The sequence below is a fragment of the Phalaenopsis equestris genome, unplaced genomic scaffold (genome assembly GCF_001263595.1).
Source record: "Phalaenopsis equestris unplaced genomic scaffold, ASM126359v1 Scaffold000545, whole genome shotgun sequence".
NCBI classification, from domain to species: domain Eukaryota; kingdom Viridiplantae; phylum Streptophyta; class Magnoliopsida; order Asparagales; family Orchidaceae; genus Phalaenopsis; species Phalaenopsis equestris.
The window spans coordinates 285,306-357,394 of NW_018164985.1; the positions used below are offsets into that span (position 1 = coordinate 285,306).

The following is a 72,089-nucleotide window of genomic DNA, read 5'->3' on the forward strand; positions in this document are numbered from 1 at the left end:
GGATGGTTGAAGTGGAGGAATGCATCGGGCCTATTGTGTGATAGAAAAGTACCGCTTAGACCTAAAAGGAAAATTTTATTAGATGATGGTGAGATTTGCAATGCTTTATGGCGTAAAATGTTGGCCTATAAAAGAGAAGCATAAAACTAAGTGTTGCTAAGCCTGATAATGCTTTAGGTGGATGGGTGACTTTACATTTAGAGACAAAATGTGCAATGAATGTATCCTTGAAAGTGGTTGTGTAGCTCCAATGGCAGATAAGATTAAAGAGAGTTGTCTTAGATGGTTTGGTCACATTAAAGTCGATCATCTGATAACTCGGTTAGGAGAGTAGATGTTTTAGATTTGAATTGTGTTAAGAAAGGTAGAGATAGACCTAAAAAAATTTGGGCATGTTGTATAAAATGATATTAATTTATTAAATTTAATTGAAAATATAACACTCAATAGGATATAACACTCAATAGGACATAATGGAGAAAAGATTCTTGTAGCCGACCCCACCTAGTGGGATAAAGGCTTGTTGCTGTTGTATAAAGTTGATATTAAGTTTGTAAACGAGTTGAGTTGAGTCGAGCTCGAGCCACCTCTTTCTCTAGCTTGAGCTTAGCTAATTAATTGAATTTTGTTTTGAGCTTAAGCTTGAGCTGGTACTCAATTATATTAGTTCAAATTGGCTCATTTTGAAGTTAATTCCGATTTGATTTGCTGTAATAAATTAATAAAAATAATGAGAAATTGGAGCAAAAATTAAATGAGCCAAGTGTATTAATTAGAATATATTTTAAGTATATTGTATATTAATATTTTTAAATGAGCCAAGTCATAAGCTAGCGAGTCAAGAACTATTCAATCTTGGCTCGGTAGGATAGATATTAAGCATGTTTTGTTTGTGAATTTTGATTTCTTCAACATTCAAAAGGCAGAGTTCAATATTTTTATTAGATTTGCCAATTGTTTTCTTTGAGGCCACATCTTGAGATTCACTATGAGTAGGAGAGAATTTAGTAACACGTTATGTTGTTTTGTTCCAATTCTCATTATTTGAGACATATTTGTAGGGAATCTTTATTATGTAGTTTTTAAAATAGAGATTTATTTTGTGAAATAAAGAGATCCTCTATCACATATTCATGTGCTTCTGAGTCTTTGATTAAGGATTACATTTTCTCAATTTTCTGAATTAAAATGCTTTCAAAATTTTTCTTCTTTTGAGTTGTTGATCTAGTGCTTGTTTTCGGTGTGGTCGGATTTATCTAGAGTTGGTTAAACATCTTTTGTAGTATATCAATTTACTCTTGGTTTTATGGATACCGTGTTAGTTTTTGAGAATCTTTGTTAGTTGTACCAAAATCTAATTTTAAAAGTTTTCAATCAACAGATCTCCCTTGTTTCTGATGTTTTTCTTTTGTATTTTTAGATCTTAACACATCGTGCCATGGCATTTTTTTTCTTTGTAAACTTGTCATTGAAGGTAAGCATATCCTTTAGAAGTGAGTGTCAACTTTTAGGGTAAGTCGGTACTTCTTTGTTTTCTGTTAGGATTTTTTGCAATTTCTTCTCTTCAAACTTCCTATAACAGTGTCTAATTATTCGGAAGGATATTTCTCCCAAATATCTCACCTCAAAATTCTTCAAGATTTTTATTTTGTTTGAGAAAGAATTCTGATATTTTCTCTCTAACCAATTTACCACGCTTAATTGCAAGCCAGCGTCATTTTTAATTATGCTCTTCAAAGACATCCAATTGCTTCCAATAACGACTAAGGGTGATGTATTATGTAGCAAACTAATTCCCATCTAGAAGGTCATGTAGGGTAATCTTTTCCTTTGTTCTCATACTCATGCAATACATTATAACTTCTCTAGTTGGTTTTAGTTTTGCAATTCTCACTGGATTCTTTCTCGCATAAATTTTCATTGTGCCATAGATGCCATAAATTTGGCATCTATGATTAACAAAATTCTCATTATCATACAGTTTATTGGGTCTATTTTGACTAGTCATGTCTTGATGAATTTTCCTCATAATTGTATTAAAAATCATCAGAATAAATTCATCATGATGATTCGAATCAATTTCCAATTCATGTGAGCTAAATTGATTAGTTTCTAGAGTGTTTTGCTCCTTAAGGTTATTGTATTCTTACCAAATCTGATTTGCTTCTTTATTGGCTAATATTAAGCCACATATTTAGTTGATACATTGAAATAATCTTAAACTTCGATACCGAATATAATGTATAGGATGCCAGGGTTTTTATTGTTTTATGACGACTAAAAATAATGAGTTGATTCAATCACAAAAACCCAAGGTTCACAGTTAACTGGTTGCAAATTAGAATAAATATTTTTCTTTTAATGCAAGCCAAAAAGAGGTAAAATCCTCATATACGATAATTTACAAAAAATAGGGCAATTTGATCAGAACTAACTTTGTTATTATAATAACTGGTAAGAATTCTGATTAAATTTAATGACAGGCAATATAAGCATTACAATTACAGTAGTAAATTAATTAGGAACAATTACTATTTTTTGCATCGATATAAGGAGATGCTTTCTCTCAAATTCTCTGGTGACCACTTGCACTATTACACTCAGAATAATTTATATTTAGGCAACACTTAAGCTCAGGTAGGAATGTAGACAGTTCTGAGAACCATAGAGCTTCTGAAGTAATATTAGCACATCTTTGAATGTCAGTTGCACTTCTGAGTGCATCATCTTGTATTTTGACAAGTATAAACTTAGATGTTTGCATCAACATGTATCATCTCATGTCATATAACCCAACTAAATTGTTTTCTTTTCAGAAGTCAACTTTAATGTTTGTATCAACATGTTTCATTGCATGGCAAGTTGACAGAAGTTGTTTATTTACTTTTGGGTCTTAGCTAATATTTTACTTGCAGCTAATTTTGAAAAATTTATTAATATCGAATTATTTTCTTTGGATGAATTTCAAGATAGAAGTTGTATTATATATCTGTTTTTCTTGTTTCACACTAATTGGGTGTCTAGGTTCAAATATTGCATGCTGCTGTAGGAAAATATTTTTATGCGAATAATGCTTAACTTTCTTTATTCCTGATTGAAGAATATTGTACAAGCTAAGCTGCATGAAGCGGCTATAAAATAAGCTATGTTGAATGGATTGAATATTTGGAAACTAAGAAATATTTTGCAATTAGTGTGAAAATTTTGAGAAAGCTAAAATAGATGGACCGTGAATGTTGGTAAAGTAGGATGCAAAGTGGTTATACTAAATAGCCATTGGAGTGGCACTTTATAAAAGGCTTGGTTATGTTTAATAGAATTTCGTAGCTTGGGGATCTACAATGGTTGTTGGAGATGTAATCAATAATGCATAGAGATTTGATTAATGTCAGAAGCATAGGAAATAATTTGTTACACCTAATAAATACCTTTTTTACTCTTTAAGTGTAAAGACATATGGGACACTAGCGAGCCAACCTTTACTTAAAATTAAGGATTTCAATTTCAACTTAAACTAGTTGAGTTCAAGCATAAATTGATTGATTGAATTGACTTTCAGGTTAGGTCAAGCTAACTCTGTTGGTTTTAAAAAAAAATATATATTTTTAATTAGGTTTATATAAATGACTATTTATGTGTTTAATTGAGCGCACGACAAGCTACTTGTGGCTTGGCTTGATTAAATCACTTTCATGACCGTTTGTTTAACTAATATTATTTTATAACTGTTTTTATTGATTCAAACTAGTAGGATATCTAGGTTCAAATGCTGCATCCTGCTGTAGGAAAATATTTTTATTTGAATAATGCTGACTTTCTTTATTTCTGATTGAAGAATATTGTGGAGTCTAAGGTGAATGAAACGGCTTTAAAATAAGCTATGTTGAATGGATTGGGTAATTGGAAACTAAGAAATATGTTGCAATTAGTGAAAATTTTGATAAAGCTGAAATAGATGGACTATGAAGGTCGGTAGTAGGATGCGAAGTGGTTATAGTAAATAGCCCTTGGAGTAGCACTTTGCTGAAGGCTTGGTTTATTAGAATTAGGTGGCTTGGGGATCTACAATGGTTGTTGGAGATGTAATCAATAATGCAAAGAGATTTGATTAATGTGAGAAGCATAGGAAAGAATTTGTTAGCCCTAATGTGTACAACGTTGTAGTCATTAAGTGTAAAAACATGTGGGAGACTAGCGAGCTAACCTTTACTTGGAATTGAGGATTTTAATTTCTACTTGAACTAGTTGAATTCAAGCATAAAATAATTGATTGAATTGACTTTTAGGTTAGGTTAAGGTAACTCTGTTAGTTTTAAAATTTTTATTTTTTTTAATAGGTTTATATAAATATCTATTCATGTGTGTTTAACCAAGCATTCAACAAGTTATTTGTGGCTTGGGCCGATTAAATCACATTCATGATCGCTTGATTAACTAATATAGTAAACTTGAACACTTTCTAACTACTTGATTGTTAAATAAATGAGCTTGAACAAAATGTTGCTCAATTCATGTAAGATCATGAACAATATCATTTAAAACTCGTGAACAAGCTCATTAAAAAAGTTTGATTAAGGCTTTTTTGTGAACAATATCATTTTAATGTTTTTCTTTTAAGGCTCAACAAGTTTAGTTTTATAGAAGGCTCATTTATTTTTTCAATTGCTCATATAAAGCTCGATCAAGGCTCATTTATTTTTTCAATTGCTCATATAAAACTCGATCAAGGCTCATTTATTTTGTTAAATGTGTTGCTTGTTAATAAACTCGATAATCCTAATGTGAATCAGGCTTGAATCAAGCTCCAGCCGAGCTCTAAGAGTGTTTACAAATGAGCTTGAGTTCGAAGATGCTAAAACTTGGCTCTGCTCGGTTCATTTAGAATCCCATATATATATATATATATATATATAGAGAGAGAGAGAGAGAGAGAGAGAGAGAGAGAAAGACACACACACGAATCAAACTAATTTTGAATGAGCAGTTCTCGAATTGAAGCAATCTGATTTTGTGTTGCTTGTCTGCTTGATATTCAAGCTTTTGGCGAGTAATTCTGAGAGGCTGTTTTGGAACATTTGAGAATTCTATCATAAATGCTTGTTCAAACTTGGTAAGATAAGGTACGAAGAGATGTTTTTGGAGCAATAGCCAATACCTATTCAATGCTAGGTTTTGGACAAAAGATTTTGTTTTTTGGGTATGTAGGATGGAGAGTAAAAGGTTCACAAATAAGATAATGATGGGGTAGTTTGGGTGCGCATGATGGAGGGTAAAAGATTTATAAAGACAGACTAGTATGAAACACATGGGAAAGAAATATATAGTTCAAGTTCTTACAGCTTTAGAGCTTTGAATTGTAAATGCACCTGTGAACCAAAATCATTTGTTTATTTACTAATAAACAATATGATTGTAAAGTTCTTTGGTTGTTAATGCATAATTTATCTTTGTAATGCATGTTTAGTTTTAAGTTAAATTTTTGTATCTTATTCTTTGTTTATACCTCATAGCTTTGCTTCTTTGGCACAAGTTATCTTGGATGTGTTTTCTCAGGGAGCCGAGAGGTTTTGGTTTTGTTAAGTATCGATATCCTGAAGATGCAGCTGAAGCAAAGCTCCAGATGAATCATCAAATTATCGGAGGGCGTGAAATTTCTATTGTATTTGCTGAAGAAAATCGAAAAACACCACAGGATATGCGAGTGAGTGCTCGTATAAGGTATGTTTCTTTTTTTGTTTCTTCTGAAAGGCACTCTTTTCTAGCAAATGAAATAGCAGCTTACCCCCATTTTTGGCCAGCAGTGGAAGATATAATGGTTACAGTAGAGGACGTTCTCCACCAAGATCGCCAAGGCGTCGTTACCGATGTAAGTTTTTAAACAAATACCACTATAGGATTTAAGATTTGTTTTTTTTTCCCCTCAAGTAATTCCTCATAAATATGGCTCCTTATGCTAATATTTCTGTTTTCTCCTCGGCAGCATATTCACGGTCCTTTTCTCCAAGGCACGATTCAAGGTTTGATGTTATTTCTTAATGTTTTCATGTTTATGTATATTACTATATAGTTTTATGCTTCAGGAAAATGATGGGGAGTTTTCTCTGTGTTAGTCTTTCCATAAGCATGTTTGTGTTTATATATGTTTACATCTCCAACCAGAATCAGATGCAATGTGATTTGGTACATTTCCCCATATGTTTTGTGGTTTTTTCAGATCCATGTGCCTTTACTCTGTTCTGATGATTTTTGCATTGGTTCTTCATTAACCCCTTTTTGCAATAAAATGTAAAATTAAATTTGATAAGCGGATGATGCCACATTAGTTCCGTGCTTTATCTAATAACTCGTGCTTTAGGTTTTTCTTCAACGTTACTTTTGGTATAACAGATAATAAAGGCCTCTCATAGAAGACTTGATGCGTTTAATTTCTAGCTGGAAGATGCGGATGATCTTTTACGGATAATGTGGTCATCAGTTTATTTGCTTTGCTATAAATATTTTGCAGCTGCTGATTATATTATATACTTATTTTTAGCTCTCCAGTGACCTTTTGTCATAAATTTACTTTCAATTTCTCAGTCAATTATTATGATTTTGATTCAAGTTCATCAATTCTATGAAAGAACACGTGCCATTTTAGTTTTGGTATGCCTGTTTTCATATGTTTGTTTTTATTTGAAAACTCATTATAAAGATTTTATTTAAACTAACGTGAATATCTTTACTTTTTTTATTTTTTTTTTTTCATTTTGGTTACCTTGATGCTATGGGGTTGGACCAATGAAACTCTTGGTATCATTCCTTGTTTATAAGGTATTTTGATTAATTTTTTAGTGGCATTTTCTATCCTCAATTAAATGTGCTAAGAAGAAAAGTTTTACAAAGGATTGCTGTACATGTGTTTGTCTCCTGCTTTAAGGTCACCGTTGAAATGGATTTGATTAACTTGGCGGTGTTACTCATGCAGATCATTATATTGAAAAAAGTTAAAGAATGATTGGATTGTAAAGACTTAAAAGTGATAGAGAGATCCAAAGTTTTTGCCCCTTAGTTTCCCATCTTGTGAAGCTATCCACACGAAGTTGATTAAATCTTCAGACATAATTCCCGTTGATCACATGGTTTGCTTGATGATCAACAAATCCCTAATGTAGAATTCTTTTCCATTTTAATATGTAAGTTTATTTATCTTGCTTTTGTATACTATCCAGTTACAAAGAAATTAAAGCCTATAGTTACAAAAGATAAAGGACTGGTGATCCGCAAAAAGACTGGGAGGTCAAAAGCCCTTTAATTCTCTCCATTGCTATCATACATTTGTTCAAAATAAAGGAATGGTTCTATGAAAGATGTGCGAAAGAGCTCGGAAGAAAGAAAGTATCATAATTTTGTTCAGTATCTATGCAGTATGGATATAATTCAGGTAACATTAATGTTCCCATTATGTAGATTCTGAATACGAAGAACCGTGAAGTATTTCCACCTCCAAATAATGGCCTATAATAATCTTTCTCAACTATACTGTTCTATGCTGAATGGTCACTGTTATGTACTCTTTTGCATTTACGTTCTATATTTGCATTCATTTACATTTTTGATGGAGAGTATGGTTTTAACATATGATTAATTTTGTGCTCCTTAAATGAATGTTTTTTCTTCTTACACTATTGATTTTCTGTATCATATCTCTGTAATCTATTAAAGCAGAGGGCACGAAAGGGCTACGCGAGATGAGTACTACTCTCCTCCAAGATCCCGGACTCCACCCGCAGGTGGTGATGGCCATTATAAATCACTGAAACGTTCTCCAAGTCCTGAGTCAAATGTTCGACGCTCATCGAGGTCTCGCTCGTACAGGTGAGCTTTAGATTTTCTAAACTATTTTGAGACCGCTCTTTTTAATTCTCATGTGTTTACATATCTAAACACCAAAACATTCTTATTTTCATGTATAACGCTCAAAATTTTAACATCACATCAAAATTATTCCCATCACTATCTTTTTAAAAGTGAAATACACTTTAATGTAAATATCAAATTTTGGGTGTTAGATATGTATGCACATGCATGAGAATTGTGTGGTATGTATGTAAATTTCTATACAGTAAATTTTGATCTGTATATTTTGTATTATCTTTGCAGTCCAACTTGATTCGCTTAACGTTCGTGATAAAGCAGGCCATCTACTTCGTAGCTTTGTTTAGTTAGTAATGGTAGTATTTCCAAAGTCTTTTGGTATTTCAAGTGGGCGGTTTATGAGCCTTACAAAGATCGCTTAAGCATGAATAGTATCTTTGTTTTGGAGTTTAATATTGAGATCATTTGCTATGAAAACTCTTTGTTACTGCTTAATCTTTACTTTTTGTTCAGATAATCTTTGTATTTATGTCTTATAACAGCATATTTTTGGACCAATGGAACCTTTTAATTATCCTGAACTGTTTGATACTTTGATTGAACGGTATTTACACGTCCGACAACTAAACTACAATTTTTACATGCATTCCACCTTAGCCATGCATGAAAAAGGTGCATTTCACCCCTTTTTTTGATGTGATATGAATGATTTAGGTGGTATAAATATAGAGAGTAAACCTTAGGTGCTAGATATGTAAATACATAAGAATTGGATGGTATGTATGTAAATGCCCCTTGATTGAGGGTGTGTTTGGGGGCAGCTTGTGCGTTTCAGGATAAACTGCTTATCCTGAAACGTGACCCGCGCGAGCCGCGGGGTTCGGCCTGTGGCCTGCGTTTAGTGTAAAAACCCAAACGCGGTTTCAGATAAGCTGACGAAACGCGCGAACCAACGAAACGCGCGAACCACAAACGGTATATCGGCGTTTTAAAAACGCTGCCCACACTTATAAGCTGCCCCAAACGGGCCCTGAATTGGTTAGGTCTATCGAATTTTTATTCGTTTTAGTTGGCAATATTTTGGTGGAAAAGTTGTTCTAGCTTTTGTCGAATGAGCCGCACTTAAGTAGTTTTTTCTTTATCATATTTATTTTTTATCTGTTTTGTTTTTTTGTTTTATTTTTATTTTAATTTGAGATAAAGTTTATTTGATATGTTAAATAAATCAACTCATTTTTTAATATAATATCTAACAAACATTTGTAAAATTTAAAATATGTACTTTCCCCGATTAGGCCCTTATGTTTGGTTGTCATTTATAGTTGTACCATTGGTATAAACATAAGTTATTTTTTATAAAAATGATTTTCGTCTCAATTTTACGTTTAATTGTATGTTGATGATTATAACTATTATTATTAATGAAATATGGTTTTTAACTGTACTACGTTATTTTGTTTTGTAAAGCTTGAAGTTGGCAGTTAATTAGCCACTTTTTTAATGGAAATTATGTCATACTTGTGTAAGATTGCTTCCAGCTATTCAAGATATGAATCTATATTGACAGTGAAATCATTTTAATTTGGCTAGACCCGTGGTTTTTCCTCCTCGTGTTTTCCACAGAAATTCGTGCTGCCTTTAATGTCAACTTTCTTTTAGTGTGTGCTAGATTTTTGTACAGCATTAAGCAATAATATATCACTCGCCCTGCGGATTGACGAGCACTCAAGGTGTTAAATGTGTAAATTCGTGGGAGTTGAGGGGTATGCATGTAAATGCCTCTTTTTTATATTCTTTTCCAGCTTCTTCACTGTTTTGAGAAATAAAATAAAATAAAATTGATTGATGTGAGTAGTGGAATTATTTCACGTTTTTAGTCACATGTTGTGAAAGAGAATCAAACTGCTCCAATGCAACAAAGTAGTAAAGCGTCTAGAAGAAAAGAGAATGAGAATAATTAATATAAGATATTTACTAACAAGATGAATGTGGTCCACTTTTAGATCGACCTCTTATAGCACTGAAAATAATGTGGAAAACAAATTTACATAACAAAAAAAAAATCAATCAAATATGGTGTGATTTACATGGTTTGGCACAGATCCACCGATGTCCGTGGGAGGGAGATTTTACAAATCAAAAGGAACGCTAATCCCTCCTTTAAATAAGAGAGGATTATGTCAAGTAATTAAAAAAAATACAATTGACCAATTTATCCCCTAATATAATTAAAACCTCTAATACAACAATCTTCACCCTACCTCTTACTCTCAAATAAGTGAGAGATGACAAAATAAACTCCAATACCAAAAAATGACTACACCAAGATGGTTGCATTCATACTTTCCTCCCAAAGGGATCAAATGGCCTCACATACCTCTGCAAAAAGCCCAATTGAGCAATCAATTCCGAACTCAGATGTTCACCCAAACTCTTGCAGTTGGTGAACTTTTGGAATGGTAATACCTTTATGAGCATGTTCAAAGAATTGTCCTTTGTATCTATCTTCTTTAACAAAATTTTGTCGTCATCAATCAAGTCTTGAACAAAATTGTGTCTCAAATCAATGTGCTTGGTATGAGCAAGAAGAACTAGGTTTGTGGTAAAAAATATTTACTCTAGTTATCATAGAATATCGTCAAAAGCTTTTAATCAACTCTCACGTCATTCAATAAACCTTGTATCCCCATTGCTTTCTTCATCGCCTTTGTGGCTGTCATGTACTCAGCCTCTGTAATAAACAAGACAATAATAGACTAAACAACCAATCTCGAACAGACTGAACCTCTTACTATTGTGAATAAATAGTCAATCGTAGAACTCCACGTATCTATATCACCAATAGTGTGACCTACACACAAATCAATAATAGATGTTTGCCTCTCAAATTCCAAGCTAAAATCAATAGTACCCTTCAGATGTCTTATAATACTTTTCACATCATGTTAATGACTCCATCATGGATCATGCATGAATCTGATCATGACACCACCTACTTGTGCAATATCTGGTATAGTACAAACCATAACATACAACAAATTAACTACTACACTAACATAAAGAACCGATCACAAATCTTTCGTCCCAATATATTTAAAACACTGTTCTAAAGTTAATTACAAATGAGAGACAATTGGTAGACTCTTCGTCTTCCTCGAGTTATCAACCTTAAAATTCTTCAGCATCTTCTCGCTTTTGTTCTTTTTCTCTCTTTTTTTTAGGAGTCACCAGCTTTTCTATCCTCATATAATTTAATTTTTGGAGTAAGTCTATCTTCTAGATCATATGAATGGTTTGGACAAGAGAGGAATCATAAAATAAGGACATATAAGAAATGTAGAAAAATAAGAGAACAAACATGGAGAAATTTCGTAAAGTAAACTTAGCATGATAGCCCAAGTATGTATGCCCAAAAATGAAATTGGGTCTAAAATGCCTTGAAGCATATCTATGAAGAAGACCCTATGAAAGAAACCAACAACCAGAGATTCAAGTGTGTGTGCTTTTTCTGGGGTCAAAAGCAAATTCCAAAGGGACGTATCCCTTTGGTTAATTACATTAGGAAGGAAGGTCAGTGTCCTTACATCCTAACTAAGAGGAAAACATGTGAGCTAGAGGAAAGCGGTGATTTCGTGTTAGGAAGGCCTTACATCCAATAGTGGAAAGAACTATGTGAAAGTCACACAAAGTTGGTTTGGTTAAGAATTGTTACAAATTCTTAAGGTTTGATGGGTATATGCCACCCATGGGAAATTACACCTTACCCATAGTTGTCTTTTAATTAGTGATGTCGTTTGGAGTTAATTTAAAGGTTTTAGGTTGTTTGCTAGGTTTAAGCCATCTAAAGGAAATTACACTTTGCCCATGGTTATCTTTTAGTTGGTGTGGTTGTCAAAAGTTGATTTTATGTCATTTTGCAGGATTTTGTCCATTTTTTGTCAATGTTAGATTTTGTTTTGTTCACATGTGTTTGCTCTGACCTTTTGTATCTGCACGAGAAGTTGTCAGTGGGAGAAAACCAATTGCATGGCAAAAGGATGCTTAACTTCATACTTTTCATAAAAGAGATGTTCAACATACATTAATGATAATGTCATAATATCAGAAGATGTCCAATATTACATCAAAGATAACATCCTTATAACAAGGACATCAAACAACATCTGGCATCAGACATGTTATGTCTCTATCCATGTGCGCTGCACTGATCGTTGAGCTTGCTGTCATGTAGTAATCCCTTTTACTATAGGACCTGCCACAGACACCTTGCACTCCAAGGTACTACTAGAGGCAAGCTCTTTTGAGTACAACTCAGGTGCTCACTGGGTCACGATAGCTCTAGAGGTTGCAATCCCTGAAGTTTTGACTTAGGCTGATAGTGGACTGGGTGCTTGTCAAGCTGCATTCTTCTGAGTGTGATCAAAATCCTTTGTCAGCCACCCCTAGAATGCAATGTCACCACATCAGCTCTGTTTCCTTGTAGAATCAACACTCATCCAAGCGGGAGGGATATCCAAAATGAACCCCTGAATTCTTCGGGTCCTCTAATCATCATCTCAGTCCCAAATAATATAGCACATTCGTTCAACAGAGAATTCCTGCAAAAGGGTCTCTCAAAATCATGATGGTTAATATGAGACAGAATATAATCCCCTTTTTCATAAATTTTGATGATGCAGCTATCGGGGATGCAGGCCAGATGCAATATACTTCATGCCACCAGTCTCTTAATTATTTTAGTTATTATTACAAGCATCAAATCTACTTGATCATATCTTAAGATGCCCAGAGGATTCTCGTCTCTATCCACGACAAAGTTATAACAACAACCATACTGTATGTTGATCCTGCCTTTCCCAATTTCCATCGGCTAGGCTTCTAATAAGTTTTCTTTTCCAGGTATCCAACTCATCCTTTGTCGCGAGCCCCCATCAAGTGTTCAACAATGATCTCTTGTTCTTCCTTGTTGAATATTCTGGTGAATAGCTGCACACCCTCCAATATGTTGATCTTTTCATCATTTACTTTTCGAAAATGCTAGAAGAGTTGTTGCCTAATGGTTTGGATGTGCCCCAAATCTTCCTCAAAGATGATCTATCTGATGATGGGTTCTTCTGGCACCACAGAGTCAATGACCTATGTGGCATATGGACTTGGTGCGAAGATGCGTCTCTCTATCGTGTCTTCCTCAGGAATAAAGTTTTCCATCCCCTAGATGGGGTATGCTTCCCCAAGAGAATATTTTGGAATTGAAAACTCAAATTCTGTCAAATCCTCCTCCATGGGTTGTGGCAAGAGCTCTTATTCCTTCTGTTCTTCGGCTCTCTTTAGCTGTTTTTTTCATATTTCATTGTTGGGTATTGGTTAATACCGTTTTGATTTTAGTCACCCTCACTATGAAGGCATCCATAATTCCCTGGGCGGCGGCGAGAACTATTGATTTTAATTTTCAGCTATCACCAGTCAGCTTCTTTCTTGTTTGTTCCTCCTTCCTTTTGGAGGTTTGTTGTGGTATAACACAAAATTCCAAGACATGTTCTCTTTCTTTAGCCTTCTCTTGACCAACGATGGAGAGCAATGGGCCATTATTTAGTAGTTCCATCTGTGTTATGTCGAAGTCAAAATGGATCCTTCTTATGTTATATAGTAGTTCCTCTTCTTATGGTATATAATGATACTATTTAAGACGGTTGGTCCACCAACTTTTTCGCGGGGAATTATCAAGGTTTTGTGAGTTCGAAAGAACATCGAACCAGAAGAAGAGGAGTTTGAAGATCGATTGAGATAATAAATATTGAAATTATTTAAATGCGATTTAAATTTATATAATATTTGCATAATAAAAAATTTAATTTTTTTTAATTTACCAAAAGTTTTATCAAATAAATTTATAAAAAAAAATAAGTTTAAAATACTTTGATAAATTTCTATAACTCAATTCTAAGATCCCAATCCAATTATCACAGAAAAACCTAGTCCTTATCCCAATTTACCATTTCTATAGCAATTCACATATCATATTTTGTCTCACATTACAAGAGTTAACATTAAAAAGTTAAAGAGAAAATTATAGTTGGAGTCTGTGGCATGCTTAATTGTTACGCAAATTGGTATTTAATTTACATGTTGGTTAGATGTTTCCATTATTTATAGTATTTTTAAAATATCATTAAAAAACTTATACATTAAAATATTATATTTTAAATTGGATATGGTTGGTGTCAACAACAATTAATTAGATCACTAATTAATAATGATTACAATTATAAAAATTGAACCTAGCGATTTTATAAAACATGTATTCATTTGACTGTCTATCTATCAAAACACTAGTTCTTACCTATTCCTATCATAACAAGGTCCACACAGGTTGACCATACCAACAATATAACCAGTTCACAATTGAAGCGTATGGTACAATGTAATTTTAATAACATTGGAACTTAGAATTTTAAAAGGGTGAATTACATATTTTATTAGAATCCAAAAAAAAAATTGATATAATAATCTCAATTATCATTAAAAAAATGCAAATTAGATAATATATCAAAAATCATGTCCATAACACTGAGATGATAGTGAATTCAAATTTCAGTGACTTGATTTATGGTTAAGCACGATTAAATGTTTTATTATTTTTTAAGTAATAAGTATTAATATCATTATTATTTTTAAAATCTATCATTAGTACATGGCTTTAAAAAAAAAGGCATTTGGCATGAGGCATGAGGCTTCACATGGTGTGAAATAGAACTAAGTGGCAATGTAAGAGAGCAAGAAAGTAATTTCATGAATAAACAAGCAAGGAAAAAGTGAGATGAGTGGGATTTCTTAGGAGAGATGGTGACAGAGAATAAGTGAAAGCCCTTTAATATGACTAATACCTTCTATGTGTTCATATTTATTTAATAGTTTTCTCAATTACTCTCCTAAGCCTATATGTGATTAGAGGACTGTAATGTCTCTACGTAGGCATTATTAATAATACAAGCTTCTACATATATATTATGATACCACAAATGGCTCAATTCTCATACAAATAGTTCAAGATACAACTTGAACTATAACTTAACCTTTCTCATGCATTGTTTGCAACTTGATCGAATCATGATCAAGTTTTAATCCAATTATATTTAATATAGATTAAATCTTGCTCCAATGGGGTTCCAATTTATTCAAATCTTTTTCAAAAATAATAAGAAGATTAGAACCAAGTTAAAATATTTTTTTTAAGTTAGATGTGATCATAGTTTAATCAAGTTCCTATCAACATTCAAAACGTATAATGCGACGCCTAATGTTATTTGGGGTTTAAAGTTGAGAGCACTACATGATTTGGTCGAAGTTGGAACAAATTTTGATGAATATTTGAAGTAGATAATGTGATATCTAATGTTATCTCAAACTTATTATTTTGATTGTTCACAATATTTTTAAGAAGAATTAATTCATCGAATAACATTACCTTAAACAAATGATCAAAGAATAAGATTCAGGCTCCAACCGTTTGGAAATTGCATTTGAGCAGCTTATCCGAAAACACATTTGGTTATTTACACTAAACGCGGAATGCGGGTCGAACTCCGTGGTCTGCGTTTACTAATAAGCGACTTATCTGGATAAACACAAACTGCCCCAAACACAGCCTTAGATTAAAACTTAGCCATGGAACTGTCAAACACGAATTTCACGAATTTCATGCAAACGACGAATGCTAAGATGGGAGTAAGATGCTAGGAAGTAATCAACCTTTAGCTTATATATTTGTTCAAACATCCATTCAAATTTTCTTATATATTTATTCTGCAATAAAATCTTGAGCATATTTATATTCGAAAAATAAACAATAAATATACTTACAAAATTTAGACTATTGCGGACAAAAAATAAAAATTATATGTGTGCGCATATATAGTGGTGCAAACGAGCCGAAGACGAGCGGGCCCAGGCTCAGCTCGTGTTCGGCTCGGCTAGAAAGTGTGTTCGTGTTCAGCTCGTTAGCAAACGAGCCGAACACGAGCCGTTCAAGAACAAAGAGTCGTTTTGCCCACCTTAATCACGCAACCCTAATCACATAGTCATAAGATGTTAAGGACTGAGGCAAAATTTAAAACATCATTTGAATCAGTTTAATAATTTTTATTCTGTTTTCTTCATCAATACTTTTAATTAATTATAAATATTTGTAGCCTCGTAGTCAATTAATTTTTTTTTAAATACTACTCATCAAATATATATATATATATAATTGATTAGTAGTATTTCGAACTAAAACGAGCCGAACACAAACGAACAAATATTTGGTCGTGTTTGACACGTTAACTTAGTGAACGAGCCGTTAACTTAGTGAACGAGCCGAACATGAGCTTCTTAACGAGCAGAACAGAGCTGTTCGCAAACAATGAGCCGTTTTGACCAGCCTAGGTATATACTTTAAAATATAGTAATTTTGAATGTCACCCGTTAAACTTGATAAGTTAATAGAGTAATGTAATACGAATGCTTATATTTATTGATACGACTATAAATATTGATCTCTGCTGAAATCAAACTCTCCCGAATTACTCAACTGTGGCGGGAGATTTTGGAATTTGGAGTCCCAGCTAGGTTTTCAGAGTTCCGACTTTTTGAGGTTTTGTGGAAATGCGAGTGCTTGGTGGAAGATCCAGCCATCAACTCTAGGCTGGATGCTTGCTGTTTGCTTTTTGGATTTAAGGTAGGTAGACTATGTGTAGGAGTTGGATTAGGGCTTCTGTTACTCTTTCAGCTAGATTGGATGCAGAGCTGCGGTTTATTTGCTACAATTGCCTTTGAAGATACCACTCTTATGCTTTCTTCTCGAGGTTTTGGATTCCCATATTTGGCGTTTTGCCTGGAAATTTTCCGCTTATTTGTTGGCTAACTCCTGCTTCTTTGGGTTATCATCTGTACTGTTGCTGGGATTTATAAGTCTTTTCGTATTATTATTATTATTATTATTTTAATTCTGCTTGTTTTATTTTCAGGGATTTCAGGACGTATCCCGTTAAGAAATCTTTGATTGCTTGGGTTATAATTTACTTTTCATTGGCTATCTTCTATTTTTAAGAAGACAAATACATGTTGATTATCTCTTGAAATTGTAGTTTCGTTATTCGTTGCTCCATTTCAAGATGATTTTATTGAAAGAGTTTTGACTCATAAGGAACATCAAGAGAGAGAGAGGGAGAGAGGAAGGAAAATCAAGAGAGAGAGGGAGGGAGGGAGGGAAAGATCATTATTTGTTGCTCCATTTGAAGATGATTCTGTTGAATGAGTTTTGACTCAGAAGGAACATCAAAAGAGAGGAAGGGAGGGAATGCACATTACTGAATTTTAGGTATTTTACATGTATAAACCTTTGGTTCGACTATCTTATGACTTGGTTTGAAATCAGTCAATCCTGGTTCAACAAGACCTATTCGTTCGACTGTACTGAATCGGGTTTGCCAATTGGCCATTGATAGTCTCCAGGTAGACAAGGCTTAACTCGATCAGCTATTCTAATCTGGTTGCCAACTATTGATCCCTGGAAAAAAAACTCCTGTCGGCAAGCAAGGCTAGAGTGTTGGGCAAAGGGTGAATCACCCTAATCTAGAGGTGTAAGTGAGTTAAGCCGACTTGAGCTTAACTCGATAATTGACTCGTGAACTGAGCTCGATGAGCTAACAAGCCAAGCTCAAGCTTGCCTCGACTAGACTTATTAGCTTGTGGGCCAACTCGTTTAAGTAATATTAATATAAAACATACTCAAAATATATTAAATTTAAAGTATTTATATTTATGTATAAAATATTTTAAAAATAATATTTTGCATTTTATATCAAGTGATTTTTATCATTTCTCTCATAATTGCTCATTTTATTTGTTATTTTATTATAAAATTACATTTAATCAATATTATTTCCTCTCTTTTATAGTATACAAGCCAACTCATGACTTGGTCGTAGAGTTAAGTTCGAGCTTGAACTCAAACTCGATAAAGTTAATCAAGCTGAACCTCAAGCCGAGGGTGGCTCAAGTTTGACTCGACGCGTTTACACCCCTACTATAATCTAATAGGTAGCTCACTCCTAGAAGAGAAAATCCTTCCTGATGTTGTGTTATTATGCTACGACCGGTTCTTGGCCCCAGATGAGAAATCTCAAGGGCGTCCATGAGATGGCTGGTGATACTGAATTCTTCCCTTGAGTTATGTTGTGTCGAGAGGTAGGTCGACGCCTTTGCTTGATTCGATTGGCCTTGGTCTTTGGTTCGGATGACCTGCATTAGGTCGGCCTCTAGCCCTGGTTTAGGTGGTATGATCTAGTCAAGTAGGTTCTTTTGTATTCCATTTGTGAACCTTTGTTCTTCAGCTAGTGGACCGTTGGGCTTTTGCCTATGGATTCTTGGTTTTCCATCTGTAGGCCCTTCTTAGCCACACTTTTTTGTCCTTTTATCTGTTGGATCTCATCGAGATTCATGCAGACACATTTGTGATTTACACATACATTTTAACAAATTTTTAGATTTGTTTTTTCACTAATTTGTTCAATAGTAGGTTTCTATTATGCTTACCCTATGTAACTATGCTCAAAATAATATTTGTTTCCACCTAGCTTTCATGCCTATTGTGATTGTCTAAAGCGACTGAGAAATTTGGAAATGATGCATTGAATTGACATCTTAAGCATGCTACAAAAAATAAATGCTTGATTATCTATAGTTTGTATAAGAAAAGATCTTATTAGGTTGGTCTAAACCAAGTAGCTTGATTGGGTAAGTTAGTCAAAACCAAAATTGACTTGTACATTTAGGTTTAATGTAGACTCTAAGCTTTTTTTTTTATGTTTTAATGTTTGAGAGACATGTTACAAAAATCTCTCATAATCAGTTTAGATTTATGCCAAATAGGTCTACTATGGAAGCTATACATTTATTGTGAGGTTTGATGGAGAAGTACAAAGTGAATAACGAGTATCTACATATGATTTTATGGATTTAGAGAAAGCTTACAATAAGGCTTCAAGAGAAAACATTTGGAGGGTTCTAGAGAATAAAGGTGTTGATATGACTTATATTCAAGTCATTAAAGATATGAATGCTAGAGTTGTTACTTGTGTTCGAACAGGAGGATTAACCAAGTATTTTCCTATTTCAGTTGCATTATCAGAGATCAGCTTTAAGCATATATCTTTTTGCTTTAGTTATGAATACTCTTACTGGACATTTATAGGAGCTTGTACCTTGGTGTATGTTTTTCGCTGATGATATTCTTCTTATGGATAAGACTAAAGTGTTCAGGAAAATCTTCAATTATGGAGGTCTACATGGGAGTCTAAAGGCCTTCGTGTGAGTAGAACTAAAACTGAATACATGGTAGTAGTAGTAGTTCTAGTGACAGGGTTGTAACTATGAGTGATCAAATCATTAAAAGGTATAAACGTTTTAGTTATCTTGGGTCTATTGTTCAAAGTGATGGTGATATAGATGAGGATGTTATTAGTAGAATTCAATATGGTTGGTTGAAATGGTTGGTTGAAGTGGAGTGGTTGAAGTGGAGAAATGCAAACGGGTCTATTGTGTGATAAATAAGTACCGCTTAGACCAAACAACAACAAAGCCTTAATCCCACTACGCGGGGTAAGAAAAAAAATTACTGCTTAAACTGAAAGGAAAATTTTATAAGATGGTGGTGAGATCTACGATGCTCTATGACGCAGATTGTTGGCCTTTAAAAGAGAAGCATAAATTAAACTTAAGTGCTGCTCAGATGAGAATGCTTAGGTGGACGAGTGGCTTAACACTTAGAGGCAAAATGCAAAATAAATATATTTGTGATAGGGTTGGTGTAGCTCCAGTGGCGGACTAGGTTAGATAGAGTCATCTTAGATGGTTTGGTCACATTAAACGTTGACCATCTGATGTCCGGTTCGAAGAGTAGATATTTTAGATTCGATTTATGTTAAGAAAGGCAGAGGTAGACCTAAAAAGACTGGGGCATATTGTATGGGGCATATTGTAGCATATTGTATAAAAAATGATCTTAATTTATTAGAATTAAATGAAAAGATGACACTCAATAAGATGCAATAAAGAAAAAGGATTCAGGTAGCTGACCACACTTAGTGGGATAAATACTTGCTGTTGTTAATGCTTGATAGAGAGAGAGAAAGAGATTTTGCAAGCGTAATGAAATTTATATATAAGAGACATTGATTTGAGGGTTATTTGCCATTCAATGAGAGATTATTTGGATGTTTGATTTAGGAACTTTGAACAATATGACTATAATGTGCTTATTATTATTTTTAAATTTTATATACCTTGGGCTTGAAATTATATTGTTATCATTATATGATTCGTTAAAGCGCTCAAATGAGAAATTTAAAGATCTTTGCTAATACTTCATTATTTATTTATTTATTATTTTGTAATCATTATTTGTTTCAGTATAGACATAGGCAATAAATTTAGCATTTATTAATTATAATTCTTTAATGATATTACTTTTTGCCTAACAAATAGCTTTAGAGTTAGATGAAATTATAATTAACTCACTGGGATTGCGGTTCTTTTGCTCAAGATCCCTAGAGGAAATCACTAGCATCTCCTTTAAAGCTTGTCAAGCGCACACTAATGCTAAAATCATTTTGTTGGAAATTAAAAGTAATTTATATTTATCTAAAAAGGCATGAAAATATTAATAAAAATTTAAAGAATGTTAAAATAATAATCTGAATAATAATTAGTTTAGGCTAATTTGTTGACAAACTTCAGCTCACCTTGAAATAAATTCTTAATCAGGCATTTTCTTACACAACACACATTTCTAGCCTTATTACATATTTCACACCTAAACTTTCATATTCATACACATAGCACTCAAAATATCACATAAAAATAACTCTATTACCACATTTTAAAAAGGAAATGGACATTTTCATGCATATATTTAAAACACAAAAGTGCTATGTATGTAAATATGAAAGTCTAGGTGAGATGTAAATACATAAGAATTGCGTGCTAGGTATGTAAATTTCTGTTTTTTAGTTTCTTTAAATATAGTTCATTTTAATATGAAAAGACTTTGCTCATATAATAAAACAAATTTGAATCGGTCCAAATGTTGAGTTTAAATCAAGCTTGGGCTGATTTAGTTTAATTTGTTTCTATTTTAGATATAAAAAATAGTTTTTTTAAGAAAGATAAATATATTTGATGTAGAACATCAATCTAATCTTGAGAACCCCATTATAAGATCAAGATAAACTGTTTAAGATGCGATCAAGGGCTAGGGAGTTATTATCAAGCAAGGTTTAGTTCAGTGTTTGTCTTAACTTTCATGTCTATTTTTTATCTGTCTTCTACAAATATTTTTTAAATATAATCATTTTTTAATTTCTGTTATAGTTTTGCCTTGTATATATTTTAACGCTTTTATTTCTTCCTTGCTTGACTTCAACGTTCTCATGCTAATATTGTGTTTTAGGTTTTGGATTGGCATTCATGGTTTTAATTTCAATTTAACCCTTATTAAACTTTTAAACCTTGAATCTTTTCTTATTTTGGTTAATGTTTGTCTTAACTTTCACAACCTTGATTGTACTTGTGTAAAAAATCTTGTTTATTTTTCATTGCTTTGTCTTCTACATCCATTCTTTTAATATAATCATTTCTTAATCTATCATTTATAGTTTTGCCGCTTATATATTTTAACACTTTTATTTTTTTCTTGCTTGACTTCTTCAACATTCTCATGTTAATATTGTGTTTTAGGTTTTGGATTGGCATTCATAGTTTTATATTTTGCAAAACATTAATTCAAAATTATATTCAAAATATTTAAGAGCGAACAATTTTAGATTAGCATACTGTATGCTGATAGGTGAAAACATCATTATACAATATTTATATCATATTAAAATATTTTTAATATTTACATCATCTGGTTTATCCCCAGTTGAATTATTAAACCTTGAATCTCTTTTTATCTTGCTTCATTGTCCGACTTAACTTTCACGACCATGGTTGTACTCGTGCAAAAATTCATGTCTATTTTTCATCGCTTTGTCTTCTAACATAATTTCTTTAATATAATCATTCATTAACCTATCATTTAAGTTTTGCAACTTAAATATTTTAATGCTTTTATTTCTTCTTTGCTTAACATTGTCATTGTCAGTCCCAAACCCTAATGTGGAAAGTGGAGAGTTGTGTTAAGTCGACAACCAGCGTAAAGCTTATCAAAATAAAATCATGACATGAATCATTTTGAACATTGTGTATGTGCTAGGGCGTCCCTTAGAAGCGACATACTGTTTAAACTGGATACAATGAAAAGTGTGCAAGGGCCGCTACACCGGCGCCCTGGTGTAGTGTCAAATAAGCAAGGTTCCCACATTACAGACGGAAGTGGGTAAAAAAGTTAGTCCATGAAACTAATGAAACAAATATTATGATAGGATCTTAGAATATAGATACTCTCAATGGTAAGTTAATGGAATTAGTTGATATTATGATGCATAGTAAGATTAATATCTTATGTATTCAAGAAACTAAATGGGTTGGAAAAAAGGTTAAGTAGATTGATAACTTAGGTTTTAAACTTTAGTATTCTGGGAAGAGTTGCACTAGAAATGGTGTATGTGTAATTATAGATAAGAGTTTGAAAGATAATGTTGTAAAAATTAATAAAGTTGGAGATAAAATTATAGCCCTAAAATTATTATTGATACTAAGATTTCTAATATTATAAGTGTTTATGCTTCTTAAGTAGGTTTAGATATAAGGTCTAAAGATAAATTCTGGATTGACTTAGAAGATTTAATGCAAATGATACCTCTTGAAGAAAGAATTTTTATTGGAGGAGATTTAAACGGACATGTCAGTAGAGTGGTAGAAGATTTAAAAAATATTCATGGTGGCTACGGTTTTGGAGTGATTAATGAAGAAGGTAGAGACATTTTAGATTTTGTTTTAGCTTATGATTTTGTTATTACTAATACTTTATTCATGAAAAGAGATGAGCATCTTATTACTTATAAGAATGGACCTAATAAAACACAAATTGATTACTTTCTTATGAGAAGAAGAGATCGTTAAGATTGTAAAGATTGTAAGGTCATTCCAAGTGAAGATTTAAATACCCAATATCGATTATTAGTTCTAGATTTTAAGATAAAGAGTTGTAAAATAAAGAATACTATGACTCATTATCGCAGAATTAGATGAGGGAACCTAAAAGACACAAATGAAATTATTTTTATGAATAAAATTCAATATTTCAAAATTTGGGATGTTCATGAAGAAAAGTAACAAACACTATTAAACAAGTAGCAAATGATGTATTTGGAGAATCAAAAGGAAAAATTTTATAAATAAAAATAGTTGGTGATGGAATAATAATGTGCAAGAAGGATAAAATATAAGAAGATATGTTATGAAAATTGGTTTAGATGTAAAAGCTTAGAGAACTGAGAAAAATATTAAACGGACCGCAAGGAGTGGTCCGCAAGGAGTCTTAAAGAACAATCTGTGACGCTAAAAATTCTTCTTTTAGTGATCTTTATAACAGATTAGATACTAAGGGGGGTGAACAATATATGTATAAACTAGCCAAACAAAGAGAAAAGAAAGGTAAAAATTTAACTCAAGTAAAATGTATTAAAGATAAAAATCAAAAAGTGTTTTTCTTAGAAAAAGTTATTCTACATAGGAGGACGAGTTATTCTGATAAACATTTTAATGAAGTTTCTGAAAATATGATCGACCTTAGTGATCTTATGATCGTTAATAATAGTAAAACGTTTTATTTTAAAATTTCATTAGTAAAAAAGAAGTTTAGGAGACTTTAAAGAAAACCAAGGGTGGAATGTCTGTAGGACTTGATGATGTCCCAATTGAAGTGTAAAATTTTTTAGGAGATTTAGGAGTTTCTTGACTTACTAAACTCTTTAATATTATTTTAAAAACTAAAAAAGATGTCTGAGGAGTGGAGGAAGGGTATTTTGGTCCCCATTTTTAATAATAAAGGGGATGCACAGGATTGTGCAAATTATAGAGGAATTAAGTTGATGTGTCATACTTAAAAATTATTGGAGAGGGTAATTGAACATAGGTTAAGAAGTATTACAAAAATTTCTCATAATCAATTTGGATTTATGCTGGGTAGGTCTACTGTGGAAGCTATACATTTATTGAGAAGTTTGATGGAGAAGTTCAGAGATAATAAGGAGGATCTATATTTGATTTTTATTGATTTAGAAAAATCTTACGATAAGATTCCAAGAGATATCCATTGGAGAGTTCTTGAGAAGAAAGGTGTTGATATGAATTATATTCAAGTCATTATAGATATGTATACTAGAGCTGTTACTTATGTTCGAACTGAAGGAGGATTGACCAATTATTTTTCTATTTCTGTTGGATTACATCAGGGATTGGCTTTAAGCCCATATCTTTGTGCTTGAATTATGGATGGTCTTACTGGACATTTACAGGAGGATGTACCTTGGTGTATGTTTTTTACTGATGATATACTTCTCGTGGATAATACGAGAGAAAAAACCCAGGAAAAACTTGAATTATGGAGGTCCACATTGGATTCTAAAGGCCTTCATTTGAGTAGAACTAAAAATGAATACATGGAATGCAATTTTAGTAGTAGTAGCTCTAGTGACAGAAGTGTAATTTTGGGTGATCAAATTATTAAAAGATATGAACGATTTAGATATCCCGGTCTATTGTTCAAATCGATGGTGATATAGATGGGGATGTTTATAGTAGAATTCAAATTGATTATTGATTGGTTGAAGTGGAGGAAGTGGAGGAATGCTTCGGGCCTTTTGTGTGATAGAAAAGTACCGCTTAGTCTGAAAGGAAAATTTTAAAGGATGGCGGTGAGACCTGCAATGCTCTATGACACTGAATGTTGGCCTTTAAAAGAGAAGCATAATACTAAGTTAAGTGTTGTCGAGATGAGAATGATTAGGTGGATGAGTCTCTTTACACTTCGAGACAATGCGAAATGAATATCTTTGTGATAGGGTTGTTGTAGAGTAACAAACAAACTTAGAGAGATTCATCTTAGATGGTTTAGTCACATTAAACGTCGATCATCTGATGATTCAATTAGGAGAGTAGATGTTTTAGATTCGACTTATGTTAAAAAAGGTAAAGGTGGATCTAGGAAGACTTGGACTTATTGTATAAAAAATGATCTTAATTTATTTGAACTAAATGAAAATATGACACTAAATAAGACGCAATGGAGAAAAAAGACTCATGTAGCCAACCCACGTAGTGGGATTAAGGCTTGTGTTGTTGTTGTATTTCTTCCTTGCTTGACCACTTCAACTTTCTCATGTTAATATTGTATTTTAGGCTTTTGATTGATATTCTTGTTTTAAAGTTTGCAAAATATTGATTCAAAATTATATTCAGATATTCAAAAATAAAATATCTTAGATTAGAATATTGTATATTGATTAGTGAAAATATCATTATTATATCATTTAATATTTGCATCATTAAGTTTAATCCTTGTTGAACCATTAAACCTTGAATCACTCCGTATTTTGGTTCAATGTCTGGCTTAGCTTTCACGAACTCGGTTGTACTTGTGCAAAAATTCATGTTTATTTTCCATTGCTGTCTTCTACAATAATTTCTTTAATATACCTATTTTCTTAATCCATCATTCATAGTTTTGTCTTGTATATATTTTTTCGCTTTTGAACTCTGAACCGAACCTCCATGACTAATTGAAAACTAAAACCAAGCATGTTATTAAATTACTAGATTGAAGCCTTCTTAATTCTCATCATTGAACCTATGGGAGAACATGGAAATAGGATTTATATGGCTTAGCATTCCTGAAATTTTTAGCTTTTCATGATTATGTTAGATTATGGTTGTAGAGCTATGTAGCTGTTAAATATTTTATCAAGTATTCAGATCGATTTTTGCTTTCATTGGCTTCCTCTTTGTCTGCTTTATACTCTTACACATACCGATATGCGTGGTCGTGCTTGAACCTTCCTAATTTTTGTCACATTAGATTATCATAAGCTCTTCTTAATACTTGATACAACTTTTGCAATTTCTCAGGAATTGGTTTTCAGACGGCTTGCATGGTAATAACGATTTATTGTAGTCATCTGAAGATACGCTTATCGATAAAGGATATAATTTTTTCATTGGTTGAACGTAAAAATGCACAAATGGCAAGTGTGATTTATCTTTGTCCGCCCATCTTGCATGAGAGAGTTCCTGTGATTATAACAAAATGGAATGCAACAAAGAAGATGCCATCAGAGCTAAGGACATTGCTGAAAAGAAAATGCAGATCAGAGATTTTGCTGGCGCTAAGAAGCTGCTGCTTATGGCTTTGCATCTCTGCCCAGATATTGAGAATGCCTCACACATGCTCACTGTTTGTGAAGTGCATTGCTCTGCTGAAAAGTTGGTCAATGCTCAGACAGATCATTACGGAGTTCTTCAGGTGGAGTCATCGGCTGATGAAGCATTGATCAGGAAGCAGTATCGTAGGCTTGCTCTTCTTCTTCATCCTGACAAGAACAGGTTTGCAGGTGCTGAAGCTGCATTTAAGCTGGTTGGAGAAGCATATAAGGTACTGTCTGATCAAGCAAGCCGCCAAGTTTATGATTCAAAAAGAAGTGTTCGGATGAGAACTGTGTCTTCATGGAAGCCTTCCCAGCATTTTAAACACGCCAGCAGCAATGCTGGGGCTCCAAACTATTCTTCAGTCAATCAACCTGGTGGAATAAAACAGCATAATAAGCAGTCGCCTTTAGATTTCCTTGCTTCCCATTATTTCTGGTCTGTTTGTATTTACTGCTACTATTTCCTCTGTATTCCTCGGGCTCTTCTGAATAGGGAGGTGGAATGTCACAAATGCCTTAAAAAATTTTGTGCATATGAGGTGAGACACCAAAATGTTCCACCTTTTGGTTCGGGTTCTGGATTCGTCTGGGAATACACTGGTTTTCATCAGACTGATGTTCCTACTCAGTACTTTCATACTCATGGCAGCCAAACCCATTTTGGAAATTCTTCAGGGGCAAGGGTACATGAAAATGTGGTCAGGCCTCCCACTGTATCAAAACCTTCGAAATCTGTAACTGCTACTAAGCATGGACGTTGTGCTACTGACAAGGAGGACAAGGCCGAGTCTGGTGGGATTGGTGATGAGTTAAAGCCTGAAAATGGCAAAACGGGTCAGAAATCAGCAATGAGTTCATTACATGGTGCATGCCAGAGAAGAAACAGGACTACTAATGATAATGATAATATTAAGGAGGTTCGCCCGACAGATGTTGAGGATGGTTCCACAAGTGGCAGATATCCACGGAGGTCAACAAGGTGCAAGAAAAATGTCATTTATAAAGAAGAGGAAATAGAAGATGATTTTGAATGTCCTAAAAGGTTGAGAAAGTTTGGATCATACAGCACTAAGAACAGGCGCATCTCTTCTCCTGAGGTAGTAACCAATGGTGTGAAGAAGAAAACCAATGAGATTCCTGCTTCTGAAGACGAGATTATGGATGAGCAAATAGGTGCAGATCACTGTGAAGATAATTTGCCTAGAGGGAGTGGTCTAGAGAAACGCATGATGCCTGAAAGCAAGGAAGCAGTTTGTAAGAAAAGAACAAGCTCCCAAGCTAATTCTGCTGCCGATTCAAGGTCTAGAACACAAGTTGATTTTTCGTTCTCTTATGCAGATCCAGAATTTTATGACTTTGATATGGATAGAGATCAGAGTAAATTTGCAGTGAATCAGATCTGGGCTGTGTATGATGATGATGATGGAATGCCCCGGTACTATGCTTTGATTCAGAAAGTTTTTGCTCCAGGTTTCAAGCTGCAGTACACCTGGCTAGAATACAATCCCATGAGTTCAGCTGAAAAAGCTTGGGTAAAAGCTGGTTTGCCAACAGCTTGTGGTAATTTTAAACATGGAAAGGTGTGCAGCACAAAATGTCAGCTAATGTTCTCTCATCTCATTTGTGTTGAGAAAGGTGGAGGAAGTACATATAATATCTATCCAAAGAAGGGAGAGGTTTGGGCCCTTTTCAATGACTGGGATATGCAATGGAGCTCCACAGAAGAGAACCCTAGGACATATTCATACGAATTTGTTGAAGTTGTTTCAGATTATGCATCAGGCCAAGACTTCATTGTAAGCCATTTGGTCAAGGTCAGAGGATATCTGTACCTGTTTGCCCGAGCTCAGGACAAAGGGGTCACTGTGATACCCACCGGGCAGTTACTTAAATTTTCCCACTGTATACCATACTGTAGAGTTTCTGTAGAACGAGAAGGAATTCCAAGAGATTCGTTTGAACTTGATCCGGCTGCTTTGTCTGACAGTGCTGTGAGTAACGCTGATGCTGGTGGTGTTCATGCTGCTGAAGTTTTGGATGTCAAGTCTGGCGATCCATGTCAAAGGCCTGTTGCTGATAAAGATAAACTCGTAGTTAATTTAATTAGAAGTTTGAGACCTAGCCAGCATGTTATAGAAACTGCTGGCAGAAAGACCAGAAACCATGATTTCAGTAATTTAGATAGAGATATTAAAGATTCTAGCTCTAATGGACAGGAATCTGATAATCTTGAATTCTTTAACTTCCAAAAAGATAGAGCAGAGGAGAAGTTTAAACAAGGCCAGATTTGGGGACTTTATAGTGACCTGGATGAGTACCCTAATTACTATGCTTGGGTAAGTTCAGCTTCATGGGAAACAACTGGCTTAACTGTGAAGTGGCTGGAGTTTTCTCCTCAGACTAAGGAGGAGAAATTGTGGTCAAAGAATGGCCTACCTGTCAGCTGCGGAAGGTTCAAACTTACATCAAAAGTTGCCCAATATGATTTAACCCATGCCTTCTCTCATTTGGTGCATGCACAGCCTCTCAGGAAAAATAATTTTTTTGAGATATATCCTAATAGTGGTGAGGTTTGGGCTGTGTTCAGTAACTGGAGTCTTAAATGGATATCCACCGAATTCAGACAAGTTGCAGATTACAGTGTAGTAGAGGTGATTGAGCGAGATAAATGTGTGATAAAAGTGATAACCTTGACTAAGGTCAAGGGTTATAAATACGTTTTTATGCCTAAAATGAGAAGTGTAGCTGACATGGAGATACCCATTGATGAATGCTTGAGATTCTCCCATCAAATACCTGCTTTTCGATTGACTGATCAAGAATCTGGAAAGTTGAAGGACTGTTGGGTACTTGATCCCGATTCAATCCCAAAGAACTTATTGACTATAAAGCCTCGACTACCATTGAACCTCATACATGCTAATTAAATGCAGCTATGAACAGGGATAGGGTATCAAGAAGAATGACCAAGTTCTTTAGGTTAACCAACATACACAGAGTCAAATCAGTCTTATTATCTCAGGCTTACTGCTCAAGCACTTGGTGAACAGGAGCAGCCACCTGCTTTACACGTTTGGGTAATTGTATTTTCTCAATAATCGTTTTTAGGTAGTTAGCATCATATATTTTTTTTAATCACTCAAATATCATTCTGAGGAGGCAGCCTTCTGGTTTCAATTATATATGCATTTAAGTGGAGGAATGCTTCAGGCCTTTTGTGTGATACAAAAGTACCGTTTAGACTGAAAGGAAAATTTTATAAGACGGTGGTGAGACCTGCAATGCTCTATGGCGCTGAATGTTGGCCTTTAAAAGAGAAACATAATAATAAGTTAAGTGTTGCCGAGTGAGAATGATTAGGTGGATGAGTGGCTTTACACTTAGAGACAAAATGCGAAATGAATATATCGGTGATAGGGTTGGTGTAGCTCTTGTGACCGAAAAAATTAGAGAAAGTCGTCTTAGATGGTTTGGTCACATTAAACGTCGACCATCTGATGATTTGATTAGGAGAGTAGATGTTTTAGATTCAACTTGTGTTAAGAAAGGCAGAGGTAGACCTAAGAAGACTACACGGGGACGACGTGGGATTAAGGCTTTGTTGTTGTTGTTGTTGTTATGTTGTAGGGCTAGTTTTGTGCTTTTGTGATTCTGGTGCTCCTTTGTAATCCTCTGTGGACAAGGCAGAGAAAAACTTGATGCTTCACTCTCTCCTCAAATCTGCTTGAATTAAGTTTTTTCAGTACTTAGTTGAATGTGTTTGAAAATCAGTGAAATCATTGCATCTTTAGCGGTCATTATTGAATACCAGACTTTTTAGATTAAGTTTTATTAACCATCTGCAGTTAGTATAGATTCACAAAATATATGATTTTATGGCCTTATAATTTAGAATCATATTAGATTTTATTTTAGCGTAGATTTTGTTATTGCTAATACTTTAATTAAGAAAAGAGATGGTCATATTATTACTTATAAGAGTGGATCTAATAAGGCACAAATTGATTATTTTTTTATGAGAAAAAAAGATCGTCGAGATCATAGAGATTCTAAGGTTATTCTAAGTGAAAGTTTAAGTACCGAACGTCGATTATTAGTTCTGGATTTTAAGATTAATTGTAAGTTAAAGAATACAAGAAAATATTATAATAGAATTAGTTGGGGGCACCCACAAGACACAAATAATATTTTTTAATGAATAAATTCAAGATTTCAAGATTTAAGATGCTCATGAAGAAATAAATTTTATTTGGGATAAAAAGGAAAACAAGTACTGTTAAACAAGTACTGTTAAACAAGTGACAAAGATGTACTTGAAGAATCAAAAGGAAAAAAAATTATAATTAAAAATAATTGGTTTTGAATAATAATGTGCAAGAAAAGATAAAACATAAGAAGTATTATAAAATTTGGTTTAAATGTAAAATCTTAGAGAATTGGGAAAATATAAAGTGGCTCGTAGGGAGTCTAAGAGAACAATTTTTTTACGCTAAAAATGTTGTTTTTAGTGATCATTATAATAGATTATATACTAAATATGGTGGAAAATATATGTATAATCTAGCCAAACAAAGAAAAAAAAAGTAAAGATTTAATTCAATTAAAGTGTATTAAAGATGTAAATAAGAAAAAGTGTTTTTCTTATATGAAGGTATACAACATAGGGGGTGAGCTATTTTGATAAAATTTTCAATATAGTTTCTAAAAATATGATTGACCATAGTGATTTTATTATTATTAAAAACAAAACTTTTATTTTAGTATTTTAAAAATATGATTGACCATAGTTTTGTAACTATGGGTGATCAAATCATTAAAAGGTGTGATTGCTTTAAATATCTCGGGTCTATAGTTCAAAGTGATGGTGATATAGATGGGGATGTTATTAGTAGAATTCATGATAACTTGGTTGGTTGAAGTGAAGGAATGCATCTGGTCTATTGTGTGATAGAAAAGTTTTGCTTAGATTGAAAGGAAAATTTTATAAGATGGTAGTGGACGTGCTATGCTCTATAGCACAAAATGTTGACATTTAAAATAGAAGCATAAAACAAAGTTTAGGGTTGTTGAGATGAGAATGCTTAGGTGGATAAGTGGCTCGACACTTGGAGACAAAATGTGAAATAAATGTATCTGTGATAGGGTTGGTGTAGCTCTAGTGATGGACAAGATTAGGGAGTCGTCTTAGATAGTTTGTTCACATTAAACATTAACCATCTGATTAACTTTTTTAGGAGAGTAGATATTTTAGATTCGACTTATGTTAAGAAAGGTAGAAGTAGACCTAAAAAGACTGGGGCATGTTGTATAAAAAATGATTTTAATTTATTAGAATTAAATGAAAATGCGATATTTAATAGGACGCAATGAAGAAAAATGATTCATGTAGCCGACTCCACTTAGTGCAATAAAGGCTCGTTGTTATTGTTGTATAGTTTAACGCTTGCCTCAATAATTTGGCAAATGTTCCCTTCTCCCTGTTTTTCATAGTAGTTTGAGTTGTTTATTTATTGTTCTTCTCCGTTGTTAAAGCTATTCACTTTTTGGTCATTTTTCTCTTCTTTTTTGCCCACTAGTTTTTTTATATGTTTCTCGTTGGTTCTTATTGCCAGTGCTAACAACATATTGCTCATAAGCTTTATAAAAATGTTTCTTCATGCCTAATATTTACACCATTTTTTTTTTCTTCACATTGCCTCCCTCTCTTCACCTCCAGTCGATCTCTCAATCTCACGAGTAATTTTTTATCTGTAGGTTCTTTCATCTGTTCTTCATTTGTCATTTGCTCTTTTTTTGGCTAAGAGATTGCTGTAAATTATAGTTCTTTAAAATATCATTATATTTGTTGCAGTCTATCATCTGACATGATTTAAGTTTGGTTGATCAAATAATCATCGTGTGTGCATAATATGTGTAGTAATATGAAACTCGAATGCATAAAGTCTGTTCTTTGCTTAGCACTTTAAAACATTTTGAAAATACTAAATACTGTCTCTACCCAACTCCTTATACTAATCACTGCTTTAGAACATAAATTGCTATTCTGTATCAAATTTTCCTTCAGAATAGTATGGTATTATGAACATTTTCTTAGGATTTGATTTTGTTGCAGCAAAGCACATATAATAACACGAACCACTGTGAATGGACACTGTATGTGCTATAAACAAACTTCAACCTAAATTGAGCTTGTATTAATCTGATTGTAGCTCTGGTTTGCTGCGCTCTACTTTTATATGCAGAAACTTTGGATGCTAGAACTAGGATTATATTTATTCACTCTGACATAACTAGGATTTTATTTTGTATCAATCTGTTATCTTGAAATGGACAGCTTAGTTACAAAACTAAGCTGCCCTACAAAGGACTCCCAATTCGGTTTAGATTGGGAGGACCTCTAACACCCTATATCGCATCAGACAACCATCTAATTATATAAAATGTATGCTGGACTAGTCAGATTGGAAAGCAAGAGTATTTTTTTTGGGTCATGCAACATATATGCAGTGATCTAAGATGTTCTATAGTATGCAAGGAGGATATATTCATGCATTTTATGATTATTTTAAAACTAGCTCAAAAGCAACGCAGAAAAGAATATAAAAAAATAAATAATAGATTTTAATATCATGAATATTTTAATTTTAAATTTTATCATGATAAATATTTTAAAATTGAGCTTGTTTGGGATCACTTTTTGTTTTTGTTTTTTTTGTTTTGTTTTTTTTTTAAATTTTATTTTCAAAACATCAAAAATATAAAAATTGTGTTTTTGCTGTTTAAAAAACATGTTATTCAAAGTATTTTCTGTGCGAGGCTCTGTCGTCGGTCGCGGGCTGCTTGCCACAGTTGGTTGCCACCTGCAGCTCGCCGCCGACACCGTTTGCCGCCAGCCGCGAGCCTTAGTTAGTTGTAGACGCGGCCCTTAGCCAGTTGCAGCCGCCACCTGGCTTCTGCCATGGGTTACCTACCGCCTACTGCCCACAGGTAATACTTTGTGCTGGGTGGAGCAAGGAAGGCGTATATGCCAGGGCGACAAAGCTTAATACTGGAGCGCACGTGAACCCAACTGTTTTATAAAATAGAGTTTTTCTTAGAAAAAATACCCAACCAAACATTTTTTTTTTGTTTTTAAAAATATTTGAATCATAATAGTACCAAATGCATCTTCTAAAAGCATAAAATATAAAATAAAACAAAAACAAAACAAACTAAAAATAAAAAACAAAAATAGAAAACATACAATGATCTCAAACAGGCTTTTAGCTTTTATAACAAAGATTTTATCATAAATAACATAATCGTGATTATATCCAGACAAATCACGTGATATGAGATAGAGTGAACATATGCAAAGTACAGTAAAAAATGGTCAATATAAAAGAATAAAAGCTCGGGTGCTGCTGGGTCGGCTACAATCCAAAAATAAAATGGCGGTCGGTTTATGTAATATATATTAGATCTTACAACCTATATAATTGAAATTAAGACATGAGGCACAAATAAATAGTTGTTGGTCCTAGTCACACGGTCATCGCTCTGAGATTTGTGCTGATCCTATTTTTAGTACAGACTCTTTTAAAGAACTCTAAAAATTACATAGAGAAAATCTAATAAAAGACTCGACTTGCAAAACAAATGTTAGCATATGTTATCCCATGCAACATACAAGAGGTCATATCCGATAGAATGAGAGATAAACTCCTATAGAAAATGTATTAATTCAAATCATTATCAAGCTCCTCCCCATTGGCCACAGCGCCATGTAGAGGAAATCCACCCACACATGCTAATGCTTAAGCTTCAAACTCAGTAAAACATGTAAAAAACAGTGTACAACAACTAGCACAAACTAATGAACAATAATTGTGCATGAAAACCTTTAACTACATCGTAACCTTGATTGTAAAAAGAAACTATAAGGTGTTGCTTATGCATAAATCTATGTGCAAGACGTGCAAGTGCATGGGCTAAGGGTCTTCTTATAGGATCTTGATGGGGTCACCAAGTTTGCTTCATTCCAAGCATCTGAGTGGGCTAATCCTCATCATGACGCGTGACGAACATTAACCTAGGCCTATGCTTGGAATGATCCTACGAGATTCGATAATAACATGATCACTTGCATTATTCGTCTGGACAGACTGAAGGGTAATGCTTCTTTCTCTGTTATCACCACATGTGCAACTAAGTGTTGTCTGGGTATAGCCACCAACATGCAGACTCATGAGACCTAGACCTACAACATGCAATGGGAAACATGATCATACTTATAAAAGTAAGACCCTACATGCATAAACAGACAAGAGTAATGCGTAAGCATGCCAAAAGGATACACCTTATAGGAGGATAAAATCAAGGAAAAATAAATGCAAAATGCATGATCATCAGCCTTTTGAGGAAGGTGAAAGCCTCAAAAGCTTGAAATCAAATTCCAAATGTCATGAAAAATGATTGAAAAAATTCATGCAAATAAGGATCAAATGCAGAACATACATGTGCAAAGAATCACATGCTAACGAATACAGAAGATGCAAGAATTTTCTCTCCTCTCGTAAAGAGGTTGCTATGATGCTGTGAAGATGACTTTATAGAGCGATCTTCGCAATCTGGAGATGCAGGGAGTATGCCAACACACAATGCAAACTAAACCTAGCCAGTGACATAACTCGGACATAATCCTACACGTCTCACACAAGTGGTATGCAAAAGGTGAAAAACGGAAGAAAACAAGTTACATTGAGCAATGTTGGCAAACGACAGAACCAACATAAGCTCTGTCGATCATTTGGGAAAAACAAAATCGTCATCCATGTTGAAGGATATACCAACGGTTCAGGAGGGTGAGTTCTAGGGTCAAGGATCCATAATGTTGGAAGACCCACTTGTTCCGAATAATCAAGTTTGATCTACAGACATGATTGAAGTGCCAAAAGAGGTCGTCATCCATATATAAGGGTGTACAAACAACAGAGAAAAATTATCGTACTTCCTGTCATGCAAAAGTCAAGAAAAGAATCTCAAACCGCTAAGATTGGTCCTGACTGGACGACAAGTGTCATATATTCACTGCACTTTCCAAAGTTTTGGATCAACTACACGACCTGTGAAACATAATAAGGTAGCAATTCGGTTAACTCTCGACATCGTAGCATGATCCCGAGAGTATAACTGTGTAAAAATTATATAGTTGATTCCGCTATGCAATGATGTCAAAAGCTTGATGCAATATTTTATTAATAAAAAATTTAAACAATTAATATTGGGATTCTACGCAAGTATACATATCGTTATCAAGAAATAAATGAATTTCTATTTAAGCCTCAAATATCGATTCCACGGGGAATGTTTAAATTTGAAATGATAAATTTACTAGGAAATTCACAGAAAGTCAAAACGAAATTACAATCACTAATTTTGAATGTTGAGATATTATCAGAATTAAATTATTTAACTAATAACAAAACTGAAATACAAAGTTTAAACGGTAACTACTAAACTATTAAACTATGTTTATATGATGAAGATTTCTTATGTGAAAAAACATCTTTCCCACTACAATGAGGTTTTGGTAAAATGAGATGAGATAAATGATTCTAATATGTATTGTACCAAATAGGAGCAGTTTTAATTCTCTACCCTGATATAGTGTTATAGAAAATCATTGGCTAATCACAGGTTTAGTCCCTAAATTCGTGGCTAGGCTAGGAGGATGCTGGCTCTTACTCCAGAGCTCTCCTTCCCTTCACCTAAAGGCTAACTCTCACTTTAGTTTTTAAACACTAAGATCGAATTGAGGATTTTAGTCTGTCACCCTAAAGATTCTCTAATTCTACACCCAACAAATTATATTTCTCTATTTATTTGCACTTAATTCCATGAACGAAATTCTCCTTCATGGAATCAAATGTGATCATCACTCTGTTGTAGAACTCATACTCTATTTTCCGGATCATATGTTTCACAACAAATTTTAACAATTCAATTGGCCAGATCGAAAAGTAAATTAAGTTCGGAGTTGAAAAATCATCACATTCATTTCACCATATCTCAGAGTAGGGAAAAAGATAAAGTAAACTACTCAGACTTCATGAGAAAGATACAACATAACACAAATTTCATATATAAACGAAAGTTCATACAACACTAATAAACAAACAATACTTATTTGAAGCTCTTTCTCAAAGCAAATCCTTGTAGCCTCTTCTAGGAACTGTAGGAAGAAGAAGTCTCTCACTTTTCTCCTTCTCCTACACTCTTAGAGAAGAATTCACACTTAATCTCACCACAAAACTCTAAATTATAAGAACAATGGACTCTAAATGGTTGTGGAATGAAAAATGAAAAAAAAATGTGTGATGCATAGAAGGTTGAATTGAGACAATGAAATGTAAGGAAGAGTCACTTTTCTGATCAATTTTGGCCCCAAATAAAGCCTAGAGTCGGTTCTCCAATAGGTGCCTCTAAAAACATTTCAAAAAGCGTTCAAATTCGTTGAATATTCTAGAAATAAGGGCTGAACTGACATTGACACCGTTGGCGCCCATTCTGGCGCTGTCGGCGTCAGTGTTTCGTAATTTAATTCGCTGCTCTCTGTCAAGCGGTGCCATTGACACTGAGTAAAATTCACCATCTGTTCTGTTGGTCTGCGCCGTCGGCGCTACTCTTGGCGCCGTCGGCCCTGAGCATTTCTTCAAAAACGCAATTTTGACTCTAAATGCCATCTTTTTTGCTTTATTTTTTGCTTCAAGTCCTAAAAATCAACAATCTGCAAGAAAACATAAAAATACCTTTCATTAAAATGCAATATCATCAAAAATGAGTATAAAATATGGGTCTAAATGAGTATAAATTGGTGTATCATAGCACCAAAAGCCATCACTACTACCATCGGAAATGGATGTTATGCTATATTTCTATCAATAAGAGATACAACACTGAACCACATAGTAGCGACTAGTGTTGGGTCACCAAAAGCGATGTTGCGACTCTAGCGGAAGTGGAAATAAAATCCGCTTAAGGTCACAATGCTGATGCTGAGAGCAATGTTACGACTTGGTATTGCGGGCTTGACACTATTGTACTGAAAAGCAACACCTGAAACTGGTGGAAACAGAACTAGGAGGCCTTGTGACATTACAGAACATTGACACACAACTACCAATAGGGTTATACAATGATTGGGCACCGAGAAATGTGAACTCTCATTTTATATAGAAAGGGAACTAGGCCATAATGACCAAAGAACGACATTACAACACTAGAGAAAATGAAGGCCCTATGTTCAACTGAGCACTAAGAAAATTGTGGCTAAGACAGGGAAACACAAGGATCTAATCTAGGCATCCTCTAACAACAACCTAGCCTAATTCGTCTAACACACAACATATGGCTTTTCTAGAAAGGAAAATCATACAAGCAGAAAGATTTTCACCTATACAAAGGTTGAGCGACACCCAAAGCTTTAAAGATTGCTTGATTACTTCACTGGCTCTCACGAACACCACGAATGACAACACTAGCGTTAGGAGGTTCTGCACACAAATTAGGAAAGGAGGGAAGCAGGAGGAAACCCCACTCTCTTGTGGTTGGAAGGAAGGGAAAGCTACTAGAAGCTCTAACCAACCCCTGCGTCTTCAAGAAGCTCCAAGAAGGCTGAACTAGATCCAAAATATTGCTAAATACTCAACAAATCTAACCAAAGGGCCAAACAAACAAAATTGTCAGCCCTTGGAAAAGCCTAAGGATACCCCATTTATAGGGCAAAAGTCGGTGTAGCGCTGTGACATCGACATGTCAAATGCCATGTCAGCCGAAATGAAAAAAATACAGTTCAAAGCTTGCCTTGTCTCAATTTAACCACCACGACTCCAGGAGCAGTGTTGGAGTGCCTCAGACGTGGCTGATGCCACATCAACAAACATCATTGTGGCTGTCGAATTAGAAGTCGCCATCGAGACCCTAATTGTCAGGGGGGTCGCGATACTGGGAGCAGCACTGCGACAATGCAGACAAATCAAATGCCATGTCAGCGCCCAAAATGATGCATGTCAAATGGAGACAATCGGAGTTGTGACCATGGTAAGGGGCAACAACACCAAGCCAAGGGGCACTCAGAGGTTTTGGACGAAGAGTTAGTAAACACCCTGAGCAAAAAATAAAATAAAACACGCAAACAACGTATCAGAATGTCATGATATTATTAAGGATGCAAAATAGATTGTATATTCCCAACAATTTACATATGGGAAAAATAACACATCAGTACGACTAAAAAGAGAGGGAAATACAAAAAAAACAACAACAAAAAAAGAATGGGGGCGTCACAGAACCCCTAAGCATCAGGTAACCATCTGCCTTCTGTGGTGTGGTTGTTCGTTGTCTTGCTTGTTCCTCTTGCTAGACTACAATCATGAGGAGAATGTTAGAGTGTTTTCTTGCACCTTTCACAATCTTCCTCTTGCCATTGGGCCAACATATCTTGCTATTGCTTGATATGCTTGAGCCAACCCATGATGGAGTCCATCTGCTCTAGGAGAATGTCTACCTTCTAGTTGGGCATAGTGACATCTTCCCGTAACGTGCAGACATGCTCGGACAAAGGAATGCTATGAAATGTTGCACTGTGATGAAGCCATGCATTCTTACACAAGCTTCTCTAGGGCATGGGAGCTATTGATGCAGAGTGAGCATCATAATTGGAAGTTTCATTGCATAGGTTGATTTCAGAAACTTGGCTTGGGGCATGACCGGTCCTTGGCCTCGTTGTGCATGCACACAATTATAGTGGCATTTTTTGAACAACAAAGTGATAAAAAGGGGAAGACATGTGGCAAAGGTTTGCTACAAAAAATTTTGCGCATTAAAGCCTTCAACCTTATTTAATATTTATAAATAATATGTCTATGGTGCCTTGCCGCCAGGCGTTGTGATGTCATTCCTAAATATTAACTTTTTTGAGTGGATACCATAAATATTTTTATGGTAAGGCAATGTTGTGCTGCCATCGGGGTCAGGGTGCTTCTCAGTCAAAATGTTGGGCTTCAGCACTCACATTGAATATGTTCAACGAGCACCAAGGTGCCTAATCCAGAAGGCATGACGACATAAATGGTGGTGGTTGGTTTCGAGTGCAAGTCTTATCACGCACAAGGCTGCGATGTTATCATCAGGGCTGCAACGCTTGACGACTTTTTACCTTATATCTGATTTCCATACTTGAGATATTGATTGTGCTTGTGCAGGCTCAAGAAAGGCCCGAAAAAGCGAAACAAAATGAGAAAAACAAAAAAAAAATGATGCCAACAAAAACCCCAACAAGCGTGTTGTGTCCATATCGATGCAATACGCTTGTTGGCAATTTTTGGTTGCAACCAATGGGAATGCTTTTGTGCTTTATTATTCTAGGCCCCAATTTCTGACTAAAACTGGTGTGACATAAGGGAATCAGGAAGAAGGGAATCTTGCTAACATGCTCCACAAATGCCAAGTTTTCTTTCTAGTAAGAGTGAATCGGGGAGAAGGCAATCAAGCCTTAACTCTCGATCTCTATTGAGAAGGTCGATAAAAAATTCCTATGTTGGGCTTGAACTCCCAATCATGATAAAAAAAAAAATTGAATGGTGTGATGGATTAATTATTGATCTCAATTAGAGAAACCAACCAGAAAAATGTGATAGGCTTGAACTCTCAATCTTGATTAGAGGAACTAATTGGAAAAAGGTGTTCGGCTTGAACTCTTGAGCTCTATAAGAGGAATTAATTGGAAAAAAAGTGATGGGCTTCAATTCCCGATCTCGATTAGAGGAACTAATCAGAAAAAATGTGGTGGGCTTTAACTCCCGATCTCAATTAGAGAAACTAATCAGAAAAATGTGATGAGCTGGAACTCCCGATCTCAATTACAGGAATTAATTAAAAAGAGGTGATGAGCTTGAAATCTTGATATCGATTAGAGGAACTAATTAGAAAGAGGTGGTGGGCTTGAGCTGTCGACCTTGATTAGAGGAACCAATCAGAAAAAGGTGGACTTAAACTCTAAATCTGGATTAGAGTAACTAATCGAAAAGAGGTGATGGATTTAAACTCTCGGTCTCAATTAGAGAAACAAATTGAAAAAATGTGTCATGTTTAAGCTTTTGACCTCGAATCTGATTACAAGATCAAATTGAAAAAGGGTGGTGTTGATGGATCATAGTATGATGAGCCTTTTGATCATGCTGATCGACCAACTAATGTGATGTTTTTCTTGAAAAAGATGGATCTCGCCATAGCTACGTAGGTATTGAAACCAATCATATGTTATGAAGGAGGGGTAGCATTCTGAAAAGGGAAATGCAGACCAAATGAGTATCAAACCAAACATTGCCTGGAATGAAATACCTGAAAATAAGTCCTACTACCGAAGTGATCGAAGCCTGACGAGGCAACTTGGTCACTAAACCTCAAACATTAACGTCCCATGACGATTAAAACATGACATCTTGATCTAGGTTGCCATATAAATAAAATTAAAAAACAATCCTATTAAAAATAAAATAACTATTAAATAAACTAAAAGTCACAAAGCTCATAAAATTCAAAAGTTACTAAAACTTAAAGTAAACCCATATGAACAAACAAAATTAAACACAATTTGAACAATAATTCACCCCAGATTTAGAAAGATCTCTAGGACAATGTAAAATATGGTTGCTGAAAGGAATCTTTGGTTGAATTAAGCTATCTATCTTTTTTGACTAAGTAGATAGGAGACTGTGATGACTCAGGACGATCTAGCCTTGGGCATCTTGACCATGTATCATCATCATTTTCCTCTTGCTTTACACTCTCTACCTTTAGACATCATAAGACACTACGCTTAGTTTTATAATTATGTTAGCTTGTGCTTTGATGATTTCTCTGTTTGTTAGCTATAATTTTATTTTTACAAGTAAATCATCTTCATTTTCTTGCATATATTTTCTTTACAGGTTTCTAGGCTATCATAGTAAGCTTAGGATATGCTAACATTATTTTATGGGGCTATTGTACTTAAATCTAAGAAGACATAGCAACATAAGTTTTCTTTCCTACCGAGTCTTTTTCTTTTTAGCGTTAGGGTGTCTGTCATGGTTGGTCAATCGTTGGCATCCAAATTATCTAAAAGACGATGGAATTGAAGTGAAGGATGAACACAAATAAACAAACAATGATGTTCAAAAGACACATTTGACCAACGAGTCTAATGTAGGTTTAAAGACGATACCCTCTTGTCGTCATTTTGTTGTCCTATGTTTTTGCTCAATATGTCTGACCAAATTTTAGGTTAGTGCTTGGTTTGTTCTTTTTGTCTGGATTATCGGCAGGCTCCATACTGGCATATTTTCTACCCAAACTAAATAACTTCAACCATTTTTTTTAATTAAATGAAACAAACAACCAAAATAAATTTGTACGACCTTAGAACATCATGCATTTAACATAAATCAAATTGACATCAATAAAAATTGAGTAGAAATCTCTTTTATGATTTAGGAATAGCTACAGAGAGATTACTTTAGGCATAAGCATTCTATATTGTGTTTACTTCTTATTTTCAAGCCTTCACACATTGCACACAAAGGGATGATTCGTCCTATGAGGACTACCACCTTAGAAAGTGAGCCTGCCTTTACTTATCAATTAGTCTTATGAATAAATCCTCTAAACATTGATCATCAATGACTTACATAACTTATACACAACTTGTTATGATCACTCGGAACTAAAAGTTAACACAAAATAATAAAACACATAAGTGTAGTGATATGTAAAATGATTAAATAATAAATTACAAAAATATATTTACATACGTCTTAGAACAATGTGCTTACCAGTCATAGTTCGACAACTTGATTTATAATCAAGTTGTAAGACTTACTATTCCACATAAATAAGAAAAAATCTTATCTTGTACTCATTATGACTGATCATGCATGATTTTATCACGATTATGTGGTTTAGATGACGATCACTTCTAGGTAGGGTTATAAGTCTATTATATGTGTTTTGTTTGTGTTCTTTCTCCTCCTTTAGACTAGGTTTCCAAGGTTTCACTTCTTTAAGTGAACTCCGTCTTAGTTTAAGGATTCTGAGATTATTTGTCTAGTTTCAACATAAATTCTTACCTCCTAAACTTACTTATGATCATATATCGTGTGATCTAAGTCCTAAATAAAACATCAGATAAATTACTTTCAAAGTCATTAAAGCCAAATAATAGGAGAGTGGAGATATCACAGAGTTCCTCAGTATCTTCAACATCTACTTTACTTCCTTTGGCTTCCATAAATAAAATGTTCAAATTTTGAGCCTCTCCTACTTGATATTCATAATTATCAATTATGGAAACTAAGCTTAGAATCTCTTGAAGACAAAACTCCAGCTTTAATCTTGGGCATTCTTAAGTAATTTTTGTTGCTTAAGATGTAATTAACTATAACAGTTTGCTCTCATCGGAAGTTTGTAACTCATATTTAATCTAAATCCTATATAGTCTTTGGATTAGATATTAGAAAGATTTATCTATTTTAATTGCAGACCTTGCAAATATTCAATATCTCTTAATTTAAGTAATTGAACTCATCGTAAACGATATTTCTATCTTTCGAGATAGTACATTACCTTTGATTCCGTGTTTTATTATTTAAATAATGAAATCCTCAAATCTATATATTTCTATAAAGACCAATGTCGAAAAAATAAAACTCACATAATGCTTTTTAATCCTTGTAATTTGATTAACTTTAGTGTTTATTTGTAGTTGCAACAAAAGGACAAATCAGTTTATGTTTATATAACCACATCTTTTACAATTAGAGAGAACTTCGTAACTTAAAATATATAATAGATAGTTCTAGTTGATTCAGACCCAACAATTAAAATTGTTAACTTCTAATATATTTATTCATGTACATTCAATATATTTTAATTGAGCTAAAACTTTTTTTTTTTTTAGTTCTTCAGAATTATCCAGCACAGTTCTTCAGAATTATCCAGCACACAACATAATAAATCTTGACTAATCTACATATTAAAAGAATATAAAAGGCTTAACCCCCATCTTACAAGATTTGTTTTATAGAAATAATTGAAAGGATGCTATTGGTAATGGTTCTATTAAGGAAATGTTCCATCCAATTATGCTCATAGAGTCATTCAATCAAAGTAAAAAGCAGAACTTCTGTTAATTGAAGCATAGCCTTTCATTTCGCTCTCATTGAGAACAACATATTGTGCAAAATAATGTGAAAAATAAAATCACAATACAAATAAACAATCAGATACAGTGTGATTTATGTGGTTCAGTACAAAATTAGCTGCGTCATTTGGGGGAGGTTATTCCACTATAAATAAGAGAGGATAGAGCATACTGATAAATAATAAAAAAATGATCTATTTATCCCCTTTTAAACAATTAAATATAGTATGATTTATGTGGTTCGGTGCAAAATTACATGCGTCAATGGGGAGAGATTATTCCACTATAAATAAAAGAGGATTATAACATGTTAATAAAAAAATGATCTATTTATCCCCTTCTACGTATAAGACAAATACAAATATTTTCACCTCATCATTTTCAGATGATGGGAGATGGCCCTAATACCAAAACTATTGCATAAAGATGGTTGCTTACATAACAACCTCTCAAAGAGATCAAGTCTCGCATAATTCTTCAAAATGCACGGGTGAGCAATCAATCATGAACCCAGATGTTCATCAAACTCCTACAATATGTGAACTTCTTGACTGGTAGTACCTTTGTGAGCATATCCGTTGGATCCTTGATATCTATTTTATTCAACAGAACGTTCTCGTCATCAATCAAGTCCGAACAAAGTGGTACCTCATATCAATGCGCTTGGTATGGGCATAATAAACTCGATTTGTGGTCAAGAATATAATGCTCTAACTATCACAGAATACCGTCAAAGACTCTTGATAAACTCCCAAGTCATCTGGTAGGCTTTACATTCATATATGCTCCTTCATTATCTTCAAGATTGCCATATATTCAACACCCATGATAGTCAAAGAAACTGTATACCGAGGAATTGAATTGCAACTGACTAGATCTCTTGAAATAATAAGTAGTAATTTTTAGACCTACGACTATCCATATCACTTTGTGTATCTTACACCCAAATTAGCAATAAATGACGGTTTCTCAAACATCAATCTGAGATCAACTATACTCATTAGATACCTCAACTCTTCATAGTCTGTCAATGACTCCATCATGGGCGTGAACTTGCTCACAAAACCAACCTCTTATACAATGTTTGATCAAGTACAAAGCATACATCAAATTGCTCAATACATTAGCATAAAGAATCGATCACATATCTTTCTCTCCTGATCTTCTTTAGGACACTAATTTAAACTAAAATGAAAGTGAGATGCATTGCTCGAGAAATCATCCCTCGACTTTTTTTATTTCCTTCTGAACATAAGTTCCTCATGAGAACTAAATATTTTTAGTTGTTTTGTCCTTGAGAATCTCCATGTATGAATTATGTGAGCTTTCTCAACTCCATCTCAAAATATCTGGAAAATTGCTTCTTCATCCTATCAATCTCAGTCTTATGGATGTCAAAAATTGACCCCACACCAACTTGACTAAGAAAATCTAGGTTGGGATTGACCCAAATAACTTTTGGGTTAGGTTGAAGTAAGATTTTTAAACCCTTAATTTTTGGGACCCACCAATCCAAAATTTACCATCCAACCTTAAATATGCTTGAATTTGATCCGTATATTAAAAAATGACCCAAGTGTGACTCAAAATTAACCCAATTTTGACTCAATTTTGATCCAAATAGTTGTTGCACTTATATTAAATGGGTTAGAAGTTCAGCTTTGAGTTACCCGTGTTTGGGTCAAGTCGAGTTCAAGTTAAGATTTTCAACTCATAATATTATGATCAGGTTTGGGTTAAATCTATTTGAGTTATGTCAATTTTGGGTTGGACCTGAACCCGACCCGCAAACCTAAATTAACACCCCTACTTAGCTGACTCATAAATGCAACCAATATGTCATCAACAAATAGAAACAAATAGATGAACTCACTATTGACCAACTTCTTAAAATATGAACAGTGATCGTATGGGCTCTTCCTGTACTTTTGTCCCATCATGAACTAATCAAACTATTTATATCATTGTCGTGGTGATTGCTTCATCTAATATAAAGATTTTTCTAGTCTGCAACCCAAGTTTTTTTATGCTCCATATCAAGGTGGCTACAACATATAGATCTTCTCTTACAATTCCTCTTGTAGGAATGTTGTCTTCCCATCAAGCTGCTCCAAAATCAGACTCAGCCATGCAACAAGTTTTAAGAGAGCACGAATTGAGGGATGTTTGATCACTAGAGAAAACACATCATTATAGTCAATCCGTTTTGTTGTGTAAAGCATTTTGCTACCAATTTTGCCTTGTACCACACAATTTCTCTGAGATCCTTCTCTTTTTACATATGCTCATTTGCACCCTATGGCTTTTCTTCCGGGAGGAAGCTTCACCAATCTCTAGGTAGCATTCTTTTGATGAGGGTCCATCTCTTCATCCATTTTTTCTCTCCAAAAATAACTAACTGAGTTCTCTATAGCTTCCTTGTAGTGACAAAAACTTTTAGCCTTTATGACTGAAAGTACAAATGCAACATGATCCCTCAACCAAGTTGGTTTTGGGATATTTTGGCGCTTTGTCCAACTCCTAACAAAAGATTCCTTCACAGGGGCCTCATCCTCAATATCTTCTTCTACAATATCCAGAGCATTGTCAATACGTACCTTCCGAGCTACAACTTAATCAAGTACCTGAGTAACAGGGGGCGATTCTATAGAAAAAACGAATTTTCATCAAACTCCAAATTTTGTTGCACATCTGTGGTCCCAATAAAATATCCACTTGCTTTGAGTCTATAGGCTTCAACAAGCTTTCCTCATCAAATGTAACGTCCCTACTAATAATAATCTTCCTCTCCCCCTGATCATAAATTTTAAAGCTCTTGACTCCAAATCTAAAGCCAATGAATATCACATTCTTTGCTTATGATTCTAGTTTATCATTATGCTTGTGATAGCAAATTAGACACCCAAACATACTATGTGCTAATAATCTCTAGGGGGATACCCAGACCATATCTTTTTTGGGGCCTTCTTCCCAATAGTTGTAGAAGATAAACGATTCATTAAGCACAAGCATAGTCTATGGCCTCAGACCAATAAATTTTATTAAACCCAGCATTAGACAACATTCATCAAACTTTCTCCACCAAAGTCTAATTCATCCGTTCTGCAGCTCCATTCTGTTGCGGTGTCTCTCGAATAGTGAAGTGGTGCTCTATATTAGTTCTTTAGAACTCCTGCGAGAATGCATCTGATGTGTATTCACTCTCATTGCCTGATCTAATATATCAAAAAAATTTTACTAGTATGAGTCTTAATTCACTTCTTACAAGTCATGAAAATCTTCAACAGCTATATTCTCATCTGAATCTGCCTTGTCGCACCTCTCCACATCAAGACTGGCCTTCTCCCAAGTGAAAACTCCCTTTTCCTACTTCGTCAATATTAGAAAATCTTTTTTCTAATGGAAAATCTCTAAACATAAAATAAATTGATTTTTCCCAAGAGTGTGCTCGTGAAACTTGTTCCGCTTTTGAGAAGTATCGCTGCTACCATCATTCTTTGCCCAATTCTTATTATTTTCAAATCTGTCAAGTTAGAGTGTCTCAGCTGACTCCATCTTTACGGACTCTTTACACCTTCGACGAAACTCATGGTTTGATAATGATGTAGTCACCTCGCCATAATTTAAGATCTCATTCCTATGAATGAGTGTAATCGTGAAGTTTTCATGCTCATATAGAAAAGAATTCAACAAAAAAAAAATGTATTGTCTTTATCTCCAACCTCTTCATTTAGAATATCAAAAGATTTGTAAAATTATTCAAGTGTTTATCAATAGTAATTTTGCGTCTCATAAAAACAGATTCAATGTTTTATACTAAAACAATTCTCCATACTCTTTGTGAGAAGTTTGCTCTCCAGCATCCACATTTTATGCAGAAGTCTTCATCATCACCTCATATTTAATCTCTTGAGATTAACAAATTCAAGTCAAGTCACAAACACTCGGGTTTCATCTTCAACCAATTTCTTTCTGACATCTCCTCTGAATGTTCATCGAGATCAAGAACTTCTCTATATTCAAAGAGCACAAGTTCATCAAGATCAAGAACTTCTCTAAATTCAAAGAAAACAACGCATCTATAATCTCACATCTCCACATGCTAAAATTCTCTTTGCCACCAAATCTCGTCACTTGGATTTTGATGAGATGTACAACCAACCAATGAATTGATGCCTTTGCCACCACTGTGGTAGATGTTGAAATATCCGATGACATGCTATTATTCATGACTCCACCAAATCTCTAAACCTAACTTGCTCTGATCTGTTTGTTTTATGTTTGCGACTTCGATGGAATCGTCCACGAATCACACCAATCTGGTTCTGATACCAATTGTTGTTCAAATCAATGCGGAATACAAAATCACATAACAAATAAACAATAAAACACGATGTGATTTTCGTGATTCGACACAAATCCGCCTATATCCACGGAGAGAGGTTATTCCACTGCAACATGGGAGAAAGAAAAGATTGTTGAAATCGGGTTACAACTCCACATTAAAAAATCAGTCTTAATCTCTTTTATAAGTAAGAGAGGATTACGACATACTAAAAAAAAAGAAAATGATACATTTACCCCCTTCTACAATTAAGTCTCTAATACAACACAACACAACAAATTTGGAATACTCATTAAAACTAATGAACAACACACATGGAAAACAAATAGGAGAGGTTGATAGGAGAAACCCTTCCACAATGACTAAATATTAATCTTTCTCTCCAACTAAGTGCCTCAAAATCACAGCACTTCCCCCCTTTTCTCATGTTAAGAAAATGAAAAAAAAAAAAAAAAAGCACAAAAGCACAAATATCATGCGTTCGTTCAACAAGTATCTGCTCTAATCATTTAAGCCTTATAATTTTTTTTTATCTTCTCCTTTCAGTCAAATTTCTACAATCAAAACACAACTTTGGGATCACCATCATAGAATCTGCATATTTCCATAACTTCAATCATCAAACTTTGAGAAAATTTATCAACAAATCCGAACCAACAGATCTTTACAGTTCATACAGATGAAACAATACAGAGACATTAATGAAGTTCCTACAACCAGAAAGCTCTACAGTTTTAATCATTCAATCTCTTCTTAATATCAAGGGAAAAAAAAAAAGAAAGAAAGAAAGAATGTGATTCTATTAATCGTGTTGGTTAGGCAAAATCGGTGGTGGAGCAGTCCTAAACGCATGCTTTCTGCAGCGTTGGAAGATACCATCATAAAGGAGATCAAACTGAACTCCTGCTCTCTCTCTGTTAATTATGAAGAAGATGTGATCGGCTTCAATTATTTTGTAGTACCTGAATGGAACCAACATTGTCAAAATTAATCTCATGTTAATGAGTTGGTAGCCATCAATATCATGCTAATAAAACTTTAGTATTTTAATAAAAACTATCACCATACTAATAAAAATCTATTAACATTTTAACAATATTATTATATTGTTAATAGACACAAGACATGTTTAACTACACATCAAGAAACTTTTTGGGCTTTTACATTTAAATGAAATGCAAGCCTTTATACCTTCATGTGCTCTATATCATTTTATTTTTTTTTTTTTGCAGGAAAGGATTTACCAAAACTAGATAAATTAACCTGATCTTCAGACATAGAAAATAAAGGCTTGTTTGAGATCAATTTTCCTTTTTGCTTTTGTTTTTATTTTATTTTTTATTTTGTTTTTAAAAATATGTTTGTTTAAGATGTTCTTTACATGTTTTTATATTTTGTTTTTAAAAAATAAATTAACATGATTTTAAAAATATTCAAAATAACTTCTTATTTTGAGTGTTCTTAAAATAATTATAACTTAATCAAATTGTCAAATATGTTTTTTATTCCAAATGAAATCATAAACAACATAAAATAAAAATAAAAAAATAGAAAATTAAAATTAAAATTGATCCCGAATTGCCCTTAAAGCTTTTTTTTTTTTTTTTTTTTTTTGGGTGGGTGGAATTAGTCAATTTTTGTTTTTATTTTTTTGTTTTGTTTATTTTTTATTTTTACTTAAAATGAAACATATTTGGTATATTATAATATGATTAGTTATATTTAAAAATAATCAAAATAATTTTTAAATATTTTGATTGTTTTTAAAAACAAGTTAATTTGATTTTAAAAAAAAAACAAGTAAAAAATAGACTAATCAAACATGTTTTTAAAATAAAATCAAAAGTGATAACAAAGCCCTTAACATAGAAGATAAAGTTATTTTTAAAAAATGTTGAACTAATAAGAATCCCTTGAATGAAGGAAGGGATTTTATGATTGAAGCAGTGCAACTTCCTCTCTTTCAATTTCATAGATTCACCATAAAAAATTGTCAAACTTTAATTTTTAAATGACCTATTCTATTACTAGTAGATGAAAATGATTAAACTTCAGATTTACTGCAATGTTTGGTACTAAAAATTAGTAACACTTATGATAACAAAAAAGAACTGAGAATTTTATGATATTTCAATAAAGGCAGAACAAAACACACCATATTCCAGGCTGAAGAGGGTAACACTCTGAATCGTCCACAACAAGATGAGATGGCTGCTCCACTGGAAATCGAGGGTGCGTCATAGATATTGTGTTCAGAGCTCCATCATTATCCCACCAATCCTCATCTCTGCAATCAATTTTTTTTACAAAACAAATTTCTGAGCAAGCCGACTATAAGATTTTAATTCTCAATCTATATCTGATAGGAGTGTAAATGAGTAAAGTCAAGCTCAAGCCACCTTCGACTTAAGCTTGAGATTGATTAATCAATCAAATTTAAGCATAATGTCAAGCCTAATTCTACAAGTTTGAGCCAGCTCGGCTAATGAACTGGCTTGTTTAATATGAAAGCGAGAAAATAATATTAATTCAAGTCAATGCTATCATAAAATGACAAATAGAGTGTGCATTTAAGAGATAAGCAATAAGAAATCACTAGATATAAAATATAAAATATAAATTTTTAAACATTATTAATAATTTAAAGATATTCTTGAATTTCAATATATTTTGAATATGATTTGTAAACTGGTCGGCTCACAAGCTAATGAGTCGAGTCAAGGTGGCTTGAGCTTGACTTGTTTTGCACATCAAGCTCAGTTCAAGAGCCACTTATCAAACCGAGCTCGTGCCAGCTGATGAGTCAAATTGATTCAAATACACCCCTAATATCTGCTAATCAACTCACCTATATCCCTTGTATGGCAAAGGCAAATCCGCCGGGTGCCGCCACATTGTCATCTGAAGAACTCTTAAAAAAAGCATTGGGTGAATTCCAAAAATGCTGGATGGAACAGTGAGCCCCATAAACTTCTTAGTCCTTCTAGTTGCATAACTGAAGTAATAAGTGTTTGGGAATGTTCTGAGTGTGCTGTTCTGCTTGATTGTGCCTTCTATAGTGAGATCTGGCAGGATCCAATCACCAGTAGCAAAAGGCCCACTGTTTCCAAGGAGAAGATCTATAAGTCCTGTAATTCCTGTTCTTCTCCATTCCACATTAAAATGATCAAATCCAAAATTATAGTAGTTCTTAAGCCATGAAATGTTAAGCCAGTCGTAAATGCTGACTCCAACCCGAGCAATTTGAAGCAGGCATATTGGTTTCATGAGTTTCCAATTATCAGGCCTGTAATTTAAGGGTTTCTAACTGAGAATCCGAGCACAAATTTTGATGAAAATGGATTATAGATGGTTAAAACTTACTGCATTCCATCAAAGTAGGTTCTTGTTGTTCCATTGAGAGCTCCAGATAAGGAGGTTACACTCAGAATCCAATCTTCAGAAGTGTTCTCATAACCTTGGAATTCCTTGAGTCATAACATCAAATAATTTGAGTGCTTATGCTTGGAATCCTGAACAAAGCTTTCACTTGTTCTCCTCTAAGTCAAATTTTATTTCATATATAGGTATTAAAGTTGATTATAAAGAGAATTTATTTGGCAGTTACTACCTTGTCAGCTAGCATTTGCTGCAAAACACGAATAACCTGCGCCCCTGCGGAATGGCCAACAAAGTGAATTGGATGATGCTCGTCCCATATAGCATAATTCCCTGTTTTTGTTTTTTCAGAAGAATAAAAAATTAAAAATCAACAATATTGGACAAGATGACTGAAATATAAAAATCCTACCTTGTTCATAGATTTTTCCAAACTGTGAGTGGCCATAGATTCTGCTGTGCTCTTCTCCATAGTCCACTCCCCCTCCCTTCAAATAATAGAACAATTCCCTTGCCCTGAATCCAAAAAACTCAATCTTTATAAACTCATCATCAGAGAAAAAAACAAAAAAAAACACAGAAAATACTAAAAATAATTCATTTAACATACCTATCATGAATACTTGTTAGAGAGCCAAGGTCAGGCACAAGCACATGGTCGTCTTTCTTCTCTGCTCCTGCAAAGTAGGACAGACCTCCTAGCCTCTGCAACACAATCCGACTCAACATAATTAACTAGTCGCTCTTCAGACATGGATTTATATTAGAAAAACGGAATAAAAAGCTCACCCCTTTACCAAATCCAAATATTCCATGAACCAAAACGATTGGTGGAACTGAGTCATCAACAGCCGCCTCTATCGATGGCCGTCTTCCATTGATTTCTTCCACTGGGGCGTCGAAGCTTGTCGGTCGAAGGGAGCTGGTCAGAGCCTGTGAGAGGTCCCAAGCAACGGCTGAGCTGAATATGTAGAGCCCAAAGAGGAGATGAACCATGGAGCTCAGGAAGAGCTCGGTGAGACTGAGAAATCCCAAGAACTTTGACATTGAGACTCTCCTACTGTTGCGCTAAATTGGCTCAGAAAGCTGAGGAAGAATAGGGCGATGGAATGTGGATGGAGTAAGCGAAGGAGGGGAAATTGAAGCGATTACTTTCCCTATTGAGAGGGGAAGAAGAAGAAGGAAGGGGAGGCGTGCGAACGCAAGAAAGCAGAGGAAGTACTATTTGAAGTAATATAGAAATCTGGACGTGTCTGGTCGCCGGCACTTCTCCACTTCCCACCACATTTTTCTCGCGTGCGGCTCACCAAGGGCCGTTTGGGGCTGCTTATTTGGTGCGGTGCTATTTGAAGATGTGGGAAGAAGTGTTTGATTACTGGGCGCTGCAGATTATTCAATAATATGATAGAAATTCTTATTAAACGTGGTACCCCCACTGTCCTTCTCTTGCGTCTCCATCTGTCCTAGATCATCTGTCCTAGATGTCTGCCTCTCTTAGTTGTGAGCATGGTGCCTCTCTCTTGCGCTTCTTTCCCTCTCTCCTGTCTCTCTCGCGCTTCATGTTATCTTTCTTTTCCTCCCTGAAATTTCTGATTGTTGTGCGTTGTAAGTAATTCATGTAGTAATTTTCGATGAAATAGTTTTCTTTATGTGATTTTTGGCTTTCTCATTTACATTTTGTTGTGAGACGTTTGTGATATTTGCGATTTGTAACTTTCTGATTTGTCATTTTCGATTTGAGATTTGGGATTTTAGTCTTGCAAAAAAAAATTTTGAAAAATGTGGAATAGTGTTTGGAGAATGGATGAAAGACTTGATATGCAGATAGCAATATTTTCGTTGCCCTGTATGTAACCAGTCGAATATGGGATGGCCTTCTATCATCGCCTTCACTGATTATTGAGTGGGATTTTGAAAAATGGATGAAATAGGTTGCTTGATTTGTGCATAGCATTGCTTTGGGCGGCCTCAAAATTATCTATAGTGTTTATTATTTTTTTTTTTTTTTTTTTGCTTAAATTATAAAAATTAATTAATGAATGCGGGTGCTTAATTTGTAGATCGCAACATTTCGGATGCCTTGTATGAAATTGTCTCAAATGAAAGATATGGGATGAGATTGTATCACTTCCTTTGATGTTTGAGTGAGAAATTGAAAAATGGATGAATTAGGGTATTTGATTTGTACATATCATTGTTTCGGCCGCCCTATATGTAATTGTCTCAAATGAAAATATGGGATGAGGTTTTATCACTTTCTTTTATGTTTGAGTGTGAATTGGAAAAATGGATGAAATAGTGTGCTTATTTTGTAAATAGCAACATTTGGGTGTCATGTATGTATTTGCCTCAAATGAAAAATATGGGATGGGGCTTTATCACTTCCTTTGAGGTTTGAGTGAGAATTTGAAAACTGGACGAAATTGGGTGTTTGATTTGTACATAACATTGTTTCGGCTGCCCTCTATGTAATTGCCTCAAATGAAAAATATGGGATGGAGTCTTATCACTTCCTTTGACATTTGAGTGAAAATTTGAAAAAATGGATGAAATAGAGTACTTGATTTGTACATAACATTATTTCGGGTGTCTTGAATGTAATTTCCTCAATTCAAAATTATGAATTTTATGTTTGAGAGATAATTTGAAAAATGGATGAAAGAGGGTGCTCAATTTGTAGATAGCAACGTTTCGGGTGCCCTGTATGTAATTGCCTCAAATGGCAAATACGTGATGCGGTTTTATCACTATCTTTCATGTTCGAGTGAGAATTTTAAAAATGGATGAAATAGGATGCTTGAATTGTTGTTGGCAATGATTTCTTCAAATTACATATAGAGCACTCAAAACTAATGACTGTGTTGTGGGTTGTGATGCCCATGTTGTGGGTTGGGTTATTTTGGTGTCGTGTCACTGTGGTGTGGTGCATCTGGGATATGTGTGGAGGTCTGTTTGGATGGTTGTGGTTTGGTGGTTGTGGATTGGGTGGTTGCGGTGTTGTGTCTTGTGGTGTGGTGGCTGTGGGATGGGTGTGGAGGTGTGGTTGAGTGGTTGTGGTGTGGTGGCTTTGGGTTGGGTGGTTGTGTTATTGGCTATGGTGGTCGTGTTGTGGCTTCTGGTGGTTGTGTTGAGGGTTAGGTGGTTATGGGGGTTGTGTCATGTGGTGTGGTGGCTATGAGATGTGTGTGGTGGTTTGATTAGGTGATAGTGGTCTGGGTGATTGTGGATCTTGTTGTGTTGTGTGTTGTGGTTGTTGTTAAACTTTAATGTTTTGTTTTTTATGTGCTAGTAATGCAATGGTTAAGATTAAAGAGGTCCATGTGGGCTGAGAAGCTAAACACATATTTTGAGACCTCTATCTTAACGAGGTTGAGCTGGGAAATAGACCCACCACTTATTTTAGCAAGGAAGGGTGGCAAAATATTATGAAAAAGTTCAAGGAAGTGACAAGAAAAGAGTATGACGATCTGCAGCTTAAGAAAAAGTTGGATGAGTTAAAAAAGGACTAGGAATTATGAAAGGAATTAAAACGGGGATCTACGGGCTTAGGTTGGGATCCAATCAAATGGACTATTGATGTTTCATAGGAATGGTGAGCTGAGAAATTGGAGGTAACAGCTTATCAATGAAAAACTTTATTTTCATTGTTTTCTCTTCCTTAATTGTATGAAATAATCAACTTGCCAACACGAAATTCAAACCCAATGGAATTGACCCTGATCTAGAAGAAAAGTTGGAATGTATGTTTGGTGAGGTTGTGCCAACGAGAACTCATGTCTGGACTCCTAGTGAGCAAGGATTTGCAGACATGCCAGAAGACTTAGAAGTCGAGCATGTAACTGGCTCTAATGAATGCCTAAAGCCCAAACCAAAACAAATTAGAGTCCACATGTAGGTCAAAGCATCCTAGGGTGGAGAAAAAGAAAAAAAGAGCTACTTTCATCATAAGTCAAATAAAAAAATTGGTGGCTTCATGCACGAGTGATCCTGAGACTTCACATGAGACCTCCATAGATGAGGCTATTTGACTTTTGAAGGAAACTCCCAAAGTTTTTTAAGACATGTCATTATATTTGAATCCCTTGAAGTTGTTAGAGGACCCGACCCGTAGACATATCTTCATGAAGATGGCCTTGACTCTAGAGTCAATTATTTATGTGCTTTTTTGCAGCAATGATAATTGATTTTGTGTTTTTCCATTGAATTATTTGTATTTATTTTCCTATAGTTTGATCAAATATCTTACTTGGATGTTTTTTTTCTTTCTCGTAAGATCAATATATATGTTATTCTATATTTTCGTCGTCTTATTGTACACTTTTTAATTTGATTTTTGATGTTTTTTAACATTGTTTGATTGACATGTGATACATGAACAGAGCACTTCTTTAGTATGAATTCACAAAGAGAGGTGCAAAAAGATAATTGTGACAACAATTTGTATGTTGTACGAATACTATAACTCATACGTTGATCGAATTCTCTACATGACATCTACTTACGTTGGTGATAAATGGGTTGGGGAGCTACTATAAGGACACCTTACAAGATTCAACAATATGTTTTGTATGACACAGTATATATTTATGGATCTGCTTGATTAATTCCATTGGAACCATGAACTTCATGGCTCCTTAAGAATTTCAACCAGAGATGTGTTAGCAATAACCCTCTACATCTTATCATAGAATGAATAAATAAGAGGAGCGATGTAGTGATTTCAGCATTCATTGAAGATAATTAACATATATTTCTCAGTGGGGTTGAAGTATTTTGTTAGTTTATCGGCACTGATTGTTAAGCCAAAGGATCTAACAATTGAGTGAACTCCAACAAAGATTCAAAATGACCTGCGGTATATGTCATTCCTTAATATAAATCTTTATTACTAATTATATTTAGAATTCAAAATGAGTAGCGTAATTTACACAATTTTATTTTATTTGTCAGAATTGTATTGGAGCGATGAATGGAACCTACGTGGATGCACGTGTATCCAATAATGAAAATGTCGCATTCATTGGGTGGTGTAGATCTCCTACACAAAATGTGATGGTCGTATGTGATTTCAAATTATGTTTTACTTTTATTATAGCTGATTGGGAAGATAGTGCACATGACAATTATATATTCGCTATTGAGACAAGAAATTGGAAGCACAACTTCACTCACCCACCTCCAGATTTGTTCAACTATTAATCATATTCAAACATTTTTTAAGTTCATTACTAGTTAATGTATTTAGAATAGATAAATATTATTTGTTCAACGTTGTATATCCCTTACAAAGAGGGCATCTGAAGTAATTTTCATATCTGAAATATCACACCGTAATTTTGAAAGATCCAGTGGTATTGCTTGGTGCCGAAAAAAAATATTTAACAAGAGACACTCCTCCTTACATGGTATAATTGAAAGGAAATTTACAGTGTGGAAGAAAAAATAGACCATACTGTGTGATATGATGACGTATCCATTCCCAAAGCATGTACAGATTGTAGTGGCTACAATAGCTCTCCACAACTAAATTCAAGGGCATCATTCTCGAACTAATGTAGAGTTCAGCATGGCTGCGATGACCATGTACATGTCCCACCTGCAGCATTTGAATACCATATAAGACAATCTATAACACAGCCAAAAGTAGAATCACAAGAAGGTTACACTCAGGATAGTAAAGGTGTCGGAGAAATGATTGAATAGAGAGAGCAGATTACATACGTCATTGTTAGATGTTGATTGGACGATTCTTATTTATTTTATACTATTCATATTTATTTTCAGTTCCTTATATGTTTGATATTGTTTGTTTGGGTTTTTTACGTATTTTTTTTTCTTTCTCCATTTCATTTCTTTTTCTTTTGGTGGGTTTGAGAGGTCAATGATGAGACGTTTGACCTTAAGAGTTCTTCTAGATGGTTTGTTAGTTGTTGTTGGTTGGTGTCACATGTGAAATCCTAATGAAGGCAAATGAGTTCTTCTCTTCTTTTTGATGTTGCAGTTTTTGAATTTCTTCTGGATGGTCTCTTTTTGTGATATGCATATGTGAAACACACGAGCTTAGTATTATTTGGGTTAAAGGAAACTAAAAACCCATTTTTTACAAGGCTCGTTGTCTTCTTGTAGTGACAAATTTGTTGGTTGGCATTTTGAGTTTTCTAAGACTTCACGTCTACTAAAAAAATGTAATTAATCACTCTGTTTATCAATTTCTGCTTATTATTTTATATGTATATATTTATTTCCGTTCCCTGTACATTTGATTATGATTGTTCGGGTTTTTTGCATTTGTAATTGTTTTTCTTTTCTGTCTTTCCTTTATTTTATTTTTCTTTTGATGGGTTTGAGAGATCCATGATGAAATGTTTGACCTTATGGGTACTTTTGAATAGCCTGATTGTTGGTATCGGTTTTTTTAACATGTGAAATCTTATTGAAGACAACCAAGTTCCTTTCTTTTCTTTTCGACGATACGACTTTTGTGGTTCTTCTGGATGACCTTTTTTTGGAATATGAATATGTGACAGACATGAGCTTGGCATTATGTTGGTTAAATGCAACCAAGAAACCTTTTTTTTATAAGGTACGTTCTCTTTTTGTAGTGACAGATTTGTTAATTGGTATACTGAGTCCTCTGAGTCATCTTATCTGCACAAAACTATATTTGATTACTTTTTTTTTTATCAATTTATGCTTGTGTTATGACTATTCATGGTGGATGGTCTGGCTTCTCTTCATGGTGGAGGGTCTAGCTTGTGATATACGTTGTCTCTATTTTAAAAATAATATTATCATATTATTAAAAGTTATTTTAATAGTATTTTTCTTTATTCTGATAATGATGATGCTCACAGCTAAGTGGGGTGTATATCTTATTTTGTTTGCACTGTTCTGAAGTGAATTTTTTTTCTAAAGTATCAAATATTTTTTTATAACAGTTCTGTTACAAACAACATTACTACACAGAGACATAATGATCATTTGTCCAGAAACAACCGTATTGCAGCTTTTTTCAAATAACAATAAACTAACAACCATCTATTTATCCGCTTGGCTTGTCTACACTCATCTAATTCCAGGTAGAGATTTACAATAAGAGTCATTTACATATTTAAGTATCTAACATCTAAATTTGCTTTTATATTTATTTTACCCAAATTTTCATATCAAATAAAAAATTATTATTATTTTAATTTCTAAAAAATAAAATATACATATTCATGAATATATTAAACAATACAAATATATATATATATATAATTTTATGTATTAGATATATAAATACAAAAGAATTAGGTGATATGTGTGTAAATCTTCCATTACAAAAAAGTGCATCATGCTGTCAAAGATGAAGAACATTATAAGGTACAGATTTTTTAAGCTAGAGATCTGGATGCAAATGGTGGGCACCAATTAAGGTCTTAGGGAGTTGAAAGTTGAATTAATATCAACCTAAATAAGATATATAATGAATGTATAATAAAAGAAGTATTTATGTCAACACAAATTGCAACATTAATAGTAAAAAAAATGTTGAAGCACTCATAATTGAAAAAAATAACATATTTTTGGATTTATTCATAAATTTTGGAAGATGCAATTTCATCTTTATTAAAAATTATTCTAGAACATTTCTCGTTCATTGGATGCACCGACTCGCAAGTTTGTCTAATAAAATAGTGATTGAATCATAATATCTTAAGAGGAGGCCCGACTGACTCCCCTAGCAATGGTTGGGTCAAGTTGAAGAGCTAAATTTTATTAGTTGATAAAAAATTTCACTAGAAAAGGTAATCGTGTTTTTTTTTGGGTTAAATTATAGTTTGAACACGGGCCTTTACGTTGAAGAGACCAGTCTCTGCTAAATGAGGTCCAAGGTTCAACTTTATGAGGTGTCCTGTTATTGAAAAGAATGAAGAACACTCAATAATAATCATGAATAATTATTGGATTATACAACTAAAATTATAAAATCTACCCAAATTATTTTCAAATTTAAAACATTTTTGATACGTCATCAACAATATTTGTTGTTTGACATGAATCTCTATATGATTAGCACGAGTCTTAAAGCACTTTTTTGAGCATGAAACATTCAAAATCAAGATGAATAGGCTTCTATCTTGTTATAATCCTATTTTTCATAAATGTTGTTTATCATGTTTAAGCGGCCTTCATGATCCCAAATCCAAACCTATAAATAGCGGGTCATGGAATAGCCAAAAAGTCCGCTCATTATTACCCTTTTTTTTCTCTTCCACTCTTACCATTGTAACATTCATAGCATATACTAATTAGATATGCACTCAATCGTTCCATTTTCGGTGGCTTTTCACATAAGATTTGTATATCATCCACTAACAAATCGATATCCAACACACACACCTTTTGGCAAATGAAGCCTCCAATGGTTAACCAATGCTTAATATTATACCAAATAATGTTAGATGAGAAGATGACTTCCTTATAAACTCTACTAATGATTTTCATAATCCTTTTTAAATTAGCATGTTAACAAGATAGAAGGCACAATAAATACTATGAAAGGCCATCTCATTTAACAAAAGCTTTAGATAAACTCTTAGTGAAGTTTATTTCGAATATAGCTTTAACATAAAATTACTGCCTTTATGAAGATATTTATAATATTTTAATTTAAACAGATAATCTAAGAAAACAAAATGAAAGACACGGGGAGTAGTTTGATTTTTTTTAATGTAGTAACTCCAATATTTTTATTTTTTTTTAGTCTCAAAACACTTTTTTTTAGCATGAGACATTCAAAATCAAATTAAAAATCATCCACAACTCCGATTTCAACGAAACTAATGTCAAACTGACGAACATAATAAAAGCAAAATTAGTCAAATTTGAGACAACTTAAGACCAAATCAAGCCATTAAACTATTTTTAGAAGTTTTGAGCGACTAATTGAAAAGACAAATGAATTTCAAATCTGATAAGTTTTTATTTAAATAGAGTGTCTCGGTGAGAGGAATCCAAAGACATCGATGAATAATGGAATTATCTTTTTTTTTTTTTCCTTTTTTTTTTCTTTTTTGGACAGCGGAAAGGAACATTCCATTTTAGCTTAGAAATTTTAATATGCCAACAAAGACTTTGTCAAATTAAAAGAAAGTTCAAACTCTAAAAATTCAAAAAAACAAACTATATTTTATTAGAACATTTTGAGAGGAGGAACCCTAAACGAAGAAAGAATAAGAAGGAGAAATTGTTCTTATTTAATGGCTGAATTCAATTGACCGCGTGAGCCACGAGGCAATATTTCGCGTAACCTTTTAATATGCGGGGTGGCAGACTTTGGAGTTCATTAGCATGTTCAAACTTGACCACGTGTTTAAGGAAATTATTAAAAATTGGAAGATTTACATACATATATATAAATCTCTCTCTCTCTCTCTCTCTATATATATATGGATTTAGGTTATTATACGAGCCTTGGTCATCCCGAGGCGCCTAACAATTCGGGTACCACACCCTCCTCCGGGGAATCAAACATCAGACCAGAGGAGACTTACAACTGACAAGCAGATGTACGACCGACTAATCTTAATACGACCAACTGATCTTAGTACGCGGCACATGTGTGTCTGTCCGACCAACTGATCTTAGTATGACCAATTGATCTTAGTACACGACACATGTGTGTGTGTTTGTGTTGGGGGGTGGGGGATTTTGCGTACATAAGACATATGTAGAGATGCATATGTTTGTAACATGGAGGATTTTGGAAGGTTATAACCACGTTATACCCTTTGTAACCTACATGTACCTTCTAGTAAGTTCTGCGCTTATGTTTTCATATATAGGTAGGTTACATGAGTTATAACACGGTTATAACCTTCCAAAATTCTCCATGTAACATGTTTGCAGGTTACAGACGTACGCATCTTTGCGTACGTCTTATGTACGCATTTTTTCCCGTGTGTGTGTGTGTGTGTAGATATATATATATATGTATATATGTCTATGTGTATATGTATGTATGTATATAACAAAAATACTATTGTGTATAACAAAAATACAAAAATATATATATAAGATTAAATCTTACATAACATACAAATTTTGAAAAATACATATTGTGTATAACAAAAATATTGTCACGAATCTCTCATTTTTGGGCGTACAATTTAATAAAATTCCATTTCTTACTTTATTTTCTAGGAAGTTTATGTACCACACAATTTTTATGGATTTACATATCAAACACATGATATTTATATTTATACCATTTTCGTGCTATAAATTTACACATAAGAAGGGTACATTTGACTTTTAAAGATGGGTAATTGTGTTATTTTTAAGGTGATGTTCAAGAGTTTCAGTGTTTATGAATATAAATATTAAAATTTATATGTTTGATATATGAATAAATAGAAATTGTGTGCCATGTGTAAATGGCTCCACTTTTTATCACGGGATTTGACACGCCGAGTCGTAACTAGGGGTGTAAACGAGCCGAACATGAGTGAGCCCGGGCTTAGCTCGTGTTCGGGTTGTTTATATTTCGAGCTCAAAAAGTGTGTTCGTGTTCGGCTCGCTTGCTTAGCGAGCCGACAAGCCGAACACGAGTCGTTCACGAACAAAAAATCGTTTTGACAACCATAATCATGTAGTCATATGTTATATATATAATTGATTGGTGGTATTTAGAGTCAAAAATGAGTCGAACATGAACGAACAAATATATTTATTTGTATTTTGCTAATTAATTTAACGAACGAGTTGAATACGAGCTATTCGCGAATAAGCGCCGTTTTGACCTCCTTAGTCGTAACCCAAAAGTTATGAGCATGTGGAAGGACATAGACTTACGTGGCAGCAATCATCACCACATAAACCATGAAATCGATTCATATAAAAACACATGTGGCAAAGTCTAAGACCACATAATCTCGAAGGGCGGTCCACCTAGTCCCTGCTAATTAATAACCAAACATTTTCGAGAATACCATTATTTTAAATAAATAAATTCAAAACTCAACAGTGATGGGTTAAGGGTGCAAGTGAGTCGAGCTGGCTTGAACTATCAAGTTGAGTTTATTGAGCCACGAGTTCATGCTTTTGAGTTTAATCTGATTTGGCTCGAGGGCAGGTTGAGTCAACTTAATTATATTAATTTAGTCATTAACTAATCTAAGCATTAAAATAAAATAAAAAATGGATACACAATAAGACAAAAGGGACTGATCCCGAATGTGGACGTTAATGGTGTGGACATGAACGAGAGCATGCGACAAACTCCAGCACAATAAAAACATATTAAAATATGCTGTAAGAATAAAAGAATTATGGATCGAAAGTATTTTAAGAAATAAATAATTTAAAATGTAATAGATTTTCTTTCCGACACCCCAAACGCCCTGTTTGGGGCTGCGGTTTTACCGTGGTGCTGCAAATTCTATAAAAAATATGTACGAAACACTGTCACAAGTTCGACCTCGTGGCCCGCATTTGGTCGTATAGTGTTGATGTGGCTACCCCTCTTTGTTGCGATTATTTCTCGTGTCTTTCCCGGCCCACGTTCGTTCGTATAATGTTGATGTGGCTGCCCCTCTTCTCTTTCATGTCTTGCCCTAGCTGCCCCGCCTATGTCAGGATCCTCTCTCTCGAGTCTTGCTCTAGCGGCCCTCTCCTCTCCGCGCGCGATTCTCATTGTTGGTGTTGTGCCTCTCTCGGTGAGTTCTCTTCTCCCTCTCCTCTATCTCCTTTGTTGCTTTGTTTGGATCTTTTGATCCATGTGGGTGTTGCTTCTTCATGCGTTGTTTTGTGTGATGGTTCCTCTTTGCAGTGGTTCCACTGTACTGTTGTTTCTTTATGTGGTGGTTCCTCTTTGTGTTGGTAACCCCTACCTTAACTATGTCAATGACTTTGATTTCGGAAATGTGTATGTGTCCAATGTTTTCGTGGTTTCCTCTTCGTGGTGGTTCCTTTTGCGGTGGTTCTTCTTCATGGTAAGTAATCTTTGTGCGGTGATTTTTTTTGCCCTAACAATGTGGATTTTAGTTTTGTGCCTTTATGCCCACTGTGAGTTCCTCTATTTGGTGGTTCCTCGTGGTGTTGGTGTAGTTCTTTGTGCTCGAGACTTTTATTGTTTTTTATTTGGCGAATACTTATGCTTCATTACATCTCGATTGATGTTGGATTTTGAGATTTTTAGGGATCTCATGTGTAATTGCTTGGATTTTTTGGGATTTTTGATTAGGCAAATGTTTTTGCTTCATCGGTTCTTAGTTGAAGTTAGATTTTGGGATTTTTGGGATTCCACATACAGATTGAGAAGGCTGAAAATATTTTGAGCATACTAATCTTGAGTTTGTTGTTGATTCTCGTAACATTAGGTTTAGCTTATGTGCGAACAAACTTACACCATACATTTAGCCTATTTCACGTTACTCATATTGTTTGGTGGTTGTTTCAACGTATAACTTATCACATGATATGTGCATCACTATGCTTTTTGTATTTCTAATGTTGATCATGTCAAGTCCTTTTAACCTCAAAGGAATAAATAAGGTATCCATAACCTTTGATTGATAAGAATTTTTAAATGAAAGCTGCATTGATGTGAATAACAATAATTTTTCATCATAAGAGATATGAGCATTGTAGAAAAGTCGGCATGCCCTCTTTGCATGGATATGTCGAAAGGAAATACTATAAAACATGGTAGAAAAAATTCATAATTCAAACATCATCGAATATTCTTACCTAGTGATCATCAATTCAAAAAGAATAAAGATGGCTTCTTAAAAATAGAATTGAGAAATCAAAGGTTCCTCAATAGATTACTAGGAAGCATTTGTAACAAATGGTTAGTGCAAATTTGAAACCACTGATTCCTCAGAGTTATGTTAACATCATTTTCTTCATTTTGTTATTACACATAATTAGATAAAATTGAGTTTTTTTTCAAAATATGACATACCTGAAAACCAAATTAGTTAGACATAATCGTAGTCATGCATATTGAGAGAAAACAAATTAGATAATATTTTTAACACTGTGATGGGTATTAAGGGCAAAATAAAAATAATGTTAAAGCAAGATTGGATTTGATAGTGTATTGCAAGAGAAAGGAGTTAGAACTTCACGAGACAACTACAAGTAAATTGATAATGCCTAAAGTCAAGTATTATCGACCTTTGATCAGTGAAGTACAATATGTGAATGATCATAGTCTCTGAAGTTCCTTAACAGATGTGTGTTTGACTTAAGCCATTGCGTCAACTTAGGAGAAGGGAATATTTTTGGCTTGGAAAATCATGATTGTCACATTTTCTTGCAGTATTTATTGCTCATTATATTTAGTACTTTGTCAATTATGATAACCCATTAACTAAATTAGTGCATTCTTCAATGATTTATCTACAACTCATTACATGATTTCATTCAATTGGGATTATATGTATGTATTGTTATGTTGGTTGCTAATTAGTAAATGTTGTGATTAAATATTTTTTTAGTTGTACAATTATAGGTGTGGGAAATGTTATGTGCTTTATTATTATTATTATCATTATCATTTGTTTAAGTTAAATTTATGGTTGTTTAAGGGCTGGTATTTCAATCTACAAATAAATATTGACGATTGAGATCTCTAACTTTATAGTCAGTGTTCAGCAGTTATATTTAGCAGTTTAACTTTATAGTCACTAAATTTAACCAAGTTTAGTCGGAAATCAAGGATTATTGAATGAATTTTCAGCCAATAATAATTGAATTTCAAGTAATATTACATGTGCAGTTTAATATGAGTTCTAAGAACTCTCTAACTTATTTCAAATCATTGATAGGGTGACTATATGGAGAAATTATTGCGTACGGACATCGCATGCATCTCTGCATGCGGTGTCCGCTCCTGACCGTAGATCACGGCGATCTACTGTCTGGATATATTTTAGTTTTTTTTCTTAAAAAATTTTTTTTAGATGGGGCCCACTGAAATACATCCTGACCGTAGATCAACTGATTTACTGTCATGATCGGACGCCGCATACAAGATGCATAAGGTGTCCGTCCGTATGGAATAACTTTTCGACTATATGACACATTATTTCTCCTATGTGAGGTTTCATGCACCTATCTTTCGAGGGAGGAAGAATTAGGATTTACTAATGGAATTGCACAAACTTTTATAAGAGATAAAACTAATTAAGAAATTGAAGTAGCGATAGTTCTAGCTAAACTTGAGCATGTGATAATATTGCCTATAATAGGAAAGGCATACACTAATGTTACACATTGTAATAATACTCCTAAAAAATTATAGATGTACAAGCCATAGAAGAACGTCTCACTTGTCAAACAAATATTTGAAGTCTTACTTGATAGAATATCCACTCAAAAGCAAATTTGACAATATTTTTTATGAGAACAAAATTTGTTAAATCATGATTTACACGAGTTATTCAATTATTAGCTTCCCGAGAGCCAACTGTTTAGTTTAATGATTTCATCCAATAATAGAGAGAGAAAGAGGGATTATTTCTCTAAAATGGCCCATTTCATAAAAAAGAAGAATAAAGTTGAAAGGTTCAACAGAGGAGGAAGAACACGAGTGAATTTGTGTGTAACACACAAGTTGTTTTTCTTAAAGCGCACAAGCTGCCCCGAACGAGGTTGTCCGGAGCTTTTCTTACGAGGTTGTCCAGAGCTCCCTGCCATTGCAAAATTTTGTTACTATGTTCTATCATCTCTAAAGTCTACTTCATGATGCTACTAAATTCTTACCTATTTACATATCTCAAAACTAAAATTTGATATTTACGTACATAGTACTTTGGAGTTTTAAACCCTTCTATGAAAATATGCATATTTCACTTTTAAAAAATGTTAACAGTGCTATTTGTATGTGATATGTGTGATTATGAAAGTTTAATAGTGAGATATGTAAATACATGAGAATTGTGTGATATGCTTGTAAATGCTCCCTTTTTTAATTAATATATGTATATTTATTTACGTAGGCAATTGCAGATTTGAATTCGTGATGTAGATGGGCCATGTTGCTTAGGGATGGGCCTGGACAATGTTTCCTTTGCTATGATTGGACTTCAAAAACTGTTTGCTCGTTACCGCTCCAGATGGGCTTCCGACGCTTCTTCCTGTCCTGCCAAAAAAACAAATGTATATTTATATATACTATTTCCATCCTAATGTGTGAATGATAATATAAATTTTACAATAGATAAGTTATCTTCATCCACGTGTAATCGAGAAATTACTATCATCATACATGAATCTCGGGACATTTTGGGAAAAAAAATGTTTCAAATTCAAATTCAACATCATATGAGCTCCAATTTCAACACAAATCTCAGCAAAACAAACTCAATGCCATAAAAAATAATCCAATCTAAGTTAAGCCTAGATCATACACTTGAGGTGTAGTCAAAAGTCTTTAGTGCATCAATTAAAATATCAAATGATCTTAAAAATTGACATACTTATAATTAAATTGAATATCTCGATAAGAGAAATCCAACAAACTTAATATCATTTAATTCTGAGTTTGCTAAGATAGTTAAATGTGAAAAAAATGGCAAAAGCATTGAATGTAAACTGTCTGATTGAGCGTTCTTAGATTATGACTAAATTTACTAAATTTTTTCTCTAAAACATTATAAATCAATCATCATTCTTCACTGCAAAAAGGAAGGGAAGAGAAAATAATGAGTTACTGAAGCTTAACTTTTGAAATCTAGCGATTTGTAGTGATAATCAAAATCACAACCAACTACTTCATTGTCAACCCCCAAATGTCACCAGACAACCACTAGCAATCGTAGTCAACAACTATTGTTGTAGCCACAAATTATAATTAGTGCAACCCTTCTATGACTCTTGCAACCAATTGGGGATACTGTGACTATTGTGGCCATCAACTATAACTTTCGTAACCACCAACTACAATTTTTGCAGCCAATAATAACAACTATCACAACCATAAACTATTACTTTTATAGTCGACTATTGCTATTTTAGCCACCAAATACAATTTTAGCCCAATTATGATTATTTAATCAAAATAATACAATTAATTTTTTTAAATTCTATCTTCCATAGTTTAAAAAAAAAAGAATAAACATCTATACTTTTAATTTCTTAGTGAATTATTTTAACAAGATGCTCATTTTTTTTCTAGAATTTTCTCCATAAAAAAAATATAGTTATACACAAAAGATTGCTTTTTCTATTGTGAATTTTTTAGTACATAATTATCATGAATATTTATTAAATAAATATAAATTTTAAATATAAAATTAAACACGTGCATGCAAGACCACATCCCGAGTGTGGATACACTTATCTATATATATATATATATATATATATAATATAAACAATCATATTTACATAATACAATACTTTTGTGTTATAAATTTACAATATTGAACTTTCAAAAATTAAATAATTAATGATGTGTGTAAAAAAAAGAGTTTAATTGGTAGAAATGCAAATAAACAAGAATTATGTGGTAAGTAAGAAAATGTCCCCAGAAAAAAACCCTTTTATGAATAATTTAAAATGATGTAAGAAATATTTTAAACAAAAAATCCATCACAAATTTACTATCGCCGCAGTCGGCAACCCATCCTATCGCCACGTCTCTACCACCGTGGCGCCGAAAATTGCCACGTGACAAGCGTCCAACCTACCTCACACCTCCTCATGACACGTTGCTCCCAACTGAACTCTTCTCCCATCCGCCATCCTTCCAATAAATTCCTCCTCCCCATTTCTCCAAACCCATTACTCTCTCTCTCTCTCTCTCTCTCAATCTTACCATCCAGTTCTCAACCCCATCCAAATTTCCATGGCAAACAAAAACCTTCTTCTCTTTCTCACAACCATACTTCTTTTCTCACTACATTTGGCGATAACAACAGCAGCATCAACGGCGACGACCGGCACAGATGAGGGCTTGATTACAGGCGACGACGATAAGCAGCAGGAAGGGTCGGAGTCATGGACTTCGTGGGCCAAAGACAAGATATCCGGTGGCCTTGGCATCAAGCATCAACCCACTGAAGACAAGGAGGAGAAGGCAGAGGAAGCAGCCAGCAAGGCGAAGAAAGCAGGGCATGCTGCCAAGGACAGCGCTGGCGGCATCGCTTCTGGTACATCTCGGTTGCAAATTTATTTAAGCTTTATTTGTAAGCTCTGATTGTATTTATTGATGTGTAGATGTGGGAGCATACACCAAGGAGAAGGCTGGAATTGCTAAAGACTCCCTAAAGGGTGCTAAGGATTCTGTCTCAGGAAAGGTGAAGGATACAGCATCGGAAACAGCAACCCAAACCAGAGATAAGACAAACGAGGCTGCAGAGTCTACAAAGCAAACAACTAACGAGGCTGCAGGGAAAGCAGCAGAGAAGACATCGAGTTTCAAGGATGCCACTATCGATAAGGCAAAAGAAACTGTGGAGGCAGGGAAAGATAAGGCAGGGAAAGCGCAGGAGGCGACTTATGAGACGGCCGGAAATGCGGCGAGCAAGGTGAAGGAAGGATATGAAGCTGCAAAGGATAAGGCTGCGGAGACGTTGGATGCGGCTAAGGATACAGTGTCGTCCAATTATGAGGCTGCGAAGGAGAAGGTTGTAGGAGGGTCTCAGAGACACGAGGAGGAGCTGTGATTTCTCTGAGTGGTTGGTGGTTTTGGTTCGGTTTGATTTGGCTTGTTTTAGAGTTTTGCTTTGGCTTGTTTTAGAGTTTTGCTTATAAATGAAGAAGCAATTAAATGATGCTGTACGTAGATGTAACTTATGCATTTCTGGTCGAATAAAGAGAAACTATTAGTTCTGAAGCTCTCTTTGAATGTCTGCGTCCTTGATTGATGATTTTTAAGAAGGCTTGTATGCATTGCATGATTGTTTTTTATTATATTTTTTTTATATTCTTGGCCATTTACATTCGACCCAAATCCTATATATTTATATATTTAAATCTAAATTATATTTTTTACATCTCTTTTTTCCCAATGCTTCCAGATCTCCATTTTCACTTTGAATCATAAAACATTTCATGCGTATGTAAGATGGCGTATGTTACAAAAATGAAATTTAGGTGTTTGATATGTAAATACAGAGTAATTAAGTGGAGATGCTAACAAGGAATTTTGATCGCCTACTAGAAGCCATGCTTATTACACAGAATTCCTTAAATAATATTGTACATTCCCCGAATACTTATCGGAAATCGAAAACTTTAGATGTCCCAATTTTCATCGGAATTGTGTTTCTACCAATTGTAGCATGAGAGTGGCATTTTTGTCCTTGCATATTTAGATTTTGTGCTATACTATTACATCAGGAGTTTTGATAGCCCAAAGCCTCAATAGAGACTTTGATATTTCAAACTTAACTACTTTAAATAGCACCCAAGACATTGCTATTAACAAATTTAGTGTTCTTTAATCCATTTTTCAAATTCTCACTCAAATATAAAAATTCATGATAAGCTGCTCGTATTTTTCATCAATTTCTTAATGATTTGATTAGTGGTACTAAATCTAAAAAGGAAGGTAAGAGAAAATAATGAGTTACTAAAGCTTAACTTTTGAAATCTAGCAATTTGTAGCTGATAATCAAAATCACAACCAACTACTAGAGTTCATTGTCAATCTTATATGTCACCAAACAACCACTAGCAATCGTAGTCAACCACTATTGTTGTAGCCACAAATCATAATTAGTGCAACCCCTCTATGACTCTTGCAACCAATTGGGGATAATGTGGCTATTGTGGCCATCAACTATACCTTTCGTAACCACCAACTACAATTTTTGCAGCCAATAACAACAACTATCACAACCATAAACTATTATTTTTATAGTCGACTATTGCTATTTTAGCCACCAAATACAATTGTAGCTCAATTATGATCATTTAATCAAAATAATGCAATCAATAGTTCAAAAAAAGAGTAAACATCTATACTTTGAATTTTTTAGTGAATTATTCTAACCAGATGCTCAGTAGCTTTTTTTTCTAGAATTTTCTCCATAAAAATATAATCATACACATAAAAGATTGCTTTTCTATTGAGAATTTTCTAATACATATTTATCTTGAATATTTTTGAAGTAAATATATTTTTTAAATATAAAATTAAGCACATACTTGAGTACGCATGCAAGACCGCATCCCGAGTGTGCATATAAATATATATATATTTATGTGACTTTAAACAAACTCCTTTATAAATAATTTAAAAAATAATATTATGACGTATGAAAAGTCTAAAATCCATCACAAATTTGCCACGTCTCTACACCGTAGCGCCGAAAATTGCCACGTCTCTACCACCGAAGCGCCGAAAATTGCCACGTCTCTACCACCGTGACAAGCGTCCAGCCAAACTCACACCTGCTCATGACACGTTGCTCCCAACTGAACTCCTCTCCCATCCGCCATCCTTCCTATAAATTCCTCGTCCCCATTTCTCCAAACCCATCACTCTCTCTCTCTCTCTCTCTCTCTCTCTCTCTCTCTCTCTGAATCTTACCATCCAGTTCGCAACCCCATCCAAATTTCCATGGCAAACAAAAACCTTCTTCTCTTTCTCACAACCATACTTCTTTTCTCACTGCCTTTGGCGATAACAACAGCAGCGTCAACGGCGAAGACCGGCACAGATGAGGCCTTAATTACAGGCGACGACGATAAGCAGCAGGAAGGCTCGGAGTCATGGACTTCGTGGGCCAAAGACAAGATATCCGGTGGCCTTGGCATCAAGCATCAACCCACTGAAGACAAGGAGGAGAAGGCAGAGGAAGCAGCCAGCAAGGCGAAGAAAGCAGGGCATGCTGCCAAGGACAGCGCTGGCGGCATCGCTTCTGGTACATCTTGGTTGCACATTTAGATAAGCTTTATTTGTAAGATCTGATTGTATTTATTGATGTGTAGATGTGGGAGCATACACCAAGGAGAAGGCTAGAATTGCTAAAGACTCCCTAAAGGGTGCTAAGGATTCTGTCTCAGGAAAGGTGAAGGATACAGCATCGGAAACAGCAACCCAAACCAAAAATAAGACAAACGAGACTACAGAGTCTACAAAGAAAACTACTATCGAGGCTGCAGGGAAAGCAGCAGAGAAGACATCGTGTTTCGAGAAGGCAAAAGAAACTGTGGAGGCAGGGGAAGCGCAGGAGGCGACTTATGAGACGGCCGGGAATGCGGCGAGCAAGGTGAAGGAAGGATATGAAGCTGCAAAGGAGAGGGTTGGATGCGGCTAAGGATACACTGTCGTCCAATTATGAGGCTGCGAAGTAGAAAAGGTTATAGGAGGGTCTTAGAGACACGAGGAGGAGCTGTGATTTCTCTGAGTGGTTGGTGGTTTTGGTTAGGTTTGTTTAGCTGTTTTTTGTGGTTTGATTTGGCTTGTTTTAGAGTTTTGCTTATAAATGAAGAAGAGATAGATGTAATTTATGCATTTTTGGTCGAATATAGAGAAACTATTAGTTCTGAAGCTCTCTTTGCTTGTCTGCGTTCTTGATTGATGATTTTTAAGAAGGCTTGTATGCATTGCATGATTGTCCTTGATATGTTATGATTTTTTTTTTTTAAATTCTTGGCCATTTACATACGCTCGACCCAAATCCTATATATTTATATATCTAAATCTAAACTTTATTTTTTACATCTATTTTTTCCCAACGCTTTCAGATCTCATCAAAAATAACACCCTTTTTAACTTTTAAACAGGAAAAAACTCATGCGTAGGTAAGATGAGCATGTGTTAAAAAATAGAAATTTAGGCGTTGGATATGTTAAATATAGAGGAATTATGTGGATATGTGATTACTTCACAAGGAATTTTGATGGCCTACTAGAAGGGATACTTATTACCCAAAAA

The 72,089-nt window shown here is 34.2% G+C and overlaps 4 protein-coding genes across 10 annotated transcripts in view; 3 read left to right on the forward strand and 1 right to left on the reverse strand.

Annotated features, from left to right (window-relative positions):
• LOC110029060 (serine/arginine-rich SC35-like splicing factor SCL28) overlaps nt 1-8,438 on the forward strand; it is a 16,868-nt gene extending 8,430 nt beyond the window's left edge. Inside the window, exons 3-8 of one of the 7 annotated variants that reach the window (XR_002294483.1) lie at nt 5,554-5,718; nt 5,799-5,866; nt 5,981-6,017; nt 6,968-7,121; nt 7,212-7,423; nt 7,708-7,788. Coding sequence is in view for 4 of the 7 variants with exons in the window: in XM_020731173.1 (XP_020586832.1) it covers nt 5,554-5,718; nt 5,799-5,866; nt 5,981-6,017; nt 7,705-7,857; nt 8,143-8,152 (433 nt within the window). In the remaining 3 variants the exon portion in view is untranslated. Of the gene's footprint in view, nt 1-5,553; nt 5,719-5,798; nt 5,867-5,980; nt 6,018-6,967; nt 7,424-7,704; nt 7,858-8,142 lie in introns of those variants that run through there. The other 6 variants (XR_002294482.1, XR_002294484.1, XM_020731173.1 and 3 more) reach the window with 6 other exon arrangements.
• An 8,008-nt stretch (nt 8,439-16,446) lies between these two features.
• LOC110029078 lies at nt 16,447-29,503 on the forward strand. The gene is made up of 2 exons (XM_020731200.1): nt 16,447-16,573; nt 25,966-29,503. The coding sequence occupies exon 2, from the start codon at nt 26,144-26,146 to the stop codon at nt 29,186-29,188; it is 3,045 nt and encodes a 1,014-aa protein (XP_020586859.1). The 5' UTR covers nt 16,447-16,573; nt 25,966-26,143; the 3' UTR covers nt 29,189-29,503.
• Nucleotides 29,504-48,399: 18,896 nt separating this feature from the next.
• LOC110029080 (lipase-like) lies at nt 48,400-52,560 on the reverse strand. The gene is made up of 8 exons (XM_020731202.1): nt 51,995-52,560; nt 51,816-51,910; nt 51,618-51,721; nt 51,438-51,538; nt 51,191-51,294; nt 50,676-51,113; nt 49,983-50,114; nt 48,400-48,789 (listed from the first exon to the last, which is right to left on the reverse strand). The coding sequence occupies exons 1-8, from the start codon at nt 52,250-52,252 to the stop codon at nt 48,630-48,632; spliced, it is 1,392 nt and encodes a 463-aa protein (XP_020586861.1). The 5' UTR covers nt 52,253-52,560; the 3' UTR covers nt 48,400-48,629.
• A 15,424-nt stretch (nt 52,561-67,984) lies between these two features.
• Nucleotides 67,985-71,702, forward strand: LOC110029063 (late embryogenesis abundant protein ECP63-like). Its single transcript, XM_020731179.1, has 4 exons — nt 67,985-68,352; nt 68,420-68,864; nt 70,628-71,073; nt 71,141-71,702. The coding sequence occupies exons 1-4, from the start codon at nt 68,049-68,051 to the stop codon at nt 71,467-71,469; spliced, it is 1,524 nt and encodes a 507-aa protein (XP_020586838.1). The 5' UTR covers nt 67,985-68,048; the 3' UTR covers nt 71,470-71,702.
• Nucleotides 71,703-72,089: the final 387 nt, after the last annotated feature.

Excerpts from the sequence above, each read along its gene's own strand:
- LOC110029078 (XM_020731200.1), top strand. The coding sequence starts at position 26,144 with ATGGAATGCAACAAAGAAGATGCCATCAGAGCTAAGGACATTGCTGAA.
- LOC110029080 (XM_020731202.1), bottom strand. The coding sequence starts at position 52,252 with ATGTCAAAGTTCTTGGGATTTCTCAGTCTCACCGAGCTCTTCCTGAGC. Across the intron at positions 51,911-51,994 it reads TATTTGGATTTGGTAAAGGG|AGGCTAGGAGGTCTGTCCTA; the intron begins GTGAGCTTTTTA and ends ATTGTGTTGCAG. Across the intron at positions 50,115-50,675 it reads TTGCCATACAAGGGATATAG|AGATGAGGATTGGTGGGATA; the intron begins GTGAGTTGATTA and ends AATTGATTGCAG.
- LOC110029063 (XM_020731179.1), top strand. The coding sequence starts at position 68,049 with ATGGCAAACAAAAACCTTCTTCTCTTTCTCACAACCATACTTCTTTTC. Across the intron at positions 68,353-68,419 it reads CGCTGGCGGCATCGCTTCTG|ATGTGGGAGCATACACCAAG; the intron begins GTACATCTCGGT and ends ATTGATGTGTAG. Across the intron at positions 68,865-70,627 it reads CAGAGACACGAGGAGGAGCT|AACTCCTCTCCCATCCGCCA; the intron begins GTGATTTCTCTG and ends TGCTCCCAACTG.